The following is a 72,089-nucleotide window of genomic DNA, read 5'->3' as shown; positions in this document are numbered from 1 at the left end:
TTATTTTTTTCTTTTAGTTTTAGATGTTGCTATGTGACTCTTTCTTAGTTAGTCGTTATTGAATTTCTTCTATATAATTGAAATTTTAATTTAATTAAGAGTGTTTATTTGAAATCTCATAATTTAATATATATATGTATATATATATATATATATATATATATCTATCATATAAAATCATTATATAATAAATCAACTATAACATATTTATATTTATTTTTTAATAAATTTTATATAATTTTTATTTCTACATATTTTTATTTTCCAAATGAATATAAATGAAAATTAAATACTTACAATTACTTTTAATTTTATATTACTAATTTTTCTTATAATTTAACTATTATTTTTAATATTAAAATGAGTATTTATTTTACTATTTTATAATTTAATATATATCATACAACATTATTATATAATAATTATACTTTTATAATACGATTGAACTAAAATTATCAAAATACACAAATAATTTAACTAAAATTAATATATATATATATATATATAAGTATTCAAGTAACAATTTTATAGAACGATAACGGTAATATAATGATAATAAATAATTACAATAATACTCTAATTTTAATTTTAAATTAAAAATAAAATTATTATTCTATACCACACATTGTACCATCAAATATATAGATATATATTTTAAAAATAGTACGTGCATTGCACGGGTCAACTGCAAGTTAAATCATCAAATAAAATATTATTTTTTTCGTATATTTTATATTCAACTATTTTCATCTTCTTCTTAAGTTTTAATTTTTTTCCATGTTCTTACTCACTCCAAAATTTCAATTTACTTCATCAAAACTCACTATTATCATCAATATCAATAAATTTGAGGTGGGTATTGTCAAAACACCTTTATGTGGCAATAAAACGCTACCGTTTTTGTGGGTTTGATTTTTATATTAAAAAAACATATATATCAATGAAAGCAATGGTGTTTATTCACTGCACTGCAGGCCTCAATTCACTTTTCGTTTATTATAAAGAAATCAATCTCCACTCAAGTTTTATTTCTCAAACTCCAACCATAAGGAAGGGCTATGAGTGAGGGAGGCCTCGCGTAAAGTTAATGGCATGGGAGATTCAAACAAGTTGATGGAAAATTCCACTGCAACATTCACGAGCAACAACCCATTATGAATTTTGATCTTACAAATTGAGTTGTCTGTGAAATTAGGATTTTTACTTTATTTATTATTTAAGTATAGTTTGAAAGGATTTTTAATTTATTTATTATTTAGGTATACTTTGAAAGTTAATTTGAAAGAAATATTAGGTGTATTGAAAATAAATTATAATTTTCAATAATTTAAGAAAATGTATTAAAAAATTGAGCATACATAATTTTTTTTTTAATACTTTCAAATTGCCCCAAGGCTCAGAATACCACATTGCATTTGTGTTTAATGGTATCAAATTATTATACATGTTTTCCTCTCTTTTTTTTTTTTAAATTTTTTATCACACATATTTTTCTCTATTTTGAAGCAAATTTTTAGTTGTCAACAGGGGCGGAGCTGACAAAGGTCCGGGGGTCACGTGTACCCCAGGTTTTTTGAATTTTATTTTTTTTTTAAACAAATATAAAGAAAATATTTTAAATAAAAAAATTTATAAAAATATTATTTTAAATATCAATGACATTTTTAAAATAATAAGAATAATAATGGTTATTTTGATTGAAAATAAAGTGATTACGATATTATTATCTATGAAAATTCTAATATAATGGTGATGTCTATCACTATTGACATGCAAACATAATTAATCTCAATAAAAATATAGAATTTGTTGAATTGTTAGTTACATTTGACATGTAGCATTCATTCTCCATGTGTTTCTTTACTATTAGTTGATGATATCACATGTTAATGATGACATAGTATAACTATTATATTGAATTTTTACGCATATTTTGTATAAAAAATTACTTTATCATTATATAATTTATTTTAAAACTTTATATCCGTGACTTTTTTTAATATTGTTCATGATACACTAATTACAAATAATATTTAGCTTATTTGGTTCTAGTTTTCAGAAAATAATTTTTAAAAAATTCTACATTTTTATCTTTCGTATTTTAATGTTTTTAATAATTTTTTTTTAATATTTTAAGCATTTTTTTTTAATTTTTAGACACACCTAACATAAATATACCTAAAAATATAATATTTGTGAAAAAAATCTTTAAAAAATACACTAAATATAAAAAAATATAAAAATAATATGAAAATTCAGTACATTTTTTGTATTTTTGTATATTTATTAATTTTTTTTTAAATATTTTACTATTTGGATACATATCTAGGTAATGTGCATCTAAAAAAAGTGAAAAAATTGTTTAAAATTTAAAAAATATTCCCTAAAATCAAAAAAATACGAAAAATAAAAAACTTAGTTTTCAACAAACTGAATCAAAAAAACTAAAACCAAACACATTGATTTTTTTTTTTTTTATCTTTCTTGAAGTTAATGGTAAAAATTTATGTGAAATATTTTTATAAAAAATTTTAATATTGTAATTAATAAGTGCCGTCTCTGGTTTAATTTCTTGGTTCTGCCACTGGTTGTCAACATATTTTTTTGTAAAATTCAAATCCAAGCAAAAAAAATACTGAAGTTCAAAAGATTGGTAACTAAGATTTACTTTCTTACAAAAAAATATAAAAAATTCAAAAAAATTTAAATTTCTATCATTTTTATTTTTTTATCATTTATTTATTGATAATCAAACGAAAGCTTATCTGAAATGCAATAAAGAGTTACTTTGTCTTGCAATAACTTAACAACATGCATTTCTAAACTCTGACCTGCAACAACTCAACAACATGCATTTTTAACCTATGATTTTATCTCAAACATATACTTGTTGGCTAAAATGTTGGCTTATTTTTCCTACGAAGGAAAATATCATAAATGCGAGCGTGCCAGCAAGGATTGAAAAATCCTTACAGATTAAATTCAAGCCAATTATCAAGCGATTGTGTTGACGGTTCTTTTGCCTCAACGAAGAGGACTTCAAGATTGCCAAGTGTAAAGAAAAGAAAAATTAAAAGAAGAATGGGGAACGGAGAAAGATGATTGAGTGAACAATCAAAGTAATAATTACTTACCTCTACTCCTATGCTTCGAAAAGAAAGTGCATAAAATGCTTCGAAATGGAAATGCTGAAAATAAATGCTTCGAAATATAAATCTATGTTAAACTACTCCTAAGATAAGGAAAATAACAAGAAATATTGAAATCAAGTGTCTTTGATTATGAATTCTGGATCTTTTACAATGTAGCCATTAATGGCTATTTATAGAAGAAAAAATACAGCAATAACTACTTAGTAACTACCCATTTCTTCCATCTTCATTCTTGTCTTGCCATGTGTCCTTCCACTCATCCACTTTGTCTTCCCACTCATCCACTTTGTCCTTCATATTCTCCATTATCTCTATAACTTCTTTTAACTTCCAAATGAATAAGAGGATGCCACGTGTCCTGCAATTATATAAATAAATAATAATAAAAATTGCAGATTTATGGTGTTAACAATACTCTATTATCGATCTATTATGATTAGCTCAGTTTCGCAATACGAGCACGAACAATATTTTTGGATATTTTCATGGTTTTCTCATTTTTGCTTCTTATAATATTTTTACTTTGTTTGATGTAAGTTTTTTTGTTGGATGGATTCATTTGTAAGTGTCGTTTGGCTTACCTTAATGGATTTTTCTACTGATAAAAAAATAAGTAGCCTTTAATTTTACAATTTTTAACATTCAAATGTAAATTCCACTATTTTTGACTATTTCCATATTCACTGGGGATCTTATTTTTTTAATCAAAGGATTTTAAAAATTCAAATTTTATGAACAAATTTATCTATGTCAAAAGCTTTACAATTAAAAATTAAACTAATTTGAACGGTACAACTATTTTTGTAACCAAAACTAAAACAAAGCTAGAAAAAAAACTAATTAAATTGGTGATTTGAACCGAATTAAATTAGTTTACTATTTCAGAAAAGATTCGTAACTCGAATTCTTTGGCTCGAAAATGGCCCGACTTCTACATACACCCACATAACTGTATACACCCCCATTTATTCATCTCAGTTTTACCCATGCATTTCATTTCAAATGAAAAAAAAGAAAAAAAGAAAAGTACAAAGTAGAGAGAGAGAGAGAGAGAGAGAGAGGAGATTTACTATGCTGTTTCTGTGTGTGCTGACTATCCGGATGCCCCAATTTACAGGAGATGGAATTTCATAACTTTTTTAACTCGTAACCACCAAAATCACAAACCAAACCATTAGACATTATTATTGAACAACTCTATGTGTGTGTGTGTGAGAGTATTATTAGGGATCGCGAGAGGTGCGGAAATGGCGGAGGTAGGAGGGGAGGGATTGAGGAGGAAGTGGAGAGAGATGATTGAATGAAGAGGAAATAGAGAGGTCTCCTTTAACTGTGTTTATGTGTGTTTGGGGGGGAGAGAGAGAGAAAAAGAGAGAGGGTAAGTGGTGAAGAAAGAGAAGGGGGCCTGGGTGTCTTCACTCTGTTCTGTTCTGTTCTGTTCTTTTCTTTCTTTTTTTTTTTTTTTTTTGAATTGAAATGAGAGTTGAGTGAAGCGCGCACACACACACCAGATAGAAACTCAAAATCGAGCCACTCAAGCCACAACCTATTCGAGCTACGTAGCGGAGCTCTTACTATTTTCACCAGGGACAATGCTACGTAGCTCAAAATTTGTGGCTCAAATGGCCAAAACGACGTCGTTTTGAGTACAGAACAACATAAAAATGGCCAAAACGACGTCGTTTTAGCCATTTGAGCCACTTTTGAGTCACAAAATTTGAGCTACGACACATTTTCTTTTCACCAGTAGTTTTTTTCTTTTTTTTTTCTTTTTTTATTTTTATTTTTTTAACACCTCTACAAATAAAATGAGAGAGCTCAAGTAAAATCCCCCAAATTAAAACAAAGGGCTGGTTTGGCATATGAGTTAGAGTTAAAGGGTCGTTTGGCATTGACTAATATAATCAACTTTTTTAGTTTGAGACTTTTTTAACTTGGCTTTTTTAGCTTGAGACTTTTTTAACTTGGCTCTTTTAGCCTCATTTGATTTTTGTTTTGAGATTTTTTTGACTTTTGTGAGAGAAAAAGTGTAATAATTATGGATAAAAAGTGATATTTTATCTTATTGGCTTATATAGCTTATTTTGTCTTTTTGTACTTTTTTAGTTTCAAAATGTTAGCCAAACGAACACTAAATTAGCTCACTAAAAGATAAAATAGATTAATTTTAGCCAATAAAATAAAATATCATATTTAAATCATAATCATTATATTTTTTCTTTGACAATTATCAAATCAACTATAAAAAAAAATCAAAAAATTATCTTAAATAATTTTTTTTAACCAACCTAAAATATTTAAAACGTTACGTTAAAAAAGTTTATTCCAAACGGCCCTAAACTGTACATTTATAATCCAAGAAAAAAATATTTCGACAATGCTACGTAGCTCAAATTTTGTGGCTCAAAAGTGGTTCAAATGGCCAAAACGACGTCGTTTTGAGTATAGAACAACATAAAAATGGCCAAAACGACGTCGTTTTGGCCATTTGAGCCACTTTTGAGCCACAAAATTTGAGTTATGAGACATTTTTCAAAATATTTATTTTGTACAAAAATAAATAAATATATTGTTATGCGGTAGAACCTGATTTGACATTGGAGAAACGACATAGTGGGATCAAAAGTAGAGAAGCAGAACCCCATCGTAACGTAAACGTTTTGGAAGTTTGAAGGATGTATGAACAAGTGCGAGATCACCGGAGTCGAGGACTGCCCCCAACCCCAACCCTAACCCTAGGTACCTAGGTTTTTCTATCAATCAAGCGTTTGATTACATTCTCACTCTTCAATTTTCCGAAATTTTCTTACAAAGACAATGGACCAAGAAGGTATTCGCTAAAAGTTCCTCTCTTTTTTTTGTCTATTTTTTCCGAATTTGAAATTTCGCGTTTTGATCATTGTTTCTGTTGTATATGATGTTTTTCAGGGCAACGAAACTCTTCGAACCCATCGGCCATGCTCGCTGCTCTTCTCTGCAAAAGAGCCAAACTTCACGAAGACCTCCGTATCATCGAAAAACAGGTGATTTCTTTTCTTTATCACTCTTCTTTTGTCTATCTATTTCAAATCATATATATATATATGTGTGTGTGTGTGTCTGTTGTTGTATTGTATGCTTATCGATGATTTGTGTCTTGAATTTTCTGGGTGTTTCGGGTTTGAATAGATTTAACAAGTTCCTGAGTTTTTGGAGTTGGGTTTGATCACAATGTCACATGAATATAGACCTTGTAGAAATGGGAATTTATATTTATTTATAATTTTTATTATTTTGTGGAGAAATTTCAAAGGCCATAGCTCAATGTGAGTGGTGCAATGCTTTTTAGTCCTAACCTGTTAGGTAATTTTTTTTTTTTTTTTTTTTTGGTTTTGTTGTTGTTGTTGTTGCTGTTTTTAAGTTCATGGTGCCTTAAATGATAACAAGAACAATGACAAAATTGTAATCTCTTTCTACAAGATTAAGAGCTCCTCAATATTTTGACTCTTTATCATACTTCACTTTGAGTTATCATTACTTTAGGCCCCATTTGATTGCCCGGATTGAATTTAAGAGTTTGAGGACAATATGTAATACCTAAGGATGGATTATATATATTGTAGGACCACTTGTACTAGGTTTGGTTAAGATATGATAACAAGAACAATGACAAAATTGTAATCTCTTTCTACAAGATTAAGAGCTCCTCAATATTTTGACTCTTTATCATACTTCACTTTGAGTTATCATTACTTTAGGCCCCATTTGATTGCCCGGATTGAATTTAAGAGTTTGAGGACGATATGTAATACCTAAGGATGGATTATATATATTGTAGGACCACTTGTACTAGGTTTGGTTAAGATATGATATAAGATGGGATAAGAGGAGAGTAATTATTTTTGAATTTTGGATAAAAGATGAGCTATATCTGACTGTGAGAGATATACAATACCATGGGGAGGTGGTATTGCATATCCCCTTTTGCATTATATACTATCCGACTCCTCATATCCGGAGCAACCAAATATGGAATATAAGGAGACAAAAAAACATGTGGGACTCACCACATATTATATCCGGTCTCACGCCCATATCCGGTAAACAAATAGGACCTTAATGCAATTCATATTTTGTGGCAAAAGGTTTCCTGTCTACATTCTACATCATCAAATCTCTAGCTAACAATGCAAATTATGAGATAACTTTGCATTTGGGTTTGTTGATTAGAATATAAACAATAAAAAATGATATTTGGGGAAGGTACTAAGATGTTGAAAAATGAATTTTTGGGAAAAAGCTACTAAAAGGATATGGAAATATAAAACTAATGGGAGATGGGGCTATCCTTCGTGAGAAGGAATGATTAGTGGGGTATTTTTGGAATATGCTTACTAACATGCCTTGTGTGATTAAACAAAATTAAATACAATGACATTAAGGCACGTACCATAAATAAAATTATATATATATAGGTGTTGATTTTTCGGTTGGGTTGGTTCAAATTAGCCAAAGTCCAAATCCAGAACCAGCTGAATCCAACCCATGACAGGTTGTTTCAGTTTGCATGTTTTCCATTCCTTTGTGCACCCCTACAACTAAAAACTGAGTTGGTCAAATTATTTGATGATTAGGGTTACATTCTTTGAGCTTTTATCTTCTCAAAACCTAACACTTCATCATAATTCCAGGTGTATGATATGGAGACAAGTTATTTACAGGATCCAAGCCAATGTGGCAATGTATTGAAAGGTTATGAAGGGTTCCTATCATCATCTAAGAGCACTACCCTGTAAATCTATTAACTTTTCTCCTGTGATGACAACTATTTCTGTCCTTTCGCTTTTATTAATATGTGAAGTACTATATCTGATTGAGTGATTGACAGGTAACACGTGTTGTTCATCACTGGATGCATGAATATGTTAATTGCTATATGAAAACACAAGGCCAATTATTTACGAATAAATAATGTTACAGACTTACAGTCCATTATGAACCACTGCTTAAATAGAAAATTGTTTACATTATTCCATCTTGTTAATACAATTTTCCTCCTTCATTCTTTCATCATAAAATGCTTTACTAGAACACATGTATTTATTATCACCAACAAGAACTGATAAGTCACTGTTTGTGCATTGATACTCTTCATTTAGTCATAGTAATTTGACATATTGCATTTATCCTGGAAACCTTGTACATTAATCATCATTATTATTATTATTTTTTGAAGTCACCCAATTGTGTTTTTCATTTGATTTGAACACCATGGTATGTTATTTAATTGGAGTCATCTTCATAATTTCAAAGACACCAATATAATGGTGAGATCATTTACTGGTCTGACAAGGGCCTTATATTAATGAATGTCATGAAAGAATAGGCTTACACAAGTTTTTACGGAAATTTAAACAAATTCATATTAAGTGCTATGCATAACCATTGACTATTTTAATTTCTGTTAAAGGACTTTTTTTATATTGTCAAATTACGTGTGATTCATTACATTTACAACGGTGTAATCATGTGCTACAAAGTTCACTAAATGCCCAGAAAAAGTGAGTGATTTTATTTAGGTTGAAGGTCCTTTGAAGCCGGGGAAGGCCAAAAATATTTGGGGTTAAGACAATAAGAAAAAACTTGATAGTTGATGGTTTGACAAAGGATATGGTTTTAGATAAGGTTGAATGAAATTGAGGAATCATTGCAGCCAACCTCAGATCATCTCCTTTCAAGGTAGTATCAAGTTTAGTTGTTTAACCGATCACATCTACTCTGGGTGGAAAGAAAATTAACTTTTTGGGCATATTAAATTGTAAATTAAAACCAGACAAGTCTCGACTTCATTACTATATATTCGATCCTATTTGAAAGAAATTGGCTTCTGCCTGGATCTTATTTCTATTTATTTTTTAAAGAAAAATTGTGTGATCTTTATCTTTTAATTTGATAGTGTTTGAAAAAGAAAAACTTGCAACATATGACCTTCATGGACAACATTTGGTTTCATATAGATGTCATTCAAAGAGAACTCCACTTTGAGAACCTTGGAAAGACAAAAAGCTGATTTGTGACAACTGATAGACCTTAAGTCATCAATCTCGTGGAGAGGATTTTATTTATTTATTTGTTTATGTTTCTTGTTGGTTTCTTTTGGATATATATATATATATATATATGTTTCTGATAAGAAACCTGAACTTGTACTAACTTGCTCCAGATATGTAACACAAAATTAGTTTGTTGCTGCTTCTGTTACGCTGTGTTCAGTTGGGGATTTGGGAAGGGATTTGGAAAGGAAAAGGGAAAATGTAGGTGAAATGTGAATAAAATATACCTACATTTCACCGAATTTCACACACTTTTCCCTTTCCTTTTGCTTTTCCAAATCCCTTCTCAAATTCTTCAACCAAACACAGCATTAGTAGAAAAAAAAAATAAAAAAAATTAGATGTTCCAAACTGAAATGCATATGATATTTAATGTAAATGTTAGGCCAAGTTTGACTACCCAAAATAAGTACACACTTTTTATCTTTTTATCTTTTTTCCATCACATCACCTCTCTACTTTTCTGCACATCTTTTCGTAAAAAGACAAAAAGTACACTTATTTAGGTCATCCCAAACAACTCCTTAGTATTCATAAACATTCCGAATTTAATTTTAGTTGGATAATAATCTTTATCGATTACCAACGACAGAAACAACTTCTTCCAAATTGTGGCTGCAGCTTAAAGCGGTCTAGGAAATTTCAGCCTGAAGATAGGCTCTTTTCGTTGTCTTCAGTCACCTCACCAGCTGTATGTATTCTGGATCTGTCAATTGCAGTGTACTTCCAGTATTTTCCATGCTTATCTTCTTCTTCTTCTTCTTCTTCTTCTTCTTCTCTTTATAATGCCTTTCCCGGAGAACTGATTATAGTTTTATTCTTGCATAATTGAAGGAAACACTTAATGTGTATTGCTATGCAATTATAATATTGTTTGTACAAGCAATGAATGCAGCACAGCTTTGAGCTCATGTTTCTTGTAACCACTTCAGCATATATAATTTAAACATCTGCTCACATGGGATTGCATGCGAAACATAGATATGTGACATTAGGATGATTATGGAATTAAGTAGCAAATTTGCAATTCGCTCATTCTTCAAGGATGTGAGGAGATCATACTTGTGAAGGAAAGAATTGGAAAAAGGTGATTTAAAATTGGTCATGGTGTATTTTCTAAATTTGCTTACTCTTGAAAATTGAAGAAAGTATTTTTCAATTTAATTTTCTAAGGCAACAGCATTTTCCTTGGTAATTTTTGAAAAAATGGAGACAGTAATTTTAAATTTTCTAACCTTTGAAAATAAAAATTAATAATTTTCAAGGTAATAGCATTTCCTTAGGAGTGCACCACCCAATAACATGTTGCTGCCCCCTATTTCTTCTAGAGGATATCCCAATTGTTCTAGATCAACTGGGGAGGGATTCTTTAACCAAATATATTACCATGAATATTCTGCATTCCAATGAACTATTTATTGTATATGGCTAACATGAAGTCCTTTGGTTAAATATATCTTACTTTCGTAGAAATGATCTTCAATATTTATCATTAATGATCACATCTGGGTGCCATTTTAGAGTTAGTTGATCTTGTTCAATAAACAGAGGGGGTGTTTGTTATGTTAAAATGGCATGCCCTTGTTTACAACATAATTGTTTAACTTGCTATTGTGATTCCTGTTCTTGTTTTGTTGATGATTTGTGTTCCAGACAGAAGAGCATGTTGTTGGACGAGATGGAGGTATTTTGGCGAATGGACAGTGAGTATTTTTATTTTAATTGTTCAAGGCAATAAATCAAGATTTGAAGCTTACAAAAAACCAGATATCATTTGTCTATGGTTATTAATTGACATCTTTGCTTTGCAAACCCTGGATAAATTTATCAAACCCTGCAATTCTTATAGGGGAAATTACTGTTCAGTATAAATTTATCAAAAAGTTCCATATATTATAAATATTAATAATTAAAATTCTAAGCTTTTTTCATCTATCTCAAAATCTTTTTTTCAAAAATTCACTGATTTGTAATTCTCCCATTCTTATATCTGTGGGTGAACTTGCAGAGGAAAACCGAAGAAGGGAAGAGGAGGGCCAAGAGATGCAAAGAGAATCAGACAATCAAATGATGCAGATTATGACTATGAAGATGATCCTGATTTAATTATGTGAGAATCAGTATGCCAATTGACCTTGAAGGACTTTTTTTTTTTTTTTTTTATTTTAAATTACTCTCTCTCTCTCTTTCTTTTCGATCAATTTCTGTAAATGCCTTGAGTCTCGTATTTTGGAAAATAGACTTCCATGTGGCTATAATGGATTAATGTTATTGAGGCTTGTATTGCTGTCATGAATTACACTTTTTTTTCTTTCTTTATTTCTTTTGTCTTTTCTTTTTTTATTTTTTATTTTTTATTTTTTATTTTTAACTTATTTCGAATTTGACACAAAATTTGATAAAACTCTTGCTCTATGCCTCTCTCGCAATGGGTTCACAAATAGTGTGGGGACATAATTTTTGAATGACAACACGTGGCCAAGGTGGCACCGAAGTGCCAACCGAAGTGCCACGTGTCCCGGTCATGACGTCGAGGTGATCTCGGCTAGGCCGAGATTATCTGTGAAGATATCGGAATTCGGGATAAGCGGATAAGGGACAAGAGTCCTAGAATGAGAGAGGACTTCAGTTTGGATAAAGATTGAAGCTAGGCTTCTATTGGGAGTCCAGAATTAGCATTAAGCCAGAGTCCATTGAAGCTAGGCTTCTATTGGGATTAGGTCAGTGTTGGCTATAAAAGAGAGACACCTTCGTGAGTCTAAGGTACGTTTTTTGCATTCTGAATAGTGAGTTAAACACTTTTGCTATCTTTGAGAGATAACTGACTTGATCGTCGGAGTGCCCCCGGGTGGGCGAACCATCGTCGGAATCTTATCTTTATGTGACAGGTTGTTCGAGCTTAATCTATTCCGTCGGTGTTCTCCAGCTGAGTACCTGTTTGGCAGTGTGGTTAGAAATTGACATACATAATTTGGCGCCGTCTGTGGGAAAGAAAAGAGAATAGATGGCTAACGACGGACAAAAAGAAAAGGTTGGGGATGACATTCTTACTGGGAGTGGTAAGCACTTTGATCCCAACCTAGAGGAGGATAATTGCAATGAAGAAACTCGGGATCAGAATCCCGGAGAGAAAGACGTCTGCGAGGAGGGCGACGTACCAAAGAAGGCAGATCGATGCAGGTATTATAACGAGAATGACCTCCAGGTATGAAAAGATAGATGCTTGCGGAGGGACGGAGAGATAAAGGGAGTTACGGACAAATTGGCGGACCTGCAAACGGTCGTCAATTTCATGATGTAAAACGTCATATAGCCACCGTTCCCATTACAAGATACGCCAATTCCAGCGGCCAAGATAGATGCCCGAAAAGGGGGCAGAAAACAATTCCTGCAGTCCCACAGCACGACAGGACCAAAGGACATTCTCATCGGCCTTCACGGAAGGACGGGCATGGAGAATCAACGAGAAGAGAATCCCAAAAGACACGTCGAACCAAAGAAGCATGCACCAAAGAACATCGGGATGTTCAAGGGAAGGAATTCTGTTTCGATACGACCAATGGAGGGAGGTCCAAAAGGACTCATAATGACACTGGAAGTAGCGCAACGAAGAGGTTGAAATCCGGTGATAGCCGAGTTCCTAGACGGACCAAAGAGGATCTGAGGGATTTCCTCTAGAGGAAACGACAGGATGCCGAGGTAACCTCCCTGGTTAAGCCGAGAACGCCGTTCTTGGTAGAGTTGGACAAATTTGAGGCCTCGAAAAGATTCAGTATGTTGAGATTCCAGATATACAACGGTAAGTTGAACCCTAACTTTCACGTCGGCTTGTACCTGAACTCGATGGCGCTATACACCGGGAACGAGCCGTTGCTTTGCAAGGTGTTCCCCTCGTCCTTTGGGGAAATTGCATTGGACTGGTTTCACAAGTTGCCGAAAGGAACTATGAAAACCTGAGAAGGCCTGGCCAAGATGTTCGTGGCCAGGTTTGTAACAAACAAGCTACAGCCATTAAGGGTGTACTCCCTGATGGCTTTGAGAATCAGTGAGGATGAAAGCCTTAAGGCCTATGCCAAGAGGTACTATGAGGTATTCAACCGGATACTAGGATGCAACTAAGAGGTGGCGATCGTGTATTTTAAGAACAGCCTGAAAGATGATTGTTTGCTTCGAAAATCATTGGCAAAGACAGTGCCAAAAAGTATGGAGGAACTGATGGCTAGAATTGAGAAGTATACGAGGGCCGAGGAAGACATGCAGGGGACAAAGGCGTCAAAACAAGAGAAGGGAAACGGCTCGCCGAAGTGAGGCCGAGGTAATGACGGATACAATTAGCCAAAAACAGGATTAAGGGCTGCGCAAGCAATCACAACCGTATTCCGAATCTCGGTTTACAAAGTCTTGGAAAAAATCTGAAATCAGTCCTATTACAGAGCACCAGTAAGGGTTCTGGGTGAATTTAGGAAAAGAAGCATTGGCAAGCACTGTGCTTACCACAATGAAGATGGGCATCTGACTCAGGAGTGCAGAGCTCTGAAGGCACATCTGGAAGACCTGGTAAGACAAGGTCATTTAAGGGACCTTGTAGACGAGGCCAGGACAAGGGAAGAGCAAGCAAGACTGCCTCAGGCACCGACAACACCACAACCGCAGACAGGCGGACCTCGAGTGATCAATGTGATTTACTCAAAGGTCAATGAGAACGAAATATGTGGGGAGACTCAGAAGGTAAAACACTTGCAGCATGCGTACCAGGTCCGGTAGAAAAGACCTAGGGCAGACGAGTGCTAGGGACCAGTGGTGTCCTTTATTGAAGATGACCTAGAGATGGTGCAACATCCACACAATGATGCCTTGGTAATATCCCTCTAGATTGGAGAATGCCAAGTGAAACGCATCTTAATTGACCAGGGTAGCTCTTGTGATATCATGTATGTCAGGTGTTACAAGGAGCTTGGCCTTCACCAAGATGATTTGGAACAATCCAATGGTCCAATGGTCGGGTTCAATGGAACGCCGACGTGGCCCTTGGGGGCAATAAGTTTGGAGGTGCAGGCTGGCACCAAGAAGGTAATGATCGGGTTCAATGGAACGTCGACGTGGCCCCTGGGGGCAATAAGTTTGGAGGTGCAAGCTGGCACCAAGAAGGTAAAAACTGAGTTCACAGTAATTGACACTCTCTCCCCTTACAATGTTATCCTAGGAAGGCCATGGTTGCATGCAATGGGGGCTGTTCCCTTAACATTGCACCAGTTATTGCAGTTCCCAACAGAGCATGAAATTGAGGAGGTCAGAGGGGATCAAGTGCAAGCAAAGAATTGCTCCATGGCAGCAATGAAATCCACCTGCAATATACGAGAAGCAGAAGCCGCAGAGATTGAAGATAAGGACATAGAAGTCCTAGATGACGTCGGCAAAGAGCCAGCCGAAAAGAGTGAGGAAGCCCTGAAAAAAATCCTTGTCCAGCAAAGGGATGAAGAGCGTTTCTTCCTTCTTGGCTCGGGTTTGGCCGATGAAGAGGAAAAAGAGCCAGAGGCGTTCTTGAGAGCAAACATTGAGGTGTTTGCCGGAACGCCGTACGAGATGCCTGGCATTGACCCCGAGGTCACTTGCTATAGATTAAATGTGGATAGGTTGGCCAAACCTGTCATCCAGCGAGCAAGAAGGCCGACGTTGATGCACGTCGAGGCAGTAGAAGAGGAAGTGGATAAACTTCTGGAGGCTAGGGCCATTCGAGAGGTAAATTACCCGACATGGTTATCAAATACGGTGGTTGTGAAGAAAAAGAATGGGAAGTGGAGGGTATGTGTGGACTTCACCAGCCTGAACAAGGCTTGTCCCAAAGACAGTTTTTCACTACCCAAGATTGACCAATTGGTGGATACCATTTCAGGGCATGGAAGGATGAGCTTCCTGGATACGTACAGGGGGTACCATCAGATAGCTATGTAACCCCCAAATGAGGAGAAGACTGCATTTATCACCCCAAAATGGCTGTATTGTTACAGAGTGATACCTTTCGGGTTGAAAAATGTAGAAGCAACGTACCAGAGACTGGTAGCTAAGATGTTCAGGCATCTGATAGGCAGAACAGTGGAGGTATACATAGATGACATGGTCGTGAAGACTAAGGAACCTGAGGATCATCTGGAAGACTTAAAGACAGTTTTTGACATCCTTAGAACATATCGGCTCCGACTCAATGCATCGAAGTGCGCATTTGGAGTTAGGTCTGGTAAGTTCTTAGGATATTTGATTACCAAAAGGGGCATTGAGGCTAGCCCCGATCAAATCAAGGCCATTTTGGAGTTAAAGAGCCCAACATCGGCAAAGCAAGTGGAGATGTTGACTGGAAGGGCTGCAGCCCTGAATAGATTCATAAGCAGAAGTTCTGACAAATGTAAACCTTTCTTCAGCTTAGTGAAGAAAGCCACTAACTTCTTATGGACAGAAGAGTGCGAAGTCGCCTTGACCGACTTGAAAAAATATTTGACCACAGCTCCAGTTCTCTCAAATCTAGTACCTGGAGAGGGGCTGTTCTTATACTTGGCAGTTTCAGAGCATGAAATGAGTGCAGTAGTAATTAGAGAAGAAAAGGGAGAGTAAAGGATAGTTTACTACGTGAGCAAAACCTTAGCTGATGCTAAGACCAGATACCTACCCTTGAAGAAGCTAACACTGGCCTTAGTAATGGCTTCAAATAAGCTAAATCATTACTTTTAAGCCTACAAAATTGTGGTGTTAACTGAGCATCCCTTGAAGTCCTTGTTGTAGCAGGGAAATCTGACAGGCAGAATAGCCAGATGGGAAGTGGTGTAGGGCCAATATGACTTAGAATTCAAACCTAGAACAACAATCAAAGGCCAAGTTTTGGCTGACTTCGTGGTCGAGTTCACACCAGACGCCATCATACATCGGGCTCCGTTGAGCCGAGGGATACGATGTCCAAGTGAACAAAGAGAAACCCAGCTAGGGAGAGCAGAACAAAGGAAGTAAGAAAAACTCAGGCTATGCAGTATTTACATCGGTGACTCCTTCCGACTGTTTGTTGATGGGAGTTCAAACCGACAAGGAGCGGGGGCAGGAGTAGTGCTAATATCTCCAGATGGGCAGATACTGGAACAATCCATTCGTTTGGGGTTTAAAGCCTCAAACAATGAAGCAGAGTATGAAGCACTAATCGCAGGATTAAAGCTGGCAGTAGCACTGGAAGCTGACGAGGTAATAGTCTTCTGTGACTCCCAGCTTATCGTCAACCAGGCAACAGAATTAAAGCAGAGTATGAAGCAGAGTATGAAGCACTAATTGCAGGATTAAAGCTGACAGTAGCATTGGAAGCTGACGAGGTAATAGTCTTTTGTAACTCCCAGCTTATCGTTAACCAGGCAACAGGCAAATACGCAACCCGAAACAAAAGGATGTCGGCCTATGTAAAGGAGGTGGGCAGACTGGTAGCCTTATTCCAGAATTGCCGACTACAGCAGGTTAGCTGAGATGACAACAACCATGCTGATGCTCTGGCCAACCTGACTAGTGCAATAAAACTTGGAGAGACAAGGACGATAATGGTGGGCTACTTGTCAGGTCCAAGCATAGAACCATTAAACACAGAGCATGAAACAATGTGTGTGGAAATGGGACCAAGCTGGATGGATGCAATAATAGTATTTCTTAAAGAGGGAAAACTGCCAGATGATCATGAAGAAGCACACAAGATCAGACTGAAGTCGGCAAGATTCAACCTGACAGCAGAAGGACATCTCTACAGAAGATCTTTTACTGGACCCTTTTTGAGGTGTGTACATCCTTTACAAGTTGAAGACTTCTTGTATGAGATACATGAAAGAGTATGTGGAAGCCACGCAGGGGGCATGCCATTTGCTCATAGGGCCATTACTCAGGGGTACTGGTGGCCCTACATGCATAAAGATGCTGAAGCTTATGTTAAGAAGTGTGAGAAGTACCAGAGATTTGCACCTTTGATACATTAACCAGCAGCAGACTTAAACCCAGTGTCCAGCCCTTGGCCATTTGCCCAATGGGGCATGGATCTTGTTAGACAACTGCCTCAAGCAATTAGACAAAGGAAGTACCTGCTAGTGGCAACAGATTACTTCACCAAGTGGGTGGAAGTTGAACCCCTCGCAAAGATTCAAGATGTTGATGTGAAGAGCTTCATTTGGAAGAACATCATCATCAGGTTTGAAATCCCAAGGGCAATAATAGAAGACAATGGTACACAGTTTGATAGTAAGCTAATCAAGAGCTTCTGTGCAAAGTACACGATCAAGAATTATTACTCTACTCCAAGCTTCCCTGAAAGCAATGGTCAAACAGAAGCATCCAATAAGGTCATCTTGGATGGGATCAAGAAGAGGCTGGAAGCAGCTAAGGGAAGATGGGTGGATGAGTTACCCAGTGTACTCTGGGCATATCGGACTATGTCGAGAAGATCAACTAGGGAATCCCCAATTGCCATGGCTTTTGGCACAGAGGCAGTAATCCCATTAGAGGTTGGCATCCTAGGGATCAGAACCCAAGGAGTGGAGAATGAGATTAATGATGCATTCTTAGCCCGAGATTTGGACCTATTGGAAGAAAGAAGGGAGAATGCAGCAATTCAGCTAGGGCCATATTAGCAGTAGCTTGCCAGGGCTTATAATAAGAAGGTTAACCCACGAGAGTTCCAAGTTGGGAATCTCGTTCTAAGAAAGGTCGTCGGCAACAAGAAGGATTCCAGAGAGGGAAAGCTTGGCCCAAATTGGGAGAGACCTTATAGAATCACCTCGGTGCTGGGCAATGGTGCATATCGGCTTATAGACAGTGAAAGCAAAGAGTTGCCAAGACCCTAGAATACTTGCAATCTGAAGTTTTTCTATCATTAGAATTTTTGTTTTTTAAGCTTCTTGTTATTGGCCGAAGTAATAATAAAGTCTTAGCTTGATTTTTAAACTTGTGTAGTATGACTGAGTTGGCGATGTTTCTGATTGAAACATGACGAATAACTTAGATTTATTATATGACAGAGTTTTTACTTGCATATAATAGAGTTGAACTAAGTTGGCGATATTTTTGATTGAAACATGACGAATAACTTAGACTTATTATATAGCAGAGTTGAATTATACTTGCATATAATAGAGTTGAACTAAGTTGGCGATGTTTTTGATTGAAACATGATGAATAACTTAGACTTATTATATGACAGAGTTTCTACTTGCATATAATAGAGTTGAACTAATTGAAACATGACGAATAACTTAGACTTATTATATGGCAGAGTTGAATTATACTTGCATATAATAGAGTTGAACTAAGTTGGCGATGTTTCTGATTGAAACATGACGAATAATTTAGACTTATTATATGACAGAGTTTCTACTTGCATATAATAGAGTTGAACTAAGTTGGCGATGTTTCTGATTGAAACATAACGAATAACTTAGACTTATTATATGGTAGAGTTGAATTATACTTGCATATAATAGAGTTGAACTAAGTTGAGTTAACCCGGACTTGCCATATCAGCAGAGTCAAACACAGATTGAAACTAAGGGCATTTTGATAAGATTAACAGAAGAACCAAGGTTGGTAAACCTCGGCCAATCTTTGTTTTAATATTACCTCGACGACGAGGTCAAAGTCACATGCTTAATGAGAACCCAAATGGAACTTAAGTTCACATTAGGGGGCTGAGGGCTGGAAAATGATGCTTGGAAGTTGGAATTTACAAGGTAAGATTGGTTTAATACTTGTTGAAATTTTAGAAAAAATTTATAAGTTAAAGTTAAAGCCGAGGTTACGATTAAAGGAAGATTGGTTTAACACTTGTTGAAATTTTTTAGAAAAATTTACAAGTTAAGCCAAGGTTGTATTGAAAGAAGTACTTATGTACTTGCCAAGATTATCATGTTGCCAAGACTTGGTAGATATTTGAAGATAGAAGTCTTGTTAAGTAAAAAGTGAAGTGACAAGTTGTAAATAACACTTGTGAAAATATTATACAAAATATTTTTAAGTGTTAGGCCAAGGCTGAGATAAACTGTTAGCGGGTATAACCGAAGTATTCCATATCGGGAAGATTACACAGTCAAGGTGTGCATTGAAGACATGCAAATTATTCTAAGTATAGAATCATACAAGAGTAAAAAGAACACACATGCAATCACATTGAAAGAAGAAATTTGAGAGTGCATTCAGATAAGGAAGGAAGGCACTTCAGCCTGACATTGAAGAATAATTGTTCAGATTACAAAAGTGGAACGTCGGCCAAATTCAAGCTTACATCGTTTCAAAAGTAAGAAAAAAGTACAAGGTACAAAGAAAAACATCAAAATAGACTACTCGGCGTCAGCGGCGGATTGTGTCTTGGCCCCAGAAGACAGTTGGGAAGACTTCTCGGCAGCCTTCTCAGCCTCGGGCTCAGCATCGATCTCCTGTAGAGTTTGATCGAGGCTCTTCTCGGCGATTGGCACCTCGGAGTTTGTCTTCTAGGAGGAGGCATCCTTTGAGATCTCATCTTCCTCATCCTGAGTCAAGTCCAAGACTTGCTCATTCAGAGTTGGGGACTTGGCCCCAGCAGCCTCTTCGTTCTTCTCGACCTTAACTTCCTCCTCGGACTCAGCTTCCTCCTCGGATTGGCTTGGAGTAGGGGGGAATGGCAGGATGAGGTTGCTGACGTTCTTGAGGGGAGAGTCCTCGGGGACAGCCAACTCCTTCAGAGCAGCCATCAAACCAAGGGAGAAACCCTTGTTGCATGCCTGCTTCACTTATTTCTTGTAATCTTCCTTGACGTCGGCTACCCCCTCGGCATACGCCTTCTCATCCGCCGATTTGATCTCGGCGTCCTTTGTGGCCAGGGCAGCAATGAGCTCGGCCTGGGCTTTGGCGGTCTTTGCCTCGGCCTCTTTCTTTTCAGCTTTAAGGACTTTGGCAATGGCTTTAGCGGCCCCAGCCCTCTCCTCGCCCTGATCCTGAGCTTTCTTGGCTTTCTTGGCCTGGTCTATCAAAGTTTTCATCTTGGCCTCAGCCCTATTAATGGTCTTCTGCAAGCCAGCAACCTCCTTGGTCTTGTTGGCCAACTCTTTCCTAATGTTAAAGGCTTGCATCGCGAAGGAATGGCCATGCTGGATCGCCTAGAAGAAATAGGAAAAACAAATGTTAGTAAAAACTCTCTGTATGAAAAAACAGAGAGTGAAAAGTACCAAGTGATGGGCGCTTACCTGTACGGAGTGCTGCAACATCAAAGCAAAATTTTTGTACTCGCTCATCTCGGCGTTGCGATTGAGATCTTTGGGAAGGAGCAAGGCGGCAGAGAGGGCAACGCCGACTTTAATGTCGTCGACGCTGTCGCCAGCTCTGATCGGCTTGTCCTCAATTGTAATTGGGGGAGCCCAGGGGGCATCTGATTACATAGACCCCGAGGCTGTCGCAGACTATGACCTCGGCTTCTTTGACCGGTTGATTCAAAGAGAGCAGCCTCAGTGGGCCTCTTTTCGGCGGCTGAGGCACTTTTTTTCGCCTCAGCAATTTTGGAGATCGGCAAGGTGTCCTCAGAGTCGATCTGAGTTACTGTTGCCTTAGGTTGGGCTTTTTTCAGTCTTTTCGACTTTGGTTTTGGCTGAGACTGGGATGGTGAAGATTGTGCGGTGACAGAGTTGGGGATGTCGGCTAGAAGGTCGTCTGCTACAGCCTTCTTACGACCCATTTCGACGGTGGCTACAGATCGACGTCGGCGTTTGCGTTGAGAAGGCGGGATTAGTTGTGGAGCCGAGGTTGATGGCTGTTCTACAAGGTCAGAGGTTGATCCCTGATCTGGCCAAGGTGATGAAGTTGTAGGGAGAGTTGTTGTCATGACCTAAACCCGCCCCCGTGGGTTAGGGACATAACCGGCCAGTAATCATGAGATTACCTACGGCCTCAAACCAAACCAAACGTATTTTAACAGAGTTAACGGGGGCCAAACGAAAGCAATCTAAAACTTTGTCCATAGAGCTGTGCTTACATGGCACATCATAACAAACCATACATATGTACATTAATAACTCATAACAAAAGTACAGTACCATAAAGTTCTGTGCAGACAAGATCATCCAAAACTAAGTCAACTCACGAAAACTATATACAGACATGTTCAAAGACTTCGCCAACATGACAACATAAAACAAAATGACAAAAGGCGAAGACGAGTCTCGGGCGTGAGACATAAGGGCTGACTCTTCAAAACCTTTGTTGTTCCACATAGACTTCACTGGGCTGGGTTTGGACTTCCCTTGGCTCACCTACAAACACATGAATGAGCGTGAGCGATAGCCCAGTGAATAATATCAAATACAGAAGTTATACAAACGATATGTAGAACAACATGCTTCAAACGGCCTTGGGCCCAATTCATATTTCTATTTAACATATATACACAATTTAGATCAAGTGTCTGCGATTCCGAACAAACTGGCCTTTGGCTTATTTAAACTTTCATTTGTGTCAAAACGGTCTTTGGCCCATTCAGATGACAAACTGGCCTTTGGCCCACTCATTCTTTCATGTCAAAACGGCCTCCAGCCCATTCATTCACGTCAAAACGGCCTCCAGCCCATTCATTCACGTCAAAACGGCCTCTGGCCTATTCATTCATGTCAAAACGGCCTCTGACCCATCCATTCATGTCAAAACGGCCTCTGACCCATCCATTCATGTCAAAACGGTCTCTGGCCCATTCATTCATGTCAAAACGGCCTTGGGCCCATCCATTCATGTCAAAACGGTCTCTGGCCCATTCATTCATGCCAAAACGGCCTTGGGCCCATCCATTCATGTCAAAACGGCCTCTGGTCTATTCATTCATGTCAAAACGGCCTCGGGCCCATCCATTCATGTCAAAACGGTCTTTGACCCATTCATTCATGTCAAAACAGCCTCGGGCCCATCCATTCATGTCAAAACGGTCTCTGGCCCATTCATTCATGTCAAAATGGCCTTGGGCCCATCCATTCATGTCAAAACAGCCTCGGGCCCATCCATTCATGTCAAAACGGCCTCTGGCCCATTCATTCATGTCAAAACGGCCTCTGGCCCATCCATTCATGTCAAAACGGCCTCGGGCCCATCCATTTATGTCAAAACGGCCTCTAGCCAATTCATTTGGTATAGCAAACATTGTCCACCAATCGAATCAATGAACATATAGAACTTACATAGAAGTAAGCAATTGGACAACAACATATTTCAAATGTCTTTGTTAAGATATTACTCACAGTGATCAGTTGGTTGGTTTGCTCTGGAGCTCGACCCTACACATTCCATGAACACAAAAGGGTCACAAACAATTCAATCCGTTCTAAATTCACATTTTCCTCTTTAGGCTTCATTCTTATCTCTTTAACTCAATTACAATGCTCAATGCATGCCTAAAAGTACTTGGAAGTGAAAGCGAATAGAAAAAGAAACACAGAATGTCTTTTCAAAATTTCAAAAAACAAGGTCCTCGCTCGAGTGTGGATTTCTCCGCTCGAGTGGACCCTTGAGGCCTGCAAAAGTGTTGGATGCATCAAAATTACGTTCGATCGCGAACTCTGGCGCTCGAGCGGAAGGCCTCCCTACATGGCTCCCCGCTCGAGCGTAAACTTACCCGGTTGAATGGAAACCTAGCATGCAGAAAATACTGGGAACACGAATTTCACGCTCGAGCGGCAGTTTCCCCGCTCGAGCGGACATCAAAATTCTGGAAAATCCAGAACATGTTCTTGAGCTTCAATTTGATGTTCAAAGGTCCAAAATGCATGATTTTGGCTCAAACTTCACATATACATATTCTAACATGATATAAACACCAAGTTACAACACAATGAAGCTCAATTTCACAATTTAATCACATGCATGCCTCAAATTAACCCAAACTCATCACCAACACATTAAATTCAAACATGCAAAGCTCACACCTCCATGATCTACACTTGCATGTGAGAGACATTCATTATTCTCAATTTACTTGGTGAAGAGATGATCAAATACATGGATTTCAAACAAGATTCATCATGGATTACACAATTTATGCTTAAACATGGAAATTTATAGCAATTTCCTACATGCATGCCTCTAGTGACTTCAATTACAACAAAATCAACTCAATTTCCTCATAATCAATTTAATCCAAGTTCTTGACCATTATTCAAACTTGAATTCACAATTTACAACATTAAACTCATGAATTCACTTACCTAGGAGCTTAATTCTTACAATCTATGGCAAAATCTTGAGTTTAATCTTCCAATTCTCCAAACCTTGAGCCAAGATTACACAATTCTCTCACTATCTCTCTCTCTCTATAGCCAGCCCTCTCTCTATTTTTGAGTTCAAATCAGCCAAATGAAGTTATAAGAAGAGAATAGAGTGTATAGTGCCTTATTACAACAAACCCCACTAATTCCAATTTAATAATAATAAATAATTAGGCACCAATTCATCAATTAAATCAATTAATTCTGATCTGAATCAATTTCTAATTAAATTTTACCGTAGGCTCTAAAACTTATGCTAATCGCAATGGCGCAATCAATTTCGGGTTTTGTGGCCGATAAGGCCTTCAATTAATTTCCAAAGTAGATAATCGAACAGATATTCCTACGGTGAACAGATAGAAATTTAAAACCACATATTTTCACATAATGGAACACAGAATCATATTAAACACATAATCATACTCATATTAAGGACCGATTAACATATTACGGAACAGGGATATCACAGTCTTCCCTCCTTTAGGAAGTTTGGTCCTCCAAACTTAATTTACCTTCGTCGGAAAACAAATGTGGATAGCGTAGTCACATTTCCTCCTTTTTTTCCCATGTAGCATCCGTCCCATAGTGTTCCTTCTATTCCACTTTCACCATTGGAATGGACTTGCTTCTCAATTGTTTCACTTGCCGATCAACAATTCGTTCCGGCCATTCAGCGTATTCTATATTTTCATCTATAGCTACCCGATGATAATCAATCACATGAAACGGGTCTTGGAGGTAACCCCTCAACATCGACACGTGAAACACATTATGGATTTGTTCAAATCCCGGTGGCAAAGCAACTCTATAGCAACTAGGCCAAGCCTTTCCAGAATTTGAAACGGGCCAATGTAACGGGGCGACAACTTACCATTCTTTCCAAACCTGACTTGCCCTTTCATCGGAGATACATGAGTGAACATGTGGTCACCAACCTCATACTCAAGAGGTCTTCTCCGAACATCTGCATAATTCTTTTGTCGGTCCTGAGCTGTTTTGAGCCTTTGCCGAATGATCTTGATTTTCTTAGAAGTGTCTTGTACAATTTCAGGTCCAAGTAAAGCTCTATCCCCGACTTCTATCCAACAAATAGGTGATCTACACCTTCTACCATACAAAGCCTCGTATGGTGCCATACTGATGCTAGAGTGGAAGCTGTTATTGTATGCAAACTCTGTAAGTGGCAAATAATCTTCCCAACTCCCCTGAAAATCCAAAGCACACATCCGAAGCATATCTTCCAAAGTCTGTATTGTTTGTTCTGATTGCCCAACGGCCTGTGGGTGGAATGCAATACTGAATCTTAGTTCTGTTCCCATAGCTTCCTGCAACTCTTCCGCAATCTAGATACAAATTTCGGATCTCTATCCGATACAATGGATACCAGAACTCCATGTAAACGGACAATCTCATCAACATAAATGGTAGCCAGTCTATAAGCATTAAACGTAGTTCTAACTGGTAGAAAATGTGCAGATTTAATCAGTCTATCAACTACAATCCAAATAGAATTCATACCTCGAGAAGTCCGAGGTAGGCCAACAACAAAATCCATAGTCACATGCTCCCACTTCCATTCAGGAATAGGGAGAGGTTGAAGTAGACCGCCTAGTTTCTGATGTTCAGCTTTAACTTGCTGACACTGAAGACATTTGGACACATATTCTGCAATCTCTTTCTTCATTTTAGGTTACCAATAGGTTTGTTTCAAATCCCAATACATTTTATTGTTACCCGGATGCATAGCAAACACTGATTTATGGGCTGCATCAAAGACCCTTCTCTTTAGTTCTGGAATATCCGGGACGCACATTCGGTTTCGAAACTTCAACACTTCGTTCTCAACACTAAACTCTGCTTTCGGACTTGTTTCAAATTCATCAATCACTTTCTTGAGGAGTTCATCATCTTTCTGTTTCTGCTTGATTTCGTCAATGATTGCCGGCTCGGCTGTAATAGCGGCTATCAATCCGCCATGTTCACACATTACCACTTCAATTTCAGACTTCTCAAAATCTCGCAAGATTTCTTTCTGTTCAGTAAGCAAACAAGCCATACTCCCCGTTGATTTTCTGCTCAAGGCATCGGCAACTGTGTTAGCTTTTCCGGGGTGATACTGAATCTCTAAATCATAATCCTTTATCAGTTCCAGCCATCTCCTCTGTCGCATATTCAACTCCTTCTGCGTGAAGAAGTATTTCAGACTTTTGTGATCCGTGTAGACTTCACACTTTGCTCCATATAGATAATGCCGCCAAATTTTCAAAGCAAAAACAACTGCGGCCAATTCTAAGTCATGTGTTGGATAGTTCTTCTCGTGTGGCCTCAACTGTCGGGAGGCGTAAGCAATAACCTTTCCGTTCTGTATTAACACACAGCCCAAACCGTTACAAGGCGCATCACTGAAAATTACAAAATTCTCCGTACCTGAAGGTAGTGTCAAAATTGGTACAGTGGTCAGTCTTGTTTTCAGTTCATGAAAGGCAGCTTCTCTTTCGTCATTCCATTCAAACGGTTGCCCTTTTCGTGTCAATTGGGTAAGAGGCACAGCTAATTTCGAAAAGTCTTTCACAAACCTTCTGTAATAACCAGCTAAACCCATGAAACTACGAACTTCTGTCACATTTGTCGGTGTAGGCCAATTCACAATTGCCTCTATTTTCTGTGGGTCCACTGAAACTCCTTCCTTGTTGATCACGTGCCCTAAGAAAACAATTTCATCCAACCAAAACTCACATTTCTTTAGTTTAGCAAATAATTTCCTTTCCCGAAGTATTTGTAGGACAGTCCTCAAATGATGTTCATGTTCAAGTCTATCTTTAGAATATATCAAAATATCATCAATAAAAACCACAACGAATTCGTCAAGGTAGGTTTTAAAAATTAGGTTCATTAAGTCCATAAATGCTGCCGGAGCATTAGTCACTCCAAATGGCATAACAAGAAACTCAAAATGTCCATACCTCGTTCTGAATGCGGTTTTCTCAACATCCTCTGCCTTAACTTTTAGCTGATGATACCCGGATCTCAAATCAATCTTAGAAAACACATGTGATCTCTGCAACTGGTCAAATAAGTCATCAATATGGGGTAGGGGATATTTGTTCTTTATTGTTACCTTGTTTAATTCCCGATAATCGATGCACAAACGCAAGGTTCCATCATTCTTTTTCACAAACAATACCAGGGCACCCCAAGGCGAAGTGCTAGGTCGAATAAACCCCTTGTCAAGCAGGTCTTACAACTGTTCCTTCAATTCTTTCATTTCGGCAGTAGCCATTCTGAAGGGAGTTTTAGAAATGGGATGGGTGCCTGGCACAGTTTCAATGGTAAACTCTATCTCCCTATCTACTAATTCCCCTGGTAATTCATTTGGAAACACATCTGGAAATTCTCTAACAATAGGGACATCATTCAATTCAACATTCACAGATTGTTCAGACAACACATAGCACAAATAACCCTAGCACCATTTCCTGATCAGTTTACATGCTTTCATTGCAGATATCAAATAAGGTAAAGGCACTACCCCATTACCCACAAACACAATCTCTTTCTATTCTGGTGGTTTAAACACAACCCGTTTTGTTACACAATCAATGGTGGCACAATATTTGGTTAGCTAATCCATGCCCAAAATTACATCAAAATGTCTAAAATTCAAGGGCAACAAATCCACATATAGGATAGCATCCTCAACACGCATATCGCAAAACTGGTATACAGATTCACACAATACAGATTCCCCAGATGGAGCAGACACACATAGCAGATATGGCAGTAATTCTAAGGGTCTATTCAATCTAGATACAAATACATATGTCAGAAAAGAGTGTGTGGATCCGGAGTCAATTAACACAAAAGCATCCGGATTACATATAAAAATAGTACCTGAGACAACTGCGTTGGCATTCCGTGTATCGCCCGGAACAAGTGCAAAAACTCTCCCCTGTCTCACGGTATCCCCGGTGGTAGCAGATCTCAAAGTATTCCCCGGCTTTGGGATCGATGCAGTGGAACTAGTAGCTATCTTTCCACCATTCTGATTACAATCTCGGGCCATATGCCCTTGTTTTCCACATTTGAAACAGGCTCCTGACACACGGTAACAGACTTCATGGTGCCTTCTGCTACAAATATTGCACATGGGAGCTGTGTCTCGGGAAGAATTTGAAGTATTTGAGGAGCCCATATTTTGCTTTTTTGAAAATTTCTTCTTTGAGAAGAAGCCTTGCCTTTTGTTACTTTTCCAATCAGGTGTTGACTTAGTCTGTCTAGCTATGTTAGCCTCTGATATGATGGCCCTGTCTAGCACCCCAATGTAGGTCTCCAGCTTCAAGACATTCACTCTTTCTAAAATGTCACCTTGAAGCCCACCTTCAAAATGTCTCGCCTTCTTATAGTCAGTGTCAATCACGTGTGGTGCAAACCTAGCCAATTCAGTGAATTTGGCCTCATACTCGGCTATAGTCATGCTGTCTTGACTAAGTTCCATAAACTCTGCTACTTTCCTATCCCGAACACACTACGAGAAGTACTTGTCATAGAAAATCTCCAAAAATTTCACCCAGTCAACATCTTTATGATTTTCTCGCATTAACATCCACCATCTTCTTGCCTCGTCTTCTAGCATAAAAGTGGTTAGAAGAACTTTTTGTGTCTCTGAACAGGGGAACACTTCAAACAGTTTCTCAATGCCGAGGACCCATGCTTCGGCTTTCAACGGATCTAATCCCCCGTAGAACTGTGGTGGTTTCATTTTCTTGAACTCTTTGGTGAGTGCTATTATTCGATCATCATTCAGATTATCTGGCACGGGTGGTGCCGGAGGTGGAGGTGGCGGGTATGGTTACTGCTATTATTGTTGCCACTCCTGTTGCTGTCTTAAAGTTTCTGCCATTTCCTGTATCAGTCTTTCCATTCTGTCTATTCTGGCAGTAGAGGATTCCTCTATTTCATCACCTCTTGTTCTCACCATCTGATTAAACTTGCATTATTTTTCACACAAAAGATTCACAAGTATGCATATACTAAAGAGCATACATAGTTAGATAATTTGCAATACAAGCAAGTCACAACTCATAACATATAATTGTTCGTATCAAAACATTTAAGCATATTCTTGATGCTTTCAAATTCAGACTTATCACATGAATGCATCCTAGATCTTTTCTAGACGCTTATTGCTCTTTTGGACAAGTGTGTGAGTTATTAACTCGTGCTTTGATACCACTCTGTCATGACCCGAACCCGCCCCCGTGGGTTAGGGACATAACCGGCCAGTAATCATGAGATTACCTACGGCCTCAAACCAAACCAATCGTATTTTAACAGAGTTAACGGGGGCCAAACGGAAGCAATCTAGAACTTTGTCCATAGAGTTGTGCTTACATGGCACATCATAACAAACCATATATATATATATACATTAATAACTTACAACAGAAGTACAGTACCATAAAGTTCTGTACAAACAGGATCATCCAAAACTAAGTCAACCCACGAAAACTATATACAGACATGTTCAAAGACTTCGCCAATATGACAACATAAAACAAAATGACAAAAGGCGAAGACGAGTCTCGGGTGTGAGACACAAGGGATGACTTTTCAAAACCTTTGTTGTTCCACATAGACTTCACTGGGGCTGGGTTTGGACTTCCCTTGGCTCACCTACAAACACATGAATAAGCATGAGCGATAGCCTAGTGAATAATATCAAATACAGAAGTTATACAAACCATATGTAGAACAACATGCTTCAAACAGCCTTGGGCCCAATTCATATTTCTATTTAACATATATACACAATTTAGATCAAGTGTCTGCGGTTCTGAACAAACTGGCTTTTGGCCCATTTAAACTTTCATTTGTGTCAAAGCGGTCTTTGGCCCATTCAGATGACAAACTGGCTTTTGGCCCACTCATTCCTTCATGTCAAAACGGCCTTCGGCCCATTCATTCACGTCAAAACGGCCTCCGGCCCATTCATTCATGTCAAAACGGCCTCTGACCTATTCATTTATGTCAAAACGGTCTCTGGCCTATTCATTCATGTCAAAACGGTCTCTGGCCTATCCATTCATGTCAAAACGGCCTCTGGCCCATTCATTTATGTCAAAATGACCTCTGGCCCATCCATTCATGTCAAAACGGCCTTGGGCCCATCTATTCATATCAAAACGGCCTCTGGACCATCCATTCATGTCAAAACGGCCTCGGGCCCATTTATTCATGTCAAAACAGCCTCTGGTCCATTCATTTGGTATAACAAATATTGTCCACCAATTGAATCAATGAACTTATAGAACTTACATAGAAGTAAGCAATTGGACAACAACATATTCAGATGTCTTTGTTAAGATATTACTCACAATGATCGGTTGGTTGGTTTGCTCTGGAGCACGACCCTACACATTCCATGAACACAAAAGGGTCACAAACAATTCAATCCGTTCCAAATTCACATTTTTCTCTTTAGGCTTCATTCTTATCTCTTTAACTCAATTACAATGCTCAATGCATGCCTAAGAGTACTTGGAAGTGAAAGAGAACAGAAAAAGAAACACAGAATGTCTTTTCAAAATTTCAGAAAACAGGGTCCTCGCTCGAGCGTGGACTTCCCCGCCCGAGCGGACCCTTGAGGCCTGCAAAAGTGCTGGATGCATCAAAATTACGCTCGATCGCGAACTCTGGCGCTCGAGCGGAAGGCCTCTTTACATGGCTCCCCGCTCGACCGGAAACCATGCCTGCAGAAAAATACTGGAAACACGAATTTCACGCTCAAGCGGCGGTTTCTCCGCTCGAGCGGACATCAAAATTCTAAAAAATCCAGAACATGTTCTTGAGCTTCAATTTGATGTTCAAAGGTCCCAAATGCATGATTTTGGCTCAAACTTCACATATACATATTCTAACATGATATAAACACTAAGTTATAACACAATGAAGCTCAATGTCACAATTTAATTACATGCATGCCTCAAATTAACCCAAACTCATCAACAACACATCAAATTCAAACATGCAAAGCTCACACCTCCATGATCTATACTTGCATGTGAGAGATATTCATTATTCTCAATTTACTTGGTGAAGAGATGATCAAATACATAGATTTCAAACAAGATTCATCATGGATTACACAATTTATGCTTAAACATGGAAATTTATAGCAATTTCCTACATGCATGCCTCTAGTGACTTCAGTTACAACAAAATCAACTCAATTTTCTCATAATCAGTTTAATCCATGTTCTTGACTATTATTCAAACTTGAATTCACAATTTACAACATTAAACTCATGAATTCACTTACCTAGGAGCTTAATTCTTTCAATCTATGGCAAAATCTTGAGTTTAATCCTCCAATTCTCCAAACCTTGAGCTAAGATTACACAATTCTCTCTCCCTCTCTCTCTATAGCCGGCCCTCTCTCTATTTTTGAGTTCAAATCAGCCAAATGAAGTTATAAGGAGAGAATAGAGTGTGTAGTGCCTTATTACAACAAACCCCACTAATTTCAAATTAATAATAATAAATAATTAGGCACCAATTCATCAATGAAATCAATTAATTCTGATTTGAATCAATTTCCAATTAAATTTCACCGTAGGCTCTAAAAATTACGCTAATCGCAATGGCGCAATCAATTTCGGGTTCTGTGGCCGATAAGGCCTTCAATTAATTTCCAAAGCAGATAATCGAATAGATATTCCTACGGTGAATAGATAGAAATTCAAAACCACATATTTTCACATAATGGCACACAGAATCATATTAAACACATAATCATACTCCTATTAAGGACCGATTAACATATTACGGAATTGGGATATCACAGTTGTGGCAGAAGGAGGAGACTTGCTCTTCTTCGGGACGTCGGGCAAGACGAATTTGTAGGTCGGGATATAGTTTAGAAGCAGAGGAGCCTTGCGTTGATTGATAGGCAAGTTACGTAGTTTCTTAAAATCCTTGCTGGGATATAAGTTTTTGCGGAAATCCTTTGGAGGCTGAGGAAGAACTGTAGAATAAAACATACAGACATCAGAATATTTAGAGGAACAAAGTATTAAAGACTTGAGAAGCAAGTAAAAACACTTGGCTCTTACTATCTCCCTCTCCGAACAGTGTACGGCTAAGAGAGTAGAGGTGAAGGTCGTCATCTGGAAGGAACTCCCAGTTGCCCGAGACGATGAAATAATCATCTCCAGCGCCCTGTTGGAATCAGAGAGGTCGGCGATGAGTTTGTGTTCCGTAGACCTCAGCTTAAGGTAGTAAATGTAGCCTTTTTCTGACTTAAGGTCACACATGGTGTACCAGTACTGGATGTCGGCTAGAGTTACCCTAGCATTTTCTCGGCTAGCTAAGGCTATAATACCATTGATGACTCTGTAAGAGTTAATGGCTAATTGCATTGGGTTGAGTTTATAATAGTGAAGGACTTCTCGGAAGAGAATATCGAGAGGAAGCCTAAGTCTACACTCTATAAAGGCTACGACTGGAAAATGCATAGAGTCGTCCTTAGGCATAATGGAGTCCTCCTCTCCAGCCAACCTAAGGTGAACATCGGCAGGGATGGCGAACTCCTGCCTGAAATATTCTAGCTTAAGTGGGGTGTCTACCTTCCACCTCCTCATACCCATAACATCAGCTTAAGGGGAAAGTGTTGGATTGTAAAAGGAAGTGGTTTGTTAGGGTTTACAGGACCTCCGCAAAACCTAAACGAATGCTGGGGCCAGGGTTTTTGAAGATCTAAAGGGAGGTTTGGTTTCAATTTTTTCTAAAGTTTGTAAGTCCTAGAACAAGTCCCAAACCTAAGGCTACGGAAACAAGGATTGAGGGCAAGAATCTGAAAAAAGACACAGAAAACATAAACAAGAACATGATTCAGACTCAAGAAGACGAGCAAGAATTCAAAGAGCACTGAGTAAAATTTGTGCAAGTGAGCAAGGCCAAGAACAGTGGCAAAATGAACACTATGTGTGTGTGTGTATGCCAGCAACAGATTGTGCAAGAGTAGAATCGAGAAACAGGTGACAAATGGTGGAAATCAACACATAAGTAACAAATTAAGAGCATGAATAAAAACACCTTGACAGTGTACAAGCACAGCAGTTTGAAGTAAAACAAGAAATTGAAATAAGAAGAACAGTGGCTTACCGAGGAAAGTAAGGTCGGTGTGAAGAACGTCGGTGTCAGATGGTGGCAATGAGCAAAGAAATGCAGCAAAAGCCTCACGGGAGAGGGAGAGTGAACGTAATTGTAGAAAGCTTCGCGAAATCAGTAATGGAGGATTTGGGGGAGAAAGTTGGAGAGAAAAAGTTTAAACGAAAACGAAGATGCAAAAGTGAAAAGACGAAGAGAGAGATGATTTTGATCAAACGCGCAGAATAGCGGCAAAATGGCAGTTAGTGTGCCTAGGACGACGTGCTTGTCAGACGGTGCATGCAAGTGCGATGCTACTTAATGGCGCGTGTCAGGTGCGGTTCAATAGGGAAGAGACGCGTGGCAAAAACGGTTGAAATACTGTGCGTGACAACTCATACGCGTGTTGAAACTCTTGGAGTTCTTGATTTAATGGAGCAGGACCTCGGCTAGGGGGATGATCTCAGTTGAGAAACTTGAACAAACTTGGTTATTGGTTTTGAAGCACTGGTGAAAACAGAATAAGTCTTGGTCGTATTGAGCCGACGAATGATGACCTCGGTAATGAAGGACAAAACGAGCTTAGCCAATGTGCTAAATGAAAAAAATGATATAGGTTCTATCACCTCAGGATGCTGAGGTAATAGAACCTAGGGGGCAGCTGTGGGGACATAATTTTTGAATGACAACACGTGGCCGATGTGGCACCGAAGTGCCAATCGAGGTGCCATGTGTCCTGGTCATGACGCCGAGGTGATCTCAGCTAGACCAAGGTTATCTGCAAAGATACCGGAATCCAGGATAAACGGATAAGGGACAAGAATCCTAGAATGAGAGATGACTTCAGTTTGGATAAAGATAAAACTCTTAGAGAGTTTATCCCAATCTAACTGGGAGTTCAGGATTAACATTGAGCCAGAATTCATTGAAGCTAGGCTTCTATTGGGATTAGGTCAGTGGTGGCTATAAAAGAGAGGCACCCTCATGGGTCTAAGGTACGCTTTTTGCATTCTGAATAATGAGTTTAGCACTTTTGCTATCTTTGAGAGATAACTGACTTAATCGTCGGAGTGTCCTCGGATGGACGAACCACTGTAGGAATCTTTTCTTTCTGTGACAGGTTGTTCGGGCTTAATCTATTCTGCCGATGCTCTCCAATTGAGTACCTGTTTGGCAGTGTGGTGGGAAATTGACACACACAAATAATATTTTCATTTAGCGTTTTATGATTTTTTTTTTTTTGAAGAAATTACATTTATAGCATTTTGGTAACAAATAGAATTTTTATTTTAACATTTTATGAAAAAATGAAGAACTAAAATTTGTGAAGATCGTCAAATTATAGTAGTGTGGCCAAATTTGGATTTGGTGTTATCATGCCAACATCAATAGATGTCCTAACCTTGTTTGTTTGACCGGAATCAAAGATCCTCAAATTTTTGGATTGGGGGTCCTTGCTGTAGAGTATCCACAGCCGTGACTGTTGTGACGTAAAACGCCACCGTTTTAATGTTTTTTTTTTTTAATTAATCTGAGGGTTTATTAATTCTTCTCTCCCTATAATAAACAAAACAATGAACCTAGGGCCGCCGCCGTCTAATCCGTAAGCAAAGGTTCTCCATTGACATGGATTGAAAGGTTAGTTTTTATTTATTTATTTTTTATTTTCTATTGACATGGATTGAAAAGTTAGTTTTTATTTTTTATTTTTTTATTTTCTAAAAGTTAGTTTTTATTTTTTATTTTTTTATTTTCTAACATTTTTGTCTTCTCTCAAACAGATTGAACAGTGTTCTTTATTTTTACTTCACCGTTCTTCTGCTGGATTTACAGACCATTATTGTTCAACAAACTGGTATGTATATCTATATATATTATATGTATATATGTTTTGTATTTTGTTTTGTACAGTATGTTAGTGGGTTGAACAAGTATAATAGTTTGGTTTGTTTTTTGTGAATGGATTGAGAAACACAAATGTATATTATAAGAAAAAAATTTTTATTATGTAATTTGTTTTGTACATATTATGTATTTTTGTATAAATATTATATAATTTTTTAAGGAGTTACGATAATTTGTAATTCATAATTATTTTTTTTTATAGCAATGTTATGTATTTTTGTGAAAATATTACACATTTTTATAACAATGTTATTTCTTTTTGTAATAATGTTATGCATTTTGTGGTCTAAAAAAAGTTTCAATAAAAAAATCTATAATCTTACTATAAAATGCGAATTTAATTTTTTAATCATAAATTGTTATAACTCAATAAATGATGACATAACATTTGTAACAAAAATACAAAACATATATCAAAAATTTATATAATAAGAGGGCATATGATTCACATCTTTAAGCGTGTCTGCCAAAAGATTCTCTATATTATATAATATACTAATTCTAATATAATTTTGCAATTGTATATTATAATCTACTCAGATACAATAAATTTCCAATGTTACTGTACAAATTACACATCTTTTTTTTTTTTCCCTCTCCCCTATCCTTCTAATTAATTTACATTATTAATTGATTTATTAGATTTCATTGAATTGTTTAATTACTCAGCATTTAAAATTAATTAATAACTTTTTTGCTCAGATTCTTGTTTCGTTTAATATATATATATATATATTTTCCCCATATTTGTTAGTGTTGAAATGGAGGATAGTATAATGGATGATGGTGGACTTGAGGGATGCATCGAAGAAATGGGAGAGTTGGCCAAGGATAAATCACCATATCTTGGTATGGAGTTTCTATCAGAAGAAGCTGCATATGAGTTTTATAATGAATACGGAAGAATTGTGGGGTTTAGTATTAGAAAAGATTATTGTAACAAAAGTCAGAAAGATGGTGTTATGACTAGTAGAAAGTTTGTTTGTTGTAAGGAGGGAGAGAGGAAAAAAGATAAACGGTACACAATGATAAAAAATCCTCGAAGTGAGACAAGAACAAATTGTAAAGCATTTATGCATATGTCTTTTAAGCGGGACTTGTCGAAGTGGATTGTGTCGAAGTTTGATAGCAACCACAACCACCCTTTGCATCTTCCTCAATGTACTCATTTGATGCCATCTCAGAGAAAGGTATGTGATGCTCAGGGTATAAATATTGACATAGCTGATGAGAGTGGAATATCTCTTAAGGCTTCACATGATCTTATTAGTGCTATAGCAGGAGGGAAGAAATTTGTAGGGTTCACGCGAGAGGATCAGAAAACATACTTACGTGCAAAAAGACAGCGAAACTTGCAGTATGGTGAAGCGGGGAGTTTGTTAAGATATTTCCAGCAGCAAGTGGCAGAAAATCCATATTTTTACTATGCCATTCAGTTGGATGTAGATGAGATGATTACTAATATTTTTTGGGCTGATCATCAGATGATAACAGATTATGGGCTTTTCGGTGATGCGGTGTCATTTGACACAACTTTTCGAACAAATAAGGAGTACCGTCCACTTGCTTTATTTTGTGGCTTTAACCACTTTAGAATGACAGTGATTTTTGGTGCAGCATTATTATATGATGAAACTGCAGAGTCATTTGAATGGTTATTTGAAACATTTTTGGATGCGATGTTAGGAAAAAAACCTGTTAGTTTTTTCACAGATCAAGATCAAGCAATGGCTAAAGCAATTTCACAAATCATGCCTGAGGTTTTTCATGGGTTGTGCACTTTTCACCTAATGCAAAATGCTTTGAAGCATTTAGGTTACTTGTTCAAGAGTGGTTCAAAATTTAGTAGCGATTTAAAAGCTTGCATTTATGACTACGAGAATGAGGATGAATTAATTGAAGCTTGGAATTCTTTGATTGATAAATACAACTTGCAAGAGAATGAGTGGATGAAAAGAACTTGGAGAAAAAGAGAGCAGTGGGCGCATGTGTATATGAAGTGGGTATTTACTGGAGGAATGGAAGCACACAACTTAGTGAAAGTCTAAATGGAACATTAAGGGGATATTTGAAGGGTGATCATAACATTGTTCAATTCTTTACTCACTTCAATCAGATTGTTGTAGATAAGCGGTATGAGGAAATTTCCGCAATATATGATTCTAGAAAAAAGTTGCCAAGAATGAAATTGAAAAAGTCTCCCATTTTAATCCAAGTTACGAGTTTGTACACCCCTCCTATCTTTGATTTATTTCATTGTGAGTTGGATACGTCCCTTTGTTGTCAAGTGAAGCAATTCCATGAGTTAGAAGGAGAAGTTAAGTGCGTGATTGGCTTGCATGGTAATGGTAAAGAGTATATTGTGGAGGGTAGGGTGGAAGTTATTGGGCTAAGAGGAGAAAAAAGTTGTCAAGAAATACATTGTACATGTAAGAAATTTGAGAACTTTGAAATTTTATGTAGTCATGCAATCAAAGCACTTGATCGAATGAATGTTATGAAAATTCCCGAAAGGTATATATTAGGCCGATGGAGATTGGATGCAAAAGATTGTGAAGTTGAAGAGAAAAATGTTGTAGTGGATGAGGATGATCCGAAGTTGTTAATATTAGCACGTTATAGAGATCTTTGTCCAAGAATGGTGAAACTAGCAACTCAAGCATCTATGCACAAACCTGCCTATCAATTGGTTGATGAAGGAATTAAGGAATTGTGTGTAAAAGTAAATAATATGATGAAGGGAGTTGGAAGTTTTGGTACCAATGAATTAGATGTGGACGACCCCAACATTACACAAGTTAAGGGCATAAAGAAGAAAGATGTTGGACACAAAGGGATGGGTAGATTAAAACCTTGGCATGAGATGATGAATAAGAAGACAAAAGTTATTTCATAACCTACCCGCCTTAGTAAGGTATTACCTACGTACTTTTGAAATTTCAAATGACATGCATTTATTTTTATAAATTATGTAAAGTATTGATAACTTTTTGAATTTCTTTAGACTATTGGTCAATCAAGCAACACTACAAATGTTCAAAATTCATCCTCAAGCCAACAACAGGTTAGCTATTGTTTTATGTTATTTATTTATTATTATTATTATTTTTTTTTATAAATTGTGTAATGTATTGATAAATTTAACAACTTATGTAGATTATTGGTCAATCAAGTAATATCACAAATGTTCAAAATTCATCTTTAAGTCAACCACAGGTTAGCTCTTGTTTTATGTTATTTTGTTTATTTTTTAGACTACATTGTATTAGTGCATTTACTTTTCATGGTGTTTTATGGAGTAGGATGGTGGGAGTTTCTATTGGCCACAATTGATAACTTATGGGTATAATCTTCTCACACATGATACTAATTCATACTCACCAAGGTATCTACAATCACAACCTTTGTCTTTCCAAGCATCACATAGTCCACAAAGTTCTCAAGTAAGTAATATATATATATATATATATATATATATGTTTGTAATGTAATTTAGTCCATAAAATTTATTCTAATGAATTTTCTTTCTTTTCTTTTCTTTTTTTTTATAGGGAATATCACTTAATCCAGTGGGGCGCAATCCAATGGAGACCGAATTTAGAAATGAGAGTTCTTTTGATTTTTCTATTTATTCCCAACCGCCTCTAAAAAATTGACATGGGGATCCACTTTGTAGTTTTTGTTTTGAGGATTCAAATTGAAGGTTTTTAGAATTTTGTTTGGATAATTTAGAACGGTTGAGACAGATTTTGGGATATTTGGTAGGAGATTTTGAAGTTTAAATGTCTCAGAATTTTGTTTTATTTTTTTTTATATAGATGTTGGATGTGAATTGAATATATTTTGGCCTTAAGTTGGTTTTTTTTTTTTTGAAGTTACATTTTTTTTGCTTATGGTTTGATAAATTGATTTGTTCAAATACAATTTTTTTCCCTTTTAATTTCACTTTTGATGCATTTAAGTCAGTTTTGAAAAAAATCAAAACATGTATAGTTTGTTTGATTTTAATTTTAAAATTAATCTTTTTAAAAAAATATAATTTGGTTTCATAAATTGATTTGTTCCATGAATTATTTTTATTTTATTATATTTTCTATTTATAAAATAAATATTTTTTTAACACAAACTCACCCTTTCAACTTTACAGGACTGCGGGACCCAGAAGATGGCTCCGTCCCTGTTGGGTTTATTGTTTTGTTTTGTTATAGTGAAAGAATTAATGAAGAATTAATAAACCCTCAAATTAATTAAAAAAAATATATATATATATATATATTAAAACGGTGACGTTTTACGTCACAGCAGTCACGGCCGTGGATTCTCCATGGCAAGGACCCCTCCTCCCAAATTTTTATCTAGGCAAATCATATAATCTGGTTAAAATTAGTGTCTCATTATAAGAATTATTCTCAATTTTTTATTTCCATTCTTATGCTTTTTTAAAAAGTGCTATCATTTTTACTCACAAATAAAAGATTGGTTCCGATCAAAAAAATAAAAAAATAAAAATTGGTTAGAATAATTTTTCACAAAAGAATAGTTTAGTCATTTGTTCTTAGGGATAAATTAGTTTCTGAGAAGTTATTTTCCTATGAGATAAAAATGTCTAAAAAAAATTATTTTGAAATACAAAAATGGAACCAGAGAAGAGATAATTTCTTTGGTTTTGAATTTTTAAAAATAATTTTTGAAATTTTAAAGTGGTATTTTTTATTTTTGGTAATTTTTAAAATTTACTTAATCTAGATATATTTAATAAGTAGAATATTTGTTTTTAATAAATTCAAAAAAAACGAAAATATATTAAATTTTTTTTTTTTTTGTATTTAGTGAAAATTTTAAATAATTTCCATAAATTTTGTACTTTTTAAATGTATCTAAATCAAATGAATCTAAAAAATAAAAATCAAAAATCAAAAAAATATTTTTGAAAATTCCAAAATCAAGTAAATTACACTTTTCGTAGTAATTTTATTGCAGGTTAATTTTATTGAAAATTCGAAAATCAAAACAAAAAGTAGTTGTACCAGTCCTCCCTGGACGACACCGTTTAGGTGGTGTACAACATATATGCCGTCTCGTAATTTGCTCCTTCGGAATCAAAATCCTAACTCTGGCGGCGGTAGTTTGGGTGGAACTGACTGCTCTTCTTATCTTCGCCGGCGCATTTCTTCTCTTCCCGCCATGAACTTGCTGGTACTCTCTCTCTCTCTCTCTCATCGTAATTTCAAAGAAGCCTTCAATGAAGCTCATTTATTCAAGTCTTCAATGAAGAGTTGTATTTTGGTGGTGTTGGGGCTTGTGTGTTTGTTTGGTTGAATAATTTGGGCTTTTTTTTTTTTTTATTATTATTTAGGGTAAGATAACGATGCAGAAGAAAGAGGCAGATGAACCACCGCCGCCGCCGCCTGAAAGAGGCCCAGTATTCTGGTTCGAAACCTCTGATTCCGTGTCTCGCCGCTACCAGTTCCAACCCCATGGTCAACTCTCTGTAAGTCTTTTAATTAGATGGTTCTTTGGACTCATTTCATTTACTTAAAATTGAACTCTAAATTATGTTGCATTCCTAGAATGTTCCATGTTTGTCTGGTTTGTTATGTCAACATTGCTCTCAAGTCAGGAATAGTTAAAATTAGTAGGAGTGTTGTTATGTAAGCTTTTTAACTTTAGGATTTTGTCATAATTGGTGCTTCAGTTTGTAAGATGGGCTTGTGTGGTTGTTTGGTTGTATAATTTGTGTTGTACTTGGGGTTTTGACTTTTTAAAAAACACATTCTATATGAAGCCCTAATTCAAAAAATGACTCTTGCCAACTGTTCTATATCATATTCACAATCTTCAATTTCTTCTCTAGGTGTAACTCTGATCAATTTATTTATTTATTTATTTTTGAGAGAGCAAACGACATCATTGGTTTAGTGATTATGCCTCTTCATCTTCAACTTCTTCTCTAAGAGTAACTCAGATTAAATTTTAATTTTTATTTGGAGAGAGCAAGCAACATTATTGGTTCAGTGACTAAAACTCAGCCTATTAATCTTGAGATCGTGGGTTCAAACTTAAGGATAGTTTTTTTTTTTAATCCAATCTACCCTTCCTGGACCCCTCAAATACCACATATGGGTTATTGGGCATGCCAGTTTGATGTAGCACATTTGATATCTTTGTATTCAAGAATTTCCGCAAGCACAAATTTCACTTTTTTATAGGCCCAAAAATTCTTTCACAAAATAATCCATCTCTTTCCGGTTTATTGGTTTTGTAATGAAAAAGTATATGGTCTTTCACCTTTCCCACAATCTCTCCATTAGATATTATTTTATTGGCATCCAATTGGGACTGAACTGTGTTTTTTTTTTCCTAATTACTTTTTATTTTAAGAAACAATGTCTTCTTGCTTTATGCTTTTTGTTTGAAATATTTATTATTAGTTCGATAGATTTATACTATCGGTTGTTATTGATATACAGTCTAGGGTTTGAAGCTAGATGTTAGATCTTTCAAATATTTTGGTTTAGGATGTGTTCAGTTGGTGAGATACATAGTTAGATGGGTCCAACTCTGCCACATGGCCTTGTCATATCACCACACCATTAGCTTCTCTAACAAGATTCAAGCACCATATGTCAACCTCGTGGGGTGGTATGTGGACCAATCATGTTAAACTTCCTAAAGAGGAGTTGTGACTAGTTGGTCAAGCCTAGCTCACACAATTCCCTAGCCCTAGCCCTAGACAATTAAAGACACTCGAGCAATGCTCTGGCTCCACCGAACATCCTTCGCCCATCGTGCCTTTAAAGTGCCCGCTCAGTTTGCTTGGTGTGCCAGCAGCTCCATCAAGTGATGCGTCAATCCCCTAACGAAAGCATTCCATTTGCATTACTTTGGTTAGGAGTAGGGCCTAGGCGCCTCTCTCGGGACCACCTGAGGACTTGGGATTTGGATAATAGAGTTCAATGGTTTGTCTGGGCACCTCACCAACCCCTTTCTCAGTGTAGGGCTTGTGACCAGTCTTAGAGAGAGGGGCTTTGACTAAGACGTGATAACCCACGAAGGCCGAATTGTACCAAAATATTGAGCTCGTCAGACACTCCCATAAGGGATGTATCATACATAGCCATTATCAACATATGACATGTTTCTGAGACCTATGCTTAAGGTGCATGGTTGATTGAAGATACCTTCAATTTGTCTTGGGAAAACGGGTTGAGGCACATGTCTTGAGCTAAGCTGGCCCGCAAGTCTCACCTGCACTGTATAAGGAGGTCTCTACGCATGCAACAATCATGCCTCAACCTCCTACTTCGATTACACGCAACTCTTTGCTCCCACCCTTTCTCTCTCTTAAAGTTGTCTTGGCTTTTTCGTCATCCACCTCCGACACTCTAGCTAGCTCAGTGTTTGTCTACCATCTTTCTAGAGGGTTCCCTTTAGCCACATCATTGCCAATCGTCCACAAAATATTTGGTCACGTTTAAAAGTTTAGGATAAAAAATGACTAGAATAATATCTTTTCCTTTTTTTTAATGGTGAGTGCTTGGTTCTTTGAAAACTAAATGCGTGATCTAAAATTCACATTATGTTGTAAATGGAAAAGTCGTGCCAGTTCAATTGAAGCTTTTGGATATCGAGGACCAAAACATTCAGATAGAGATCATAGAATACCCAGGACATTGTAATTTCATACCACTTTGATGAATGAAATCCACTGAAGTTTTTTCTTACAGTTCAGTTAGATGCTAATCTCGTTGCTTTAATATTAGGGATTGGTCACTTTAATTATGATTATATTTTTATCGTCATATTCCTAGATCAGCTTGATGATTTCAAATACTGACCGTCTCAATTCCAGAGCCTTGGAATTTCATTAGTAGTTGTTACATCAAGAGAAAGAAAAAAAAAGTTTTTGAAGAAGCTATTTTCTTAAAATCCCTCTCTGGATAAGGAGCTGAATAACATTGTGCTTAATTTTCAACAATTTTACATATCATACATTTATTTACACTATATAGTACGTTTCCAAATTATGCTTCATAAAGAATCAATTATCTACTAATATTTGAAGAAGAACCATCACCACCACTAATTTGTCCCATCACCAACTCCTACATGTAATTCCAATTTAAATTGATGGATGCCCATTTCTGCATCCTCTGATGTTTCTGTTATGGTTGTCCATTGGGTATAATATTTTAAGAGGGTGATTGTGGGATCAGTTATATTGCTGGTTGTTATTATTACTGTTTTCTGAATTGCCATTCTCTCTTTCTCTCTCATGGTTGCCAATCTTATAAGTATAACGTTCTTAATGTCCAGTGGCACTATCATGAAATGCATCTTTCTATGACATGATGTGATGAATTATAGTGTCATATTATGAGTATTTGATTATAGGCCATGCTCATAGCAGGAGCATGATTTCCACCAGAAATGTTGCTATAAAGGGTTTAATTCTTGACGCATATAAGATGTAGGAATCTAATTTTATTTGCATTACAAAACTTGTTTGTTGCTGTTGAAGTTTTGCTTCCTCGAACTGATTGAACTGTGATTTTTTCTCCCTTTTTTAGGTGAAGGTGGTTGATGATTCAAGGTCAGTATTCCATAGGGTGGGGGAATCCTTCCTGAATAAATTTTTTCCTTCAGGCTATCCATATAGGTGAGCTAAGATGATTTATTCTGTTTTGGATTACAATCCTTGTGGTAGCATACCAATGTGTCGAATTTAGCTGATGTGTGTTGCTTATGCAGTGTGAATGAGGGGTATCTTAGATACACACAATTTCGGGCACTACAACACTTATCCAGTGCAGCATTATCTGTGCTATCAACTCAGGTCTTCTTTTGATTCCTGCAAAACATCTCTCATAATGAAATTCATTTCATAATATTTTGAAATTTCTAGAGAGGTTTTTCTGTATGTTCAGCAGAATGTAATATTTTTTGTTCATGGATGAGTTTCTGACATATCTTGTTCGTTTTGTGTGTTTGTGTTTATTTATCATGGTCTTAGCGAGATTCTGTAATCTTCTTTTTAGCAACAGTTAGATTTAAATTGATCCTCTCTCTCTCTCTCTCTAAATGCCACCCCCTACCAATTTGTACTTCTCAATATTCTTACTCCTCTGCAGTCACTGCTATTTGCTGCGGGCTTGAGGCCTACCCCTGCACAGGCGACTGCAGTAAGTTGGGTAAGATATTTTTAATTGGACAGTCTACAGATATCAACTCCTGAAAGCCTTTTGTCTAAGAATTCCTCTTTTATTTTATTTTTTAATTGTGTTGATGATATGCAGATTTTAAGGGATGGTATGCAGCATGTAGGAAAGCTCATATGCAGCAATTTGGGTGCAAGGATGGATTCAGAGCCCAAGCGTTGGAGAATTCTGGGTTAGTATCTTGGTTCTAGAAACATTAGTTCGTTCTTCTTAAAATTTCTGATGCTTGTTTCCTTTGGATGCTAGTTTTGTCTAGTAATTGAAGATGCATAATTTGTCTTACAGCCTGCTTCTGTCTATCAGTTCTGCAAGACCTTTTAATGAATGAGCTTTCCCAATTGCAGCTGATGTGCTCTATGACTTGGGCACTGGATTGGAAGTTCTTTCCCCCTTATGTCCGCATTTATTTCTTGAAGTGGCAGGGCTTGGAAATTTTGCAAAGGTAAGAGACACAAGTTAATGCCCTCCTACGGTACAATTTCTTTTGCTCTGTCCAAAATATATTCTCGTTTAGGTGTTTAATAACCATTTCCACTGAACGAGAAAAATCAAAAAATCTGGTGGTTACCTTTTGTTGTTTTTTTGTAATTCCTTATCCATTGAAACCTTCTGTCTTATTTTATATATTTATATTTCTATTCGTACGTCTGATCTGAACATCATTTTGGCAATGGTTTGGTTTGACAGGGAATGGCAGTTGTTGCAGCAAGAGCAACAAGGTTGCCAATATATTCCTCGTTTGCCAAAGAAGGCAATCTGAGTGATCTGTTTGCAAAAGGGGAGGCCATTTCAACTGTTTTTAATGTCATTGGAATTGGAGCAGGGATTCTGTTAGCATCTACTATTTGTTCATCAATTGAAGGAAAGGTACAATTACAAGTGCTTGTGTCATATTCATACCGTCTGGTTTGGGACTGATTGTTTTGCTTTTTTCTCTTTAATAGTAGTAAAGGTGCACGTGGCCATTTCTGAGGTTTTTCATATTTAGAAAATCATTTAAAGAAAAATGATAATGACCTAGTTTTGTGGTTACTGGTGTCTGTTTCTGGCAAAGATGAAGCTTGATAGGGCTGTATCTTGAGTGGGCCAAATCTGAGCAACCTGAGTTTGTTGGGGGCTTAATCATAATTTTTTATTCAGTGGGTTGGGCTTCGGCTAAAATTGACCTGCTCAAATTGAGTTCCCTCTGGGCCTGGACATTTTCATTGGGCAACTTGAGCCCAAGTTCTTGCACGAGGTCTCTGTTCCGATATGAGTTTTTGGGGAAAGGAGTTTTCCTTCTCGAAGAGAGTTTCTTGGTAACTATTAGGTATAGAAGGTTTTAAGATTTTGGTTTTTTTGGTGGACATAAATACAAGTAATCAAAGTTTTGAGAAGTCTGAATTATGAGAATAGAATTCCCATGAAAATAGAATGGCATGGTCCACTATTTTTCAAATGACAAATTCCTTTTTCATATTTGTATATGAAAGAGTTTGATTTGTATCTCTGAACATAGCTATCTAATAATCAATGTTACAAATTATCACAAAATTCTTATCATGAATAGTTTCTTGCAGTTGGTTGTTGGACCTCTTCTTTCTGTCATACACGTCTATAGTGTTGCTGAAGAAATGCGAGCTGCCCCTGTCAACACACTGAATCCACAGAGAGCTGCAATGATTGTGGCCGATTTTATCAAGGTTTGTATTTCAAATGCCAATCTTAAATATACTAATTTTATTTTATTATTCATTTGAGTTATTTCTCAACTGGTACTTAAACCAGACAGGAAAAATAGCAAGCCCTGCTGATCTGAGATATGGAGAAGATCTCCTATTTCCTGGGCGACTCATAGAGGATGCAGGGAATGTTAAAGTGGGAAGGGCCCTACACAGGGTGGTTAAGCCTTCAAAACTTCATGAACTTAAGGAAATGTTCCCTGATGAGAAATTTATTTTAAATCGTGGAAAGAGATGGACCGATATGGTGTTGGGGCATGATGCTACAGGTGAAGATGCATTGCGGGGGTGGCTAGTTGCTGCATATGCTGCAAACATGGAGAAGTCTGTTAACGAATCAAGTGCTAATGTATTAGAACAGGCTTATGAGAGGATGAACGGTGAGTTCTCTCCATTTCTGTCTGAACTGCAGTCGAAAGGGTGGCATACTGATCGTTTTCTTGATGGAACTGGAAGCCGCTTTGCGTGGTGATATCACACGGTTTCAGGTTTTTCCCGCTTCTCTTTGGGATAATAGAAATTCTGTAATTGATAATGTTTTAGGATCATTTTGCATTTGTGATTTTAGTACTATTATAGTGTTTAGTTAGGAAGGGTTTTGAAAGTTGAAGATGAAAGTATTGTTGGAATGAAAAGGTGTAGATGTGTGCACTGAGAAGGATCGTGCAGTGAGGGAAATTGGTGTGTGAAAATAGAAGCCCCCTTTATTTTCCATATTGATATTACTGAGGTAAAGCTTGAATGTTGAAACCCTGCATTATTTGCAGTTATCCATTTTGTTTTCGATATTGATATAACAATGAATCAAATGGTTGAACTACAAATATTGATGGGTGTCGAAAAATTGTGATTGCTGACAGCAGCCAGATAAATTTGAGGAAAACAAAATGAGAATATCAATATTACCATTACCACTAATATTCCTATGTTTGGTTGTATTCTTAAAACTAATATGCTAATGGTAATATTAGTGGTGGTTGTGATGGCAGGGCAATGGAGGTGGGGGTGGTAGTGGCGGCAGCAGTGGTGGTGGTGGTGGCAGCTTTGGCACTGGAGATGGTGATGGCTGCTAGGGTAATGGCGGCGGTAGCAATAGCAATGGTGTGGTAGTAGAGGTGATGGTGTGACTTATAGTGTGGTGGCTTATTAAGATTTTAGTTCGAAAAATATTTTCCTTTTAAAATCGAAAAATATATTTTGCCCAATTAAGTTTATTTTTCATTAACCATGGATTTTTCCATTAATTTGTTTTCTTTGTTATACCAAACTGAAAAAATTGAAGAAAACATTAGAACAAACAGAGCTTTAGTTGGTGTAAATGGTTCAAGAAAAATAGTGCTATAATAGAGAGACTGAGTCACCGACAAACTATAGGACCCCATATATATATATTTACTTTTTGGAAGTAACGTTGAATTTTAGTAAAAGCTTTATCATCTTTCAATGACTTTTATTATTTTATTTTTAATTATTTAAAACTCTGGCCTTGCATTTGAGGTGTTATGTTAGTGCGCTTCCACAAGGCTTGAATTGAACGTCATTAGTTTGACAACTTGCCAAACTAATACATTAATTAGGACTGCAAAAATTAAAGGTATGACATTTACAGGTGTTACCAACTCTCAAAATATTTCCTTACATTTCAACCAAACAAAAAAGTTTTTCTTGATCAACAAATTTAAAAAAATAAAAAAATAATTAATTGGACAAAACGTTTTTCACTTTTATCCACTCAAAGACACATGACGACCATTAGCCCATCACCATCATACATACAAACTATTAATGCATTAAATTTTTTTTTTTTTGGAGAACATAATTCATCAATTTTAAGGTTGCAACAAAGCATAAGAATTTTTTTTTTTTTTTAATTTTTAAAAAAACGTTTTATTTTACAATTTCATAAGAAAATATTTTTTTGGGGAACAAATGTGCCTTCAAATTTTGTGACATTTCAAAATTATGTATGGAAAGATTTTTATAATCCCCGTTGTTGATTTTGTATAGAACTAAGATGATAACATTATAGTATGAATAGTGTTTTTTTGTCCTAGGATGAAAATCACAGTTTTTGCCTTTCAGGTGGATCTATACAATATACACGATGATTTTTTTTGGATGTGATGATGAGTAATATATACAGATAATAATAATTATTATATATATTGTGTGGAAAAAAACTTACCACACTATGCAATGATGTCGGACTGGTATGAACTAGAAGAAAGGTTTGCTTGAAAACACTTAGAAAAGAGAAACTTTGGCTGATGGTCAATTAGAGGACTCTCCGATTCCTAAGTTAGTATGAGAATAAGTACCAAAATTGAGTATGAAGTATAGATTGTTGTGACATTTGTTAGGTTGAACTGCTGTCCTTAAATAGGTTGTGTATGATTGCTGGTTACAGTTGAGAGATCTCTGTCACTTTTATTGATTGTTTCACTTTGTGTGTGATTAATTATATCCCACATGGATAGATTTCTATCTAGAAGTGGATAAGTCCATGTTTATTGGACCATGCGTTGACCTAGCCATTCGAATTGTTCAATATGAGCCCTTAGTTAGTTCAGCATGGGGGTTAACTAATCGACCATTCAAGTGTTCCAGATTACATGAGAAAAATGATAAAAAGAGAAAGATATATGTAGTGTATATCCATCTATATTGAATTACAAATACATAAATGATAGAATCATTTTTTATTGCATGGGGGCTAACTCATAGTCCTGCTCCCCTTTCGAACAAGGCTAGCCCTAAGGTGAAGCGGCCAAGGCGGTCATCTCAGGCCTCTAATTTTGAACAAAATTTAGAGTTCTCAATTATGAGTGTGTATCATGTCGTATTATTTTATAATTATTTCAATATTAACCCAATTTGTTTATTTTCATATTGTCCTATGGTGTTAGTTTGATTCGTATCTGATTAATGTTTAATGTGAAAACTTTCATTTTTAGTTAAAAAAAACTTAGCAAGTGTATGGTGAGATTAAATTTTTTTCCACAAGTTAAATTTTATAAAATTTATTTCTACAAAATGAAATAATTCATAAAATGTTTGATTCAACTCAATTGCATTTTTCTAATTAAAAAAACTGTACCTTATTACTACATATTTTTTACTAGATTGACTCTAAAATAGGTAACAAAAAATACATATCTTAAATGAAAAAAAAATATATTAGCCTTAAATTATTATTTTACATACTTTTTTATTTAGTTAGATAAAGTTCAATAAAACATTAAAAAAATTTCATAACATCCCTTAGTGAACATTATAACTAATAATTCATTTTATTGAGTTGTGTCATAGTTGGATTCATGCCGAAAAATGATCAACCCTAACTTACTAATTTTATATATTGCTGAGTTATGTCGAAAATTCTCATCCTTACCCCCAAATTAATTTTAGCTCTTATAGCATTGGTAAGATAAAAAAATAAAAATTCGATTCAATTAATTGAATTTCATCAACTATTATATATACATATATATATATATATATATTGTTATCTAAATTTTATTAAATCGTAAAGCAATGGAACTAAATTTGTATCCTATTTAGTTCTTATAATTATTTTTCATATCTTGATATAGTTTTATTTAAATAATTTTTTTTTTAAAAATAATGATATACGAAGGATTCAATTTAAAAAATTCATCGTAAACCCTTCACGACTCAAAGCTGGCCCTGCTTCCGAAGTACCCTAGATCGGTCTCACAGAGCTACTCCATCCTGGCTTGGCTACATGGCCTTGCTCTAATTCTGTTCACATTCATAAGAATGGTGGTTCGGATTTCACCTTCCACATGTAATAAAGACTAATTAATAAATAAAATAAAATAAAATTATTAAGTGATATATAACCGCCAATACTGTCACTGTATTTAGCTAATTGATGTCGTTTGACATTGGTTAATATAGTCAATTTTTTTGTATTGAGACTTTTTTAACTTGGTCTTTTTAGCTTCGTTTGATTTTTATTTTGAGACTTTTTTTATTTTTGTGAGAGAAAAAGTATAATAATTATGAATAAAAAATAATATTTTGTTTTATTAGTTTATATAACCTATTTTATTTTTTTTATTTTTTTGTACTTTTTTAGTTCCAAATAGAAAACCAAACGAGAAGTAACCTATTTAAATCTCATTGGGGTGTTTGGCAAGAAAAAAAATAGCTTAGCTTAGGCTAAAATTCACAAAAAGACAAAATAGGCTAAAATAGTTAATAAGACAAAATATCACATCAAACCCATAATCATTTCACTTTTTCTCTCACAAACATCACATCCAATCACAAAAAAATCCAATCATCTTCCCAAACATAAAAATTTTAGCCTACTAAAATAGCCAAAAACTAAAATAGCCTATTAAAATAGCAACTTCCCAAACGAAGCCAATGTGGCAACTTTTTGATGCAAGCAACAAAACCTTTACACCCACCATTTAGAGTAATATTAAGAATTTTAAATATTTTATTAAATATTTTATATGAGTGTAAAATTTATAAATATGAGTCTCATATTCATACGAAATATTTAATAGAATTTTAATAAAATATTTAAAATTTATAGTAATTTTTTACCATTTTTTTATTATTTATTTTTAATGCACGAGTATGAGTATACATCTAACAAACTCTTGTCTTTGGAGGTCCCTCAAGATTTGTCGGTGAAGTCCCCGATTGCACATTGACTCTCTCTCTCTCTCTCTCTCTCTCTCTCTCTCTCTCTCAGCTTCTTAAAGTGTTGTCCACTACTTTCAGAGTAGGGTCATTCACCTAAAAGCTTTAACCTAAAAAAACAAACACATTTGCACCCTTCTGAGAAAAGGTCAAGATTTTGGATATGATGCATGCCTCCAACTCAAATAAAATAAATAAATAAATAAATAAATGCATGCCTTGAACTCAATTACTCATAGTACAGTTCTATATAAATAGAAAAGTTATACAGAATTATAAAATGATATAATTTATCCTAATTTTTCATTTAAAAATATAACACATGACTATGATTATAATTTACAGATGTCATATATAGAAATAAATTTATATAAAAATTCTACTATTAGTTTAGCGTTTTTCTCACTCATAAAGTTATGTAATAATTTTTTCTTACAACAATGCTAGGTAGCTCAAATTTTTGTGGCTCAAATGGCTCAAATCACTCAAAACGACGTCGTTTTGACAGATTTTGAGTGTAAAACGACGTCGTTTTGACAGATTTGAGTCATTTGAACCATAAAATTTTGAGCTATCAAACATCTTCCTTTTTCTTATATTTTAAATAAAATGATTATGTGTCCTTTTATTATAAGATAGATAGATACAGCTTGGTAAGTTAGATCTACTAGATAAAAATAGGTTGGGGTGCTCCTCGCTAGATATATATAGATGATGCTAAACGCTAAGCTTACATACAAATTATATAGTTTCTTTTGAAGCTGTCAGATCACAAAAATTAAATTGCTGCCTAAAAGATAAGTGATCTCTTTTTTTTTTGGTTTGAAAAATGATACTCATTTTTTAGCCTAAGTGATATTTAAATAAAATGATTTGTTGATGATTAGAGAAGATAGGAGAGTTCTAATTAAGGAAAAGATTGAGACCCCCTTTTTCTTTGACCTCCACTATCCTTAATGTATTGGGATTAGTCAATTTTTTGTTTTTTGGTTTTTGGTTTTTGTTTTTTGGTCAATTTTTTGTTTTTTTTTTTTTTATTGAAATTATTATAGCCTATGTTTGGGTGTGTAAAGTGCATATGATTCTCACAAATATACATAAGTTATATCATAAAATTGTGTAAATTTTCACAAATATACGTAAGTTGTAATTTTTTAAATTTTTATAGGTTAACTTACGTATGTTTATAAAAATTTATACGATTTTGTAAAGTAACTTAGGTATATTTTTGAAAACTTACACAAGTGCATTTAAGAATTACCCTTTTTAGCATAAATTTGTGATATCATCAATGACAATGGGTAGTTTAGGTAATAACAACTTAAAGGTTGAAGTTAATAGTGGCCACTTGCATAAATTTATTTTTATCCCTATATTACATGTATTGAGTGTTGTGTATTTTAGGAAACAAATTCGTATGGTGGACATAGGAAGAAATTACTTGGAGGTAAGCACCCCCCATTCCGGTATCTATAGCACCAACCAGCTTAATGCCACTTCAAATATCAAATGATTCCAGTTAATATGTTTGAATTCCTTCACAGAATAACAAGCAAAACTACAATAAATTGATGATTCACCCAAAAAAATAATAATAATGAAAGAATGATATATAGATTCTATAGAGGGAAGAGTCAAACTAATTTGTTTGTGCTATTGGTATATTTATAGTGGCTTGTTTGACTTAAGAGTATGTTTGGTTTCATTTGGGGTTCACTTTAAAAATTAATTTATTTAACTAAAACTAAATCAACAAAAAATTAATGTTAAATAAATTAGGTTGTTTGATATATTCATAACTTTTTAGCTGTTTTAATTTTTAATATTTTAAATAACTTATGAATTAATCTTATTTTGAATCGAATTTTTGATGTAACTACAGTTTGGAGTGTGGGCGATGTGGTTTAGGCGGTTTGAGAGTAAAATTACAAATCGAATGGTGGGTTGAAGGATTAATGGATTGACAACTTGCGGTTTTGGCAGTTTTTGACGGATTGACAGATTGAATATTCTAACTAATTATCATACATTTATATAATATTTTTTAGATATATAACAAAAAGTAATTTTACATAATATATTTCATATATATAGCCACTAATTTGTAATAAATTTCATATCTTAAATTTCTGTCACACTCATTTTTAAATTGATATTTCATTAGAGGTTAAAAAATATATATGTATTAATTATAGAGCGGAGCGGTTCAGTCGGCAGATTATAAATTTTAAAGTTTAAACCGCGGTTAGCGGTACGGATATATGCGGATCGATACAATTTTAGCGAATTGAGCGGTAATTTATACATTCCTAACTAAAGTTGACCGTTTGATTAGAAATAAGTGTATTGATAGATCTAAAACATTTTCTTGGCAAAATGAAAAGGTCTTGTTTGGAAACATGGTATTTTAGTAATTTTTTGACTTTTTAACTAAAATATGAGATAAAAAACTTTTATGTTTGGAATGACTTTTTAATTTTTTATGAAAAAATGTAAAAAAAGTAGAAAGAAAATGAAAATTTTATACTTTTTTACATAAGGCCTCGTTTGGGAACAAGTTTTTTTAGTAACTTTTTGACTTTTTGACTAAAATGTGATGTAAAAAAAATTAGTATGTTTGGGATGACTTTTTGACTTTTTACGAAAAAATATGCAAAAAGTAGAGAAAAAGTGAAATCTTTGACTTTTTAGTATAAGTTATTGACTTTTTAATTTTTTTAATAATTTTTTGACTTTTTAACTAAATCGGTCGCTTCCCAAACGAGGCCTAAATTATAACTTTTTTAATTTTTAAAATAATTTTTAACTTTTAAACTAAAACAATTATTTTTTAAACGGAAACCTAAGACTGAAAAAAATTCATGAAAAAGCCAAACACGAACTGACCAAGGTCATCTAGGTCTGACTTGTACAGCCATCCCACATATATGGTTTCTCAAAGGAATTCATAATATTCCCATTAAAAAAAAGAAGAGAAAATGGTTATAAATCACCAAAAGACAAAAGTGTTGGCCAAAAAGTCTAACAACTTTTCTCACGAGCCTCTTTCTTTGACCCTGTCTCCCACCACTAATGCTAAATTCAGAACCGTCATCTATTAAAAAGAAATTACGGCTGCCATGGTTTTTTTAAAGTTAAAATATTTATAAAAAAGATAAAATAAATTAAAAAATTAATAAAATAAAATTTTATATTTAAATTATAAGTATTTTTAAATAAAAGTTTAAAAAAAAAAGAGTTAAAAAGTTCATCTCAAATGAAATTTTTTAATCTCAGATTAAAATAGTTAAAAAATTAACTCACATCTTAAACAAAGACTACATATAAATAATTTTTTTATTACATTTTTTACTATTAGGAGCAAAGTGAATAAAATTTATATATTAATAAAATACACATAGGTAAATTATACTTACTTCCACTGATGTTTTTAATAATTATAGAAATTTCTCTTGATATTTTAAAAATTACATTGACCTTTCTTATTTTAAATAATATATAAACATTCCTTTCTGTTAACTTTTTCATATATACCGTTAATTTTTGCAATGAAATACCCAAATTATCATCTATTTGCTCTTTTTCTTATATCTTTTTCTCCACCAACTATTAATTATTCTCCCTTCCAATTTGCAGCTATCCTAATCAATGCTTCTTGCTTGTAGCTCAATTTCTAAAGTGAAATTAATGTGTTAAATATTTTTTTTAATATATTTTTATGATAATGTTACGTCTTTTTTTTTTTTATTTATCGAAATATTACTCAATAATTTAGAATATGATATAATCTATTATGATTAAGTAATATTTTCGTTAAAAAAAATAATGTGTGTGTTTGGTTTGAGTTGTTTCGATTAAGTTTTTTGTTTTTCACTTTTTTAGTGAATATTTTTAAAATTGTAAGCATTTTTTTTACTTTTTTAGATGCACCTTAATTAGATCTATCTAAAAAGTAAAAAATTTGTGAATATATATTTTAAAAATTAATAAATACATAAAAATATAAAAAATATACTGAATTCTCGTATTTTTTTAAAATATTTTTGGTATTTAGTGAATTTTTAAAAGATTTTTGTCACAGAAATTATATTTTTTATTTGTATTTATGTTAGGTGTGTCTAAAAATTAAAAAATTGCTTAAAATATAAAAAAATTCAGCAAAAATAAAAAAACACGAAAAATAAGAAAGTAAAATTTTCTAAAATTTTTTTTGAAAAATAAAAAACAAGCAAAGTGAATACTACCATAAAAGTTATAAAAAACAAGCAAAGTGAATACTACCATAAAAGTACATATCTGTATCACAATTGTTATAACAAATAACATATAATAATAAATTATCATCACACCATCAGAAAATTAGTTAATATTTGCAATAATTTTTTTTATAATATTTATCAAAAAAAAATACATAATAAAATGGGTGATACTTATGCAAATTATGATACTTATGGTACTGATTATCATAAATGTCATAACTAAAAAAAAATAATTAGTCACAACCAAACACAATATAAAGTATAAGTAAAGACATTTTCGATCATAACCAAAATAATAATCACAATAAGTAACCAATACCACAACGGGTCATAACTAAATCATTATTAACACCAAAATAGGTCATAACAAAAAATTACGAATATCATAACTTAGGGATATGGTACACACTTCAAAATGGTGTGCGTATTATAGAATTTTCCTAATAAAATACATACAATATACATATTTTTCATTTTTTGTTACAATTTTCACATATATATATATATATATATATATATATATATTGGTAAAATTCTTACAGCCTACAAAAAAATGAGCATGCAACTTATTTAACCCAAAATCACCGGACCCACCATAAAAATTTGATCAATTCATTCATATTTTTTGATTTCTCATTCATTTAATTGAGATTCATCATTTAAAATTTTTTATTTCTTTATGCAATCAAACATTAATGTTCTATCAAAAACACTAAACCCAAACGGGTTTAATTTCGAAATCACCATTCAACCTACTATAAAATTAAATCATGTTAATTTTTTATTTTATTTTTTTAATTATTATTATTATTATTATTATTTTTATTTGTATCAGTTGGTTTGGAGAGATAAATTGATTGATAAAATTACCACCACTACCGCACCATTTTATTATGTATTTTTTTAATTATAAATATTACAAATTTTTGTAGCATATATTATTTAATATTTTGATAGTGTAATGATAATTTATTATTAGATATTATTTGTTATAATAATTGTGATATAGGTATTCCATTAATTTGTTTAATCAAAATACTAGCATATCACTCGTGCTATATGTCAGACAATCTTCACTATATTTAAATAAATTAAATTCTATTGTGTACTAAACAACAACCAGAATATAAAGAAATAAAGGAAAAGAGAGAATTTGTTTGATTATAAAAATCAAACTTGAAATAAAAATAAATAAATAAAAAACAGATTTTATTTTGTTACAAAAACAAAATTAAAATCTGATTTAAATAAATAATAATAACACTAAAAATAAATTAAATAACTTACTTGATTTAATTTGTTTGAATTATAATCTGATCAAGTCCAGTGTTTGACACTGTATCCTTAAGACAGATTCGTCCTCTCCACGGTACTTTCAGAATTTGGACGTCTATCTCCCAGGATAAAATGATCTATTATAAACAATAGCAGCGCTATAAATTGTTTGCCTAACGAACACACTAAATGTTTATACTCTCTCTGACAAGAAAATAATGCAGCAAAATGTAGAGGATGTTTGCAGAATTATGAAGGACAAAAATTAGAGTTACAAAATCCAAATGAGGGTTGTCCTATTTATAGATGGATCGGTAGCTGCAAATTTTGAATTGAACAGGTGCAAACCTGTTGGTTTTGAATTCAAATAGATTTGAATCTGTTGGATTACAATTCAAACAGATAACAAAAATGGGAAGGGCCCTATTTGGGTGTACAGTAAATCCGGACCAATTTAATTCCGGGAAGGGCCCTGTTTGGATGTACAGTAAAACCAAACCAGTTTAATTTTGAATTTTGAATTTTATTTTACCAAAAATAAAATTAAATTTAAATATTTTTAGCCCAAAAAGATTAATATTGGGTCAAACAAGCCCAACCCAATCACACACCCGCGCCCAAGCCCAGCCTAACCCGCTCGACGGCGGCGGCGCGCGTGTGTGGTTTTTGGGTCCAATGGGTCTAGCCCATTTTGCCCATAACCTCTCCGTCTAAAACACTTGGGTACCCCTTGGGGCACATCCCAAGTACCAAACCCAAGTCTTATAAACCCATTCAAAGCTTCCCACCAAATCAATGTGGGACAAGCCATTTTACAACCTTAAGGAATTTCCACCAAAACTTCATTTCCATGGAGCACACTTTGGCTTCAATTTTTCATTCACTCGGTAATGGTTTTGAGCAATCAAATATACCACGTGAATCACAACGCGACATAGAACGACAAAACAATATATTATTTATTAAAAATACGATAATTATATTTAATTTTTTTATATTTTGTTTGTAAATAAAATTATATATATAAGTTTAAGGGTATTGTTTCAAATGTTCTTTTACTATAACATATAATATAAATAGATTAAAATTGTTGTATTGGCAATTAATAATTAAAATTATGCTTTGTTATAAAAAAAAAATGACATAGTTCTAATATTTCACTATTTTAGAATAATATATCAATTTAAAAAAAATTCTCATATTGATTTTTGGAAGGGAAATAATTAAAGAAATTTTAAAAATTTAATGAGTAAGAAAGAATCATCGTAATATGTAAAATCATGATTAAACTAGTAAATCATTCAAATCAAAAATGGTTTACCTTAATTAGTTAGGTCAAAAGACCAACTAGCTTACACAAAAATAGATTAATCACGAGAGTTCAAAATCTCATATAAAATTATTTTTAAAATCAAAATCTTTATGTGGGATTGTAAAATAAAAGTTAGATGGAAGCTAACTAGTCGGAATTTTCTTAATTGTTTAAAATTAAGAAAATGAAAAAAATTGGTATGAAATATTGATCATAAGGCTTCTCACTAAAAATCTCATTTTGCTTTTATAAATTGGAGCATAAGATTCACTTTATATAAGTGAAACAATTCGCTTTTTCCTTCTTTTCTAAATGTGAGATTGTAAAATAAAAATTAAATGGAAGTTAGCAAATGAGAATTTTCTTAATTGTTTAAAATTTAGAAAATTCAATAATTTATATAAGTGGGAGCATAAGATTCACTTTATATAAGTGAAACAATTCACTTTTTCTTTTTCTTTTTTTGATGTGGGATTGCAAAATAAAAGTTAAATAGAAGCTAGCCAATGAGAATTTTTTTAATTGTTTAAAATCAAGAAAATTTAATAATTTTAGAATGAGGGTTTGGAGCTCTTAGAAACCTTCTTTCTAAAAACCCCATTTTCCTTATATAATACTAGCCTATCACTCGTGCTTTGCATGAGATAATTTTAGATATTTGTATTTGTTTTAAATTTTTTTAATATATAAATTATGTTTTTTTAAGACTTTTTATAAAAATAATTTAACAATCTTATCACTATCCATAGTGTATGAGAGAAGTTGAAAAGGGTACTGCAGTAATTATATACGGATTGTATCTATAATTATTTGTATGAGGTGATTTTAAATGCTAATCATGAGTTTTTGACCAAATCAATAAATGCAGGCATGTGGAAAGACATGTGGATTGAAAAAGTTAATAAATGCTGATCAAGAAATTTTGACCAAATTAATAAATGCTGAGTTTTTTTTTTAAATAAAAAATTTAAAAAATTCAGATTGAGATATTGAAACTCCCACAGGCCTTGGGGTTTAAAAACTCCCTTTTTCTTAATATATAGTGCTAACATATCACCCGTGTTATGCACGGATTGTGTTTACAATTATCTATATATGTGAATTGCGATTTTTAAATGTCTTTTTTTTTTTAAATGCCTTCTTTTTTTCTTATGTGAATTTTTAAAGTTTAATATTTTGATAATAATCATATGTGTTAGACTTTTCAAGTAATTAAATGTCTTTTTTTATTTATTATATTATATTAAAGTGTAATATTTTGATAATAATCATATGTGTTGGACTTTTTAAGAATTTTTTTTTATGATTGTTCTTAATGCATTAAAGTGTTATTATGAGGGATAATAATCATATGTGTTGGGACTTTTCAAGAAATTTATATGTGTTGGATTTCAAAATTTTTTTTTTTATGTTTGTTTTTAATACATTAAAGTGTTATTATGAGGGTAGGACTTGAGAGTTGAGAGAAGTTAATAAATGCTAAGATTTTTTTTTTAAAATCAAAAAATAAGAAAAATTAGATTGGGAGATTGGAGCTCCCACAAGGCTTGGGGTTAGAAACCCCCTTTTGCTTAATATATAGTATAGATACGTGATATAACTTACTTTTCCTTTCTTTTCCTGATATGGGATTGTGTAAAATAAAAGTTAACAATTATTTGGGTGGGAAGTTTATTTCGAATCAAGCAATTTTAGCCGTTTAATCTTTAATTAGGTCAGTCTTTAATTTATTTCAAATTAAATAAATCTAACCAATATATTTTCATAAAACTGTTAAAATCACAGTTAAACCAGCAAATCAGTCAAACCGAAAACAGTTCACCTTATCGGCTAGGTCAAAGGATCAATCAACTTGTACAAAAATTAATTAATTATAACTTTTAAATTTTATTTTAATTTTAAAATTTAAACTGTCTTAAACTAACATATACACAACACTACAATATTAAATGGGAGTATAAGATTTACATAGTGAAACAACTCATTTTTTCCTCCTTTTCCTAATGTGCGATTGTAAAATAATTGGAAATTTATCTCTAATCAAGTAATTTCAGTCGTTCAATTTTTAATATAGTCAATCTAAATTTATTTCAAATCAAACAAATTTAGGCAATATATTTTGATAAAACAGTTAAAATCACGGTTAAATCGGTGAATCAATCAAACCAAAAACGATTCAGCCTAATTGGCTAAGTCAAAAGACCAACCAATTTACAACAAAATTAATTAATTAAAACTTTTAAATTTTATTTTAAAATTTAAACCATTTTGAACTGAAACATGCACAATACTACAATATTAATTGGGAGTATAAGATTCACTTTATATAAATGAAACCACTCATTTTTTCTTTATTTTCTTGATGTGGGATTGTAATTATTTTAAAATTAAATATCATGAGAGTTTCAAAATCTCATACAAAATTATTTTTAAAATCAATTTTTTGTGTGAAGTTATAAAATAAAAGTTAAATGAAAGCTAGCCAATGGAAATTTTCTTAATGGTTTAAAATTAAGAAAATTAAAAATAATTGGTATGAGATATTGATCATAGGATTCACTACAACAAATTACACTTTTGGCGACTAAATTTTTAGTCGCCAAAATGTTTTACCGACTAAACTTTTTGGTCGCCAACTTTGTCGCTAGGTTATTGTCGGGGAAAGGTATTAGCGACTAAAAATTATTTTGTTGCTGAAAGTTCTCAATTGGCGACTAATTTTTTAGTCGCCAAAAGATTTCAATTGGCGACTAAGAATTATTTAGTCACTGAAAGTATTCAATTGGCAACTAATTTTTTAGTCGCCAAAAGTTCATAATAAATTTAACATTATATTTTTAGCGATTTAAATTTTTTGTCGCAAAAAACTTAATCATTTAAGGCGACCAAACTTTTAGTCGCTAATTTTCTTTTTTTATTCATCTTATTTCTTTTAGCTACTAAATGGTTTAGTAGCCTAAAGTCTAGTTTTTGTTTAGCTACTAAAGTTTTAGTCGCCAATTCATTTTTTTTTTTTGGCTACTAAATCGTTAGTCGCCTAAAGTCTTTTGTTTATGGCTACTACATATTTAGTCGCCAAAAGATTTGATTCCATTTAATTTTTTTTTAGCTACTAACTATTTAGTCGCTAAAAATATTTATTCCATTTTTGGCTACCAATTGTGTAGTAGCCAAAAAAATAATTTTTTGTTTTTTGTTTTAAAAATTAATTTGTCCATAACCTATATATATTCCATGCAACCTGGAACATGTATACAAACAAAACAATACATATATATATATATATATATATATTATCACCCATTCCACAATCTGCATCTATTTCACTTACAACCATCCAAACAAAATTATAACTTTTAATGTCAACATTGCAAACAAAGTATATTCCAACTTAAAATAATAATTTCATACAAACTGTACGAGCAAGAAATAATGTTCTCGTATAATCCTATTGATCAAGTCTGTGCTCCTCCAAATGTCGTCGCTTTACTCCCTGAAAACACAAATGTGAGCTAGCTGGCGTGTGTGTGTCGGATAACTCTCCGATGCCTAAGTCAGCAAAATAGACAAATAGACAAAAGTTCTGTGTATTCGAGAATCAAAGTTGTGTTGCCTCTTCCATAGGTTATGTCATGAGCTTTTATAGGTTTCGCATGGCACAATCCTAGTAGGACTCTTACTCCTCTATGTAGAGTCCTCCTAGGAATCACACTCCTAAAAGATAATGCTTATCCTTCAACACCCCCCTCACTGCTTAAACCAAGTGAAATGGTCCTACCTCGGTAGTGTGACAAAACAACCGAGCTATCATAGCCATGCTAAATTGGCAGAAATGATCGAACTCTAACTAGCTCGGTTCTTCCCTTCATTACTTGTACATCGGTTTCGCCTGTTGAGACCGTGCTAACCATAGCAAGCTTGGACCGAGCTAATCAAGAGCAAGGTTCTGAGAAAGGCTCAAAATACCTCGGCTCAGAATGGTATGACCGAGCTAATTGTTGCCGCTCTGACCGTGGTGATCGAGCTAACTACAAGGCTCTTTTGCACCGAGCTAACTACAAGCCCCTTTTACTCAGCCCTTCTTACTGTGGCCCACAGGACAACCCATTACCCAGCTCGGCCCAATTTACCTATAAATTACCCTCACAATTGTCCCCTTAATTCCATCTGCGCAGCATGATTGGGATTACCCGTTACCAGACAAGCTAAAAACTTTAGTCTTTCAACCGAGCTAAATTCACACCGGGCTACCAATCTGTCTTGTCAAAACGTCTCTTCAGTCGCTGTAACTGAATCGCTTTCTATTCCATGGACACGTGGCAGGCCCTTATTGGTTAATTACAGCTGCCATAGCCGCCCTCGTACCTCGCGAATTTTGAACAGTCCCGCCCAAACCAAGGTTTTATACAAAAACCCTATTTTTTTCAAATCACAATATCTCTGTTCATCTTCTCTCTCTTTCTTTCCCTCTGAATCTCCATTTCTCCTAAGCACTGCATTTGCAAAGCTCGTGTTCTTGTTGATATTATTTCCATCTTCAGTTCCTTCATCTTGAACTAGTATGTAACTTAAATCTGTTTCCTCTTTATTTATATAGTTTCTGAAGTATGTAGTATAATACTCGTACACTTTTCAAAATACATATACCATTTTTGTTTCCATTTTTCTGGAAAAAACCATGTAATAGAACCACTGTATTTACGAATAATCTGAAGAACGATGTGTTTGATCTGAAATCACACTTTAACCGAACTAGGAAGTTGTTTGTATTAGGTGCGTACCTAGCAAAACTGAACAACCAAACTAGGACTTCATGCCATACCTGTAGTTTCAAATAGGTCTAAGTACCTTCTGTTTCACTTAGCCGAGCTAGCAAACTGTATTAGGCTTGCGCAATGCCACGCTAGAAAGCTTCAACCACCGACCGGGCTAAAATTTGGGGCCAAACCAGCTCCCTTACTTAGTCAAAAACCGAACTAAGAATGTTGCAACATAAGCCACAACCGGACTACGAACTTCTCATTTACTTAACCGGGCTAAAGTCCCTCGCTCAAGCCGAGCTAAAAATGATATACCCCATGTAGCCAAGCTAGGACTCCATTTATTCTGCCTTTGTTTCTTTTAGCGCGGTCTAACGATCTGTGCTTAACACTTTTCTTTTTCACTTTGCAGACTTAGGTTGGCCAGGCACTCCCTTGAACGCTCAACCGAGCTACTCAGCGTTATCTCACCACCGATCCAGTACTCCAGCTAATTTATACATAATTTAAGACCACATGGGTAAATATAGGTTTCTAGGACACTCACCAGGGGTTATGGCCGAGTTCCGAAGGGACTACCACATCCCTGATGACGTCCATCGTAGTTTAGCCGAGCTAGACACCATACCCTGGGAAAAATTGGGCTTCGTTCCGTTCACCCTTTTTTTATTGTAGAAACCGGACTCCAATTCCCTGTACAGCCTCTTCTTTGTGAATTCCTCAGACAAACAAATCTCTACCCTACCCAGCTTTCCACAAACTCATACCGAATAATAAATGGCATCGCCGAGCTAAACCGCCGGCTTGGCCTCAACCTTGGTTTAGCCGAGATATTTCACCAATACTCTCTAGGCCAAAACGAAGATGGCTGGGTTTATTATTTAAGAATAAGGCGCCGCCGTGAAAAGATAATAAAGAACACGCCGGATAGGACGTTAATGATGACGATTTTTTCTAGGCTTCTCCGAATTTTGAAGACCATGAGGCCCAGATCCCAGTCGACCGAATTAACTAGAACAAAGGAGTTGCCGGTATAATTACCTTGGCTTAGTTTTGTGCTTTCTTTATCGCTGATTTTATTTTCAACCGGCCTAACTGTTGTCTTTTTCCTTTATGCAGATTTGAACCATTTCAAGTCCCAGTACAGCTACCCCAACCTAGACGCACTTCGCGCCGCACTACGATATCCCAATCATTGCTGGGCCGAGCTACTCAACTTCGAGCCGACCTACAGATACAGCAGCAGGAGGAAGACCAGGGTGACAGGTTTCCTCTTGGAGCCCTTTCCTGAACCTGATCCAACCTTGCCTGAAATCAACTTGATCCCACTAACTGCTGAACAAGAAATGACAAAGAAGAGAGCGGTAAGGGCCCTCATCACCGAGACAAACCAACCCGAGGTACCACAAGCCGGTCAAACACAGCCGGCCGTGGTAGCCCTTCCAACCGCTCAACCCTCTTCATCTTGGCCAAGCAAACGCGCCCGGACTTCTACAACTAAGTCGCGCCTCGTCGATGAAGAAGGCACCATTCTATCCCAAACCACACAACCGAGCCTAGAGCTCGCAGGTTCTGACCAAGCTAGCCCTTCTGAATGGGCCCCAAAACTGACATTCTGGAACCGCGCCATCCGAGACACTAATTCAGTGGTGGTAGACAAAGACCACATGCTTGGCTTCAATCTGGCTAAGAGCGTGTGTCTGCCCCCTGATATGGAACATCATGACCATTTGACCGAGCTAAAGGCCATCCGGTCGGCAACGAAGTTAATGGTGCTGGTAAGTACTCCTGATCGTTTTTTATTTTATACCATCTTTTTGCTCGGTTTTGCCTCATATCTGCTACCCCTCCTTTGGCAGGCCATGCAGAAAAACCATATTGCGCATAAGCGAGTGTTGGAATTGCGTAAAACCACAAGGCAGGCCATGGCTGGGGCTGACAGTAGGACGATCGAGCTAAATGATGTAAAGCAAAAAATGGCCGAGCTGCAATCGGAAGTCGCCCGTCTCACCGGGCTAGTGGATTCGGAGGAGGCCGACAAACAAAAGGCCTTGACCAAGCGGAAAGATCGTTATCTACGTGAGCTTGCCAAAGTTGAGCAGAAGAAGAACGCCGAGATAACCACGCTCGAGAAGAAAATGGAGGACGCGGAAGACCGCAGTTATAAAGAGGGTGAAGCAACCTACATCCTGCAGTGCGAAGCTGCTAAGGATATATTTTTCAACTGTGGGTGGAAAGCGGCCATGGCACAGCTCGGTCACGGTCCAGAGACCGAGGTTTTCTTGAACCCTCCTCCGCACTTCATATCGAGCTATATGGCAGAGTACGCCCACGCCATTTAACAAAATTTTTTTCAGGCTGAGGATGACGAAGAAGAACCTGAGCCCAACAATGCCCCAATCGTCAATGATCCCGCTGTTCAGTCAGCTCGGGTGGAGCCACCGGTGGAAGACTTGGTTGACAAAGTGACTGAGCTACCTGCTAAAACCAGGCTCCGAGTTGATCTAGATGCAGATCTTGACGACCTCTTTTCTTGATCTTGTATATTCTTCTTTTTACTTTTGGAAAGAAACTGTAACCGGGCTGATGTCCTGCTCCTTTGTAACTCTGATTTGAACTTTGAATAAAAGCTTCTTTTGTTTCAACTGTTGTTTCGGTTTACTTCCATGTTTGCATTTACTTTCCAATTGTAATCTGAATGCAATATAACATTTTCTAGTTGAGATAACTATCTCGGTCTTAACCTTGAAATCTACCTGGTCATACCTATCAACCTCTTCAGCCTGGATCCTTATCTCTGTTAAAGAGTACTAAATGTTGGTTTTTCCAGCCAACAAATCTTCAGCCTGAATCCTTATCTCGGCTGAAGAGTACTGAGTGTTGGTTTTTCCAGCCAACCACTCTTCAGCCTGGATCCTTATCTCGGTTGAAGAGTACTAAGTGTTGGTTTTTCCAGCCAACCACTCTTCAGCCTGGATCCTTATCTCGGTTGAAGAGTACTAAGTGTTGGTTTTTCCAGCCAATCACTCTTCAGCCATGATCCTTATCTCGGTTGAAGAGTACTAAGTGTTGGTTTTTCCAGCCAACCTCTTCAGCCTAGATCCTTATCTCGGCTGAAGAGCAATAAATGTTGATTTTTCCAGCCAACTTCTTCAGCCTAGATCCTTATCTCAGCTGAAGATTACAAAAAGTTATTTATTCCAGCCAACCACTCTTCAGCCTGGATCCTTATCTCTATTGAAGAGTGCTAAATGTTGGTTTTTCCAGCCAACTACTCTTCAGCCTGAATCCTTATCTCGGTTGAAGAGTACTGAGTGTTGGTTTTTTCAGCCAACCACTCTTCAGCCTAGATCCTTATCTCGGTTGAAGAGTACTAAGTGTTGGTTTTTCCAGCCAACCACTCTTCAGCCTGGATCCTTATCTCGGTTGAAGAGTACTAAGTGTTGGTTTTTCCAGCCAACCTCTTCAGCCTAGATCCTTATCTCGGCTAAAGAGCAATAAATGTTGATTTTTCCAGCCAACTTCTTCAGCCTAGATCTTTATCTCGGCTGAAGAGCAATAAATGTTGGTTTTTCCAGCCAATTTCTTCAGCCTAGATCCTTATCTGGGCTGAAGTGCAATAAATGTTGGTTTTTCCAGTCAACCTCTTCAGCCCAGATCCTAATCTTAGCTGAAGACAGCTCAAAGTTGGTTATTCCTACCAACCTAGAGCAAAATGTTTGGTTATTCCTGCCAAACGTCCTGCAGCCTTGATCCTTATCTTGGCTTAGGGGAAGTGTTGGTTTTTCCAGCCAACCTCTTCAGCCTAGATCCTAATCCTAACTGAAGAGAGCTTAAAGCTGGTTATTCCTACCAACCTAGGGCGAAGTGTTTAGTTATTCTTGCCAAACGCCCTGCAGCCTCGATCCTTATCTTGGCTTAGGAGAAGTGTTGGTTTTTCTAGCTAACCTCTTCAGCCTAGATCCTAATCCTAGCTGAAAAGAGCTCAAAGTTGGTTATTCCGGCCAACTCTGATTTCATTGCCCCTAGTTCCCTAAAACTATTTTTACAGAGGAAAACAATTTATGCTGAAAAAGGAACTACTTGTTTTATTGAAAAAATAAAAACTACAAGTAAGTTTAAAGAAAAGCTAAACATAAAATAGTTTGAGATTGGCAATGTTCAATGGCCTGAGAGTGGCTTTGCTATCTTTATCTTCCAAGTGGTATGCCCTTTTTCCTGCTAATCCAACCACTTTGTAAGGTCTTTCCCAATTGGGCCCTAACTTGCCATCTTCGGGTACTAGGGTGTTTCCCATTACTTTGCGCAGCACCCAATCTCCAATCTTGAATTACCTTGGATGTATTGTCTTGTTATACTTTCGGGATAACTCCTGCTGGTATGAAGCAATGTGAACCAGTGCTCTTTCTCTTCTTTTTTCTGCAAGGTCGAGCTCCAATGCCATGGCTTCTTCATTTAAGTCTGGATCAAAATTTTCACTTCTAATTGTGTGGAGGCCAACTTTCAGTGAGATTACTGCTTCCATGCCATAGGCCAAGGAAAATGGCGTTTCTCCAGTTGATCGCCGGGGTGTGGTACGGTAAGCCCATAAAACATGAGGAAGCTCCTCTACCCACTTACCTTTTGCTTTCTCCAGCCTTTTCTTTAATCCAGCTAGGACAACTTTGTTTGATGCTTCCGCTTGGCCATTCGCTTGGGGGTATGCCGGTGTAGAGTTGTAGAATTCTATCTTGTATTTTTCACAAAAGCCTCTAAAAATTTTACCGTCGAACTAAGTGCCATTGTCAGATATTAGAGCTTTTGGTATGCCGAGCGGAGTGATGATATTCTACCAGACGAACTTCTTCACATCTTTCTCCTTTATTGATGCTAGTGCTTCTGCCTCCACCTACTTTATGAAGTAGTCTGTTGCTGCTAGAAAGAACTTTCTGTTGCCGGGTGCCGTTGGAAGTGGTTCTACTATGTCCAAGCCCCACATTGCGAAGGGCCATGGGCTAGTTACAGGTAGGAGCTCTTTGGCTGGTTGATGTATTTGGTGTGCAAACTTCTGACATTTCTCGCACTTCTTGGCATGCTTCTCAAAGTCTGCTTGCATGTAAGGCCACCAATATCCCTGTGAAATTACTCTGTAGGCCAATGATCTTCCCCCTTGGTGGCTTCCGCATACACCTTCGTGTATCTTGAACAAGAATGCTTCGACTTTGCTGGGATAAACACACTTTAGGTAAGGTCCTATGAAGGACTTCTTGTACAAGACCATTGATGGGGAGAGCCAAAATCGTTGCGACTTTTCTCTAATCTTATTGGCTTCTTTCCTTTTTTCAGGTAAGACGCCATTTTTTAAGAACATTATAATGGGATCCATCAATGAGGGGCCTAATTCGGCGCAACATACCTCAACTACTTCTGGTTCTTCAATGCTTGGTCTTGGTAGGTAGTCGATCAGTAACGGATGAGAGATGAATGTATCTGCCATCGAAGCAAAGCCTGCTAGTTCGTCCGCTCTACTGTTTTCTTCCCTGCCGATCTGCTCTATCTGCACTACCTCAAATTTCATGATCTTTTTTCTGACTAACTCTTGGTACTTAGCCATTCTTTCATCCTTTGCCTCGTAGTCGCCTGAAATTTGGTTTACCACCAGCTGTGAGTCATTGTAAACCATTAGCTCGGTGGCCTTCATGTAGAGTGCTGATTTTAGGCCTGCCAGAAGCACTTCATACTCCGCTTCGTTGTTTGATGCTGGAAAGCCGAGGTTGACTGTTTGTTCCACTATTAGGCCATCTGGTGAGATGAGGACTATGCCAAGTCCTGCACCGTGCCTGTTGGACGCTTCATCCACGAAGAGCTTCCATATCTCTCCAACGAACAGCTTCCAGCAAGTGGAGGGATCGGATGATGCCTTGGGGTTCTGAGTGTTGCTGGTGTTTTCTTCAAAGTTCATGCTTACTGTTTGCCCCTTACTATCTGATTGTACCAAGTTTTTACTTGTTGATGAGTCTTTGCCTGGTGCAGCATGGTTTGCCTCTTCCTGCTTGTCTTCACTCCAGTCTATTTTGGGGTGTGGCATCCTGATTCAGGGGTTGCGTGCTTCCTGCGGCGCTTTCTATCCCCATTTCGGTTGCACCGGTCAAGTCAACTGGGCAGATGTGATGGCTTCCTGGTGTGAATTCTGCCACAAAGTCTGCTAATGCTTGGGCTTTTTTTGCGGTTCTGGGTTAAAACTTGATGTTAAACTGTCCCAACTCCATTGCCCACTTCAAGATTTGTCCAGAAAAGTCCGTCCTCTCAAACAAGGCTTTTAAGGGAAAAACCGTTAGGACGATTATGGTATGGGCGTGGAAGTAATGCGACAGCTTTCTTGAGGCCATCATTAGGGCTAAGGCCAGTTTTTCCAATGGTAAGTACCTAGTTTCTACGTCCAGTAAGGTTTTGCTAACATAAAAGATGGGTTGGTGTTGGATTCCTTCCGTTCTGACTAACACTGCGCTGATTGCGTGCTGTGAAACTGCTAGGTACAAAAAGAGCTCTTCTCTAAGTACTGGGGTTACTAACAATGGTGGAGAGGACATGTATTCTTTCAAGTTTTCTAGGGCGCAATCGCATTCTTCATCCCATTCAAACTTGGCTTTTAATGCTTGGAAGAATGGTCGACATCTGTTTGACGACCGACTTATGAACCGGTTGAGCGCAGCTGCCATACTAGTGAGATGCTGCACTTCTTTTACTGAGTTGGGCCTCTCTAGATCCTGGATTGCTTTGATCTGAGAGGGGTCTGTCTCTATACCTCAGTTGGTCACCAGGAAACCTAGGAATTTGCGTGATCCTATGCCGAACGCACACTTGGATGCATTAAGGCGCAACTTGTTCTTCTTCAGGATCTAGAACATTTCATCTAGGTCCCTAAGATGGTCCTTCTCATCCACACTCTTGACCACCATGTCGTCGATGTATGCCTCCATTGTTCTGCCTAACAATGGTTCAAACATCTTGGTGACCATTCGTTGGAATGTTGCTCCTACATTCTTTAGGCCAAAGGGCATGACCTTGTAACAATACAGCCCTTTAGCAGTTGTAAAAGATGTGACCTCTTAGTCTGGTTCATACATAGCGATCTGATGGTAACCTCTATACGCATCAAGAAAGCTAAGCCGGTTGTGTCCCGCTGTTAGATCTACCAGTTGGTCTATCCGTGAGAGGGGAAAGCTATCCTTTGTGCATGCCTTGTTAACTGTTTTGTAATCCACGCAGACACGCCATTTTTCATTCTTCTTTGGCACTACTACGGTATTGGAGATCCATCTGGGGTAGCGCACTTCTTTGATAGCTTCTGCCTCTAGAAGGTTTCCCACTTCTTCCGCCACTATCTCAGCGTGGTGGAGTGTTGATCTGCGAGTGCGCTGTATAACTAGGCTGACAGTTGGGTGGACATTTAATTGGTGACAAATGAAGTTTGGGTCAATGCCAGGCATGTCATATGGCGTCCAGGCGAACACTTCGATGTTAGAGGTTAAGAATTTCATGACCTCTATTCTCTCAGTGCTAGACAATGACGAGCCGAGCAAAAAGAACTTTTCTAGGTCTTTTTCATCTATCCTTACTTGTACCAAGTTTTCCACCGCCTTCTGTTCAGCTACTTTGCCAACATCTGCGAACAACTCATTGCTTTCAGGTTCTTCCACCATTTGTACATATCCCTTGGCAGCGCGACTGCCATTTACTGTGACGAAGCATTGTTTGGACATAATTTGGTCTCTAAAGACCTCTTCAATTACTCCGGCTTCGTTGGGGAACCGCAATACTTGATGGTAGGTTGACGCTACCAATCGCATGGCATGCAGCCATGTCCTTCCCAAGATTATGTTATAAGTGGAAGTGACTTTCAATACCCAGAATTCCACTTGTTTCGTCATGCTTCCTGCTCTGACTGGGAGGATTATCTTGCCCACTGGCCACTCTGGCGTTGAGTTGAATCCGATTAGGGGAGATGTTGCAGACGCCAATTCTTTGTCCTCCAGTTTCAATTGTTTGAAGGTTTCGTAATACATTATTTCACACGAACTTCCTTGGTCGATCAAAATCCGTTTGATGTCGTAATCCTTGACGCGGAGTGTGACGACCAGTGCGCCATTGTGAGGGCAATATATCCTTGCCAAGTCTCTGTCTAAAAAAGATATGGCATTCGTGGCTTCTGTTCTCCCCTTTTTGATAGCAGGTTGTGCACTTAATACCTCCCTTAAGTGCTCAGCCTTCTTGATCATTTCCTGAGCTCACATACCCGCTCAAACACCCAAAATCACAGTCATTCATTAATGGCGATGGGTGGATCAATTTGGGATTGGGTATGTGTGAAGGTATGCAAATGGAAGAAGAAAATCCTAGAGGCTGAAATTAGGGAAAGAGAGACTAAAAGATAGAGAGAGGGAAAAAATAGAGAGGGGACATACCTAGGGTAATGCTCCAATGGTGGACTGACGGTGGTGCTCGTGTGCGTTGGCGGTGATGCTCCCGTACCCGACGACGATGGAGACAAAAGCGAGAGAGAGAGTTGGAGGAGGGCAGATGAGTGAGAGAGTGAGAAAGAGAGAGAGAGCCACAGAGTGAGAGATAGACAAACGTATGAGAGAGTTTAAGTGTGCTAGTGTATTTTTTAAACCCTAGTTTATTTTCTTTCTCGACCAACTTTTTTAGTCGCTAATAATAAATAAAGGAATTAATTTTCCCTCAAAAATCTGAAGTCCAATTTTTAAAATTTTTAATTATAATTGCCGACTAAAATTTAGTCGCTAAAAGTAAATTAATACCGACTAAATTATTTTTAGTAGCTAAAGATTGTACATTTATGGACCAAATTTTTTATAGTCGCCTATTGGGTAACTTTTTAGCTACTAATTGTATTTTAGTCACCTATTGGGCTATTTTTAGCGACTAACTGTTTTTTAGTTGCTAATTGGGTCATTTTTAGCTACCAATTGTGTTTTTAGCCGTCAATAAGTAATATACGGTGACTAAAAAAATTTAGTAGCTAAAACATGAAACATTACCAACCAATTCAAATTTTAGTCGCCAAATGGCTAACTTTTGGCAACTAAATTAATTTTAGTCACCAAAAGTGTAATTTCTTGTAGTGATTTCTCACTAAAAATCTCATTTTGCTTATATAAATAGGAGTATAAGATTCACTTTTTCATTCTTTTCCCAGTGTGGGATTGTAAAATAAAAATTAATTGAAAACTAGCCAATAATTTAATAATTTATATAAATGGGTGTGGGTGTTGATTTTTGACCACACAACCAAACAGGGAACTCAATTGGAGAGCACCGGCAGAATAAATTAAGCCCAACAACCTGTAACAAGAAGATAAGAATCCGGCGGCGATTCGTTCACCCGGGGGCACTCCGACGATCAAGTCAGTAATCAATATCTCTCAAAGATAACAAATTGTGCTTAAACTCACAAGAAAGAACTTACATCAGACTTACGAGAGTGCCTTACTTTTATAACCAGCAGTGACCTGGTCCCATTAGAAGCCTCACTTCAATGGACTCAAGCTCAATGCTCATCTTGGACCTTCATCTAGATAGAGATAAACTCTTCATGAGTCTTATCCTTATCTAGACTGAGATCCTCCCCTGTTCTAGGACCCTTGTCCCTTATTCGCTCATCTCGAATTTCGGTATCTCCGTAGATAACCTCAGCCTAACTGAGATCACCTCAACGCATAACCAAGCCACGTGGCACTTCGGCGTCATCTTAACCATGTACTGTCATTCACAAAATACTTCCACACAATTGCCCCATAAGTTCTATTACCTCGGCAATCTGAGGTGATAGAACCTACATCATTTGTCTACATAGCATATCGGCTAACAATCCACTATTCTCTCCGACTGAGAATATGATTCGTCAGCTTCAAGTAACCAAGACCCTGCTACCCATTCTATCAAGGACCAAGAACCAAAAATCAAGTTCCTTTAAGCATCTTCAACCAAGATCGCTTCTCTAGCCGAGGTTATCGCATCTCTATTCAAGAATTTCAGGAGTTCTAATTGCGCATGAGCTGTCACGCTTGGTCTTTTCAACCGTTTCCTCCACGCGTCCCTTCCTTATTAGTTCGTACCTAACAGGTGCTATCAGGTTTCATTGCTTCTGCTCACGCCGTCTGACAAGCACGTCGTCCAACGCTAATTCATTACGTTTTGTCGTCTTTTCGTGTTTTTGACAAAACTCTTCCTTTCTCTCTCCGTCTTTTTACTTTTGCACTTACAGTTTCTCTCGACTCTCAGACTTTCTC

General features: G+C 36.0%; 3 protein-coding genes and 1 long non-coding RNA gene across 5 annotated transcripts; all 4 read left to right on the top strand.

The window, feature by feature from the left end:
* Window positions 1-5,740: 5,740 nt before the first annotated feature.
* LOC114260191 (uncharacterized) lies at window positions 5,741-11,536 on the top strand. 2 transcript variants are annotated; one of them, XM_028200244.2, is made up of 6 exons: window positions 5,741-5,982; window positions 6,081-6,175; window positions 7,823-7,923; window positions 9,866-9,935; window positions 10,898-10,947; window positions 11,253-11,536. In XM_028200244.2, the coding sequence occupies exons 1-6, from the start codon at window positions 5,970-5,972 to the stop codon at window positions 11,356-11,358; spliced, it is 435 nt and encodes a 144-aa protein (XP_028056045.1). In that variant the 5' UTR covers window positions 5,741-5,969; the 3' UTR covers window positions 11,359-11,536. The 2 variants fall into 2 exon arrangements, with proteins under 2 accessions (XP_028056045.1, XP_082755526.1); XM_082899400.1 differs by lacking the exon at window positions 9,866-9,935.
* A 23,797-nt stretch (window positions 11,537-35,333) lies between these two features.
* LOC114308325 (protein FAR1-RELATED SEQUENCE 5-like) lies at window positions 35,334-37,468 on the top strand. Its single transcript, XM_028253892.2, has 2 exons — window positions 35,334-36,575; window positions 36,689-37,468. The coding sequence occupies exons 1-2, from the start codon at window positions 35,334-35,336 to the stop codon at window positions 37,466-37,468; spliced, it is 2,022 nt and encodes a 673-aa protein (XP_028109693.2).
* Window positions 37,469-37,874: 406 nt separating this feature from the next.
* LOC145804659 (uncharacterized) lies at window positions 37,875-38,411 on the top strand. The gene is made up of 2 exons (XR_014346875.1): window positions 37,875-38,015; window positions 38,124-38,411. It is a non-coding gene; the product is annotated as an uncharacterized LOC145804659 (long non-coding RNA).
* A 1,147-nt stretch (window positions 38,412-39,558) lies between these two features.
* On the top strand, window positions 39,559-46,335 carry RUS2 (root UVB sensitive protein (Protein of unknown function, DUF647)). The gene is made up of 10 exons (XM_028253926.2): window positions 39,559-39,768; window positions 39,929-40,063; window positions 43,143-43,231; window positions 43,324-43,408; window positions 43,704-43,763; window positions 43,869-43,962; window positions 44,135-44,232; window positions 44,478-44,657; window positions 45,350-45,472; window positions 45,558-46,335. Exons 1-10 carry the CDS (start codon window positions 39,643-39,645, stop codon window positions 45,981-45,983), a joined length of 1,416 nt encoding a protein of 471 aa, XP_028109727.1. The 5' UTR covers window positions 39,559-39,642; the 3' UTR covers window positions 45,984-46,335.
* Window positions 46,336-72,089: the final 25,754 nt, after the last annotated feature.

This window comes from Camellia sinensis, chromosome 12, assembly GCF_055761805.1.
Source record: "Camellia sinensis isolate YWXY chromosome 12, ASM5576180v1, whole genome shotgun sequence".
In the NCBI taxonomy this organism is placed as follows: Eukaryota; Viridiplantae; Streptophyta; class Magnoliopsida; order Ericales; family Theaceae; genus Camellia; species Camellia sinensis.
Note: the sequence above shows the minus strand (reverse complement) of the source record. Positions and strands in the feature narration are given on the sequence as shown.

Coding starts and splice junctions, on each gene's coding strand:
- LOC114260191 (XM_028200244.2), top strand. Junction 7,924..9,865: donor TCATCTAAGAGCACTACCCT/GTAAATCTATTA, acceptor TTGTGGCTGCAG/CTTAAAGCGGTCTAGGAAAT. Junction 9,936..10,897: donor CTTCAGTCACCTCACCAGCT/GTATGTATTCTG, acceptor TTTGTGTTCCAG/ACAGAAGAGCATGTTGTTGG.
- LOC114308325 (XM_028253892.2), top strand. CDS start 35,334: ATGGAGGATAGTATAATGGATGATGGTGGACTTGAGGGATGCATCGAA. Junction 36,576..36,688: donor CGCATGTGTATATGAAGTGG/GTATTTACTGGA, acceptor CACTTCAATCAG/ATTGTTGTAGATAAGCGGTA.
- RUS2 (XM_028253926.2), top strand. CDS start 39,643: ATGCCGTCTCGTAATTTGCTCCTTCGGAATCAAAATCCTAACTCTGGC. Junction 40,064..43,142: donor AACCCCATGGTCAACTCTCT/GTAAGTCTTTTA, acceptor TCCCTTTTTTAG/GTGAAGGTGGTTGATGATTC. Junction 44,233..44,477: donor GGCTTGGAAATTTTGCAAAG/GTAAGAGACACA, acceptor TTGGTTTGACAG/GGAATGGCAGTTGTTGCAGC.